Source organism: Saccostrea echinata, unplaced genomic scaffold (genome assembly GCF_033153115.1).
Source record: "Saccostrea echinata isolate AGI-Se365-2 ecotype Australia unplaced genomic scaffold, CSIRO_AGI_Sech_v1 ptg000001l, whole genome shotgun sequence".
NCBI lineage: Eukaryota > Metazoa > Mollusca > Bivalvia > Ostreida > Ostreidae > Saccostrea > Saccostrea echinata.
Window position 1 is genome coordinate 33,288,349 of NW_026889750.1, and position 72,089 is coordinate 33,360,437.

At 32.3% G+C, this 72,089-nt stretch overlaps 3 protein-coding genes and 1 long non-coding RNA gene across 4 annotated transcripts; 3 read left to right on the plus strand and 1 right to left on the minus strand.

Annotated features, from left to right (window-relative positions):
- Positions 1 to 344: 344 nt before the first annotated feature.
- LOC133190358 (cysteine-rich secretory protein LCCL domain-containing 1-like) lies at positions 345 to 20,564 on the plus strand. Its single transcript, XM_061325938.1, has 16 exons — positions 345 to 423; positions 3,256 to 3,303; positions 3,598 to 3,684; positions 4,215 to 4,301; positions 4,567 to 4,677; positions 5,237 to 5,360; positions 6,291 to 6,406; positions 6,490 to 6,593; positions 6,725 to 6,822; positions 7,078 to 7,212; positions 7,682 to 7,807; positions 7,978 to 8,054; positions 9,125 to 9,248; positions 9,555 to 9,721; positions 18,770 to 18,840; positions 20,417 to 20,564. The coding sequence occupies exons 1-15, from the start codon at positions 349 to 351 to the stop codon at positions 18,836 to 18,838; spliced, it is 1,548 nt and encodes a 515-aa protein (XP_061181922.1). The 5' UTR covers positions 345 to 348; the 3' UTR covers positions 18,839 to 18,840; positions 20,417 to 20,564.
- LOC133190474 (uncharacterized) lies at positions 12,453 to 16,618 on the minus strand. The gene is made up of 3 exons (XR_009721593.1): positions 16,302 to 16,618; positions 14,927 to 15,127; positions 12,453 to 13,070 (listed from the first exon to the last, which is right to left on the minus strand). It is a non-coding gene; the product is annotated as an uncharacterized LOC133190474 (long non-coding RNA).
- Positions 20,565 to 26,802: 6,238 nt separating the features above from the next.
- LOC133196916 (delta-like protein C) lies at positions 26,803 to 51,001 on the plus strand. The gene is made up of 18 exons (XM_061332765.1): positions 26,803 to 26,955; positions 30,566 to 30,652; positions 31,184 to 31,270; positions 31,881 to 31,991; positions 32,563 to 32,686; positions 34,265 to 34,380; positions 34,472 to 34,575; positions 34,717 to 34,805; positions 35,011 to 35,145; positions 35,872 to 35,997; positions 36,160 to 36,236; positions 37,289 to 37,412; positions 38,763 to 38,929; positions 49,178 to 49,294; positions 49,585 to 49,717; positions 50,023 to 50,120; positions 50,541 to 50,606; positions 50,909 to 51,001. Exons 1-18 carry the CDS (start codon positions 26,803 to 26,805, stop codon positions 50,999 to 51,001), a joined length of 2,007 nt encoding a protein of 668 aa, XP_061188749.1.
- Positions 51,002 to 54,468: 3,467 nt separating this feature from the next.
- Positions 54,469 to 56,376, plus strand: LOC133190435 (uncharacterized). The gene is made up of 3 exons (XM_061326076.1): positions 54,469 to 54,571; positions 54,777 to 54,946; positions 56,289 to 56,376. The coding sequence occupies exons 1-3, from the start codon at positions 54,508 to 54,510 to the stop codon at positions 56,367 to 56,369; spliced, it is 315 nt and encodes a 104-aa protein (XP_061182060.1). The 5' UTR covers positions 54,469 to 54,507; the 3' UTR covers positions 56,370 to 56,376.
- The last annotated feature ends 15,713 nt before the right edge of the window (positions 56,377 to 72,089 follow it).

Here is a 72,089-nt window from a genome sequence, read left to right on the forward strand (position 1 = left end):
ATTGATCAGTTGCATCTAGGCGTACGTGCAGTAGTTTCTGCATTAGAGACTGAAAGTTTCCTGCATTTTCAAGATCCTACATTAGTCAAATTTTCATGAAAGATTACATTACATTATATCATTTTCATTAATCTATGAAGTCTATTTGGAATACCATCCTGTTAGAGACAGACACAGAGAAAATGTTTTTGCAAAAATTATATTAAGCAAAATTTCAAAAGCAAAACAAAATATTTACATGGTAAAACCTTTAAAAAAAAATGGCCATGAAGCGTGAAATACGGCCAATAAAGTATAAATACCACCTGAAAAAACACCCGTCAGATTCAGATAGTTCTGTCAGTCAGCATGAGGAGGTTGATAATATTGTTCTCTGTCGTCTGCGCGGTGCAGATGGTGACAGCAATGTTCATTACTAGGAAGGTATGCCTATCGTTCATAATTCTTTTAAAGCAAATTAACAGAACGCATCCTTTCAATATTTTTCAGGACAATTTTTAATATTATTCCTTTTTTATGTATGCATTTGTGCAATGCTAGTCTTTATTTATTTTTTTTTTAAATTTATAGGGTATATATACTGATTAAATTTCCCTGAAACAAAGCATTTTGCAGACAATTGCAGAATTTTTATATTTAGCAAGTAGATACATTGTAAGGGCCAATTTTTTGTTAAACCTTTTCATTTCAAGCGATCGCATAAATTATCAAATATCTTTTATATTGCATGCATATGCATTTCCATTATAAGAAAAAGGAAAATTCACATTTAAGTTTTCAGGAGTTTACCTAGATTCTGTAAAGCTTAACCTGAAAATTCAAAGCTGATTTCTAATGTTGCTACTGTTAAAACCTGTCCACAAATTTTCTTGAATTTTCCTTTATTTAAAAGAAACTTTTTTCTTAAAGGCTATAATAAGAGTAACAATTTTATATTAAGTAAACGAAGAGTAAAACTTTTTTTTTTATAAAGTAAACATGAGTATTGGGAAAATTCAGAGACTTTTTTGGAAGTTGGGAACCCGAACAGGCGTCCGTTCAGTGAACTTGATTCACATTGTTCAATATAAATGTATCTGAAATTAGGAAAATGAAAAAAATAAGTATCCTCAGGCTTAAAACTATCTGCTTTAAATATCAAGTTCACATAGGTAAAGACAATTATCGTCATAAGAGAAAATTTCACGGGTACATTAAAAAAAAAATACTTTTTTATAATTCTTTCGGGGTTTCTCAGGTGTAACATTTAAATGAAATTAATATACCTTTTCCTTTTCTAAAAAGTAATTAAAGTCTTAGTTTGTGTGCTCTGCTCATTAGCAAAGGATATATACATAAACACGAAAAAAGAAGTAGCGATACTTAATCTCATTTAAATACTACAGAAGCCTACAGTTAAACCTTTTATAAGTAAAAGAACAGAGATAAATGAAAAAAAACTGTTTTCTTTCAGTAAGTTTGATTTTTTTTTTTATAAAGATGAAATGAGTGAAGTTCTCAAACTCTTTTAAAACAAAAAATCACGAAGTAATAATCCATAATTTCTCTGCTTCAATAATCAACGTGAGTTACAATAAATATTACATCTGCATATTTTTAGGTTTATCAAAAATGTTTCTAGTTTAATAAAGTAGGGTTAAGAATAAGTAATTAATTGAGATTTTTGTTGATATTTACCCCCCCCCCCCCCCCACACACACACACTTACTCTTTCATTATTCAGCAATAATATAATAGAGAATTGGCACAAAAAGAACATTTATGATAGCCTACTTACATTGAATTAAAAGTAATTTTCTATTTTCTGTAAGAAGGAATTTCTCCTAGAACTTTTCGCAAATGTCGGACAGTGTACAAGGGGTTATCTCGGGTTCATTGAATAATTCATTATCTGTTTAAATATACAACCCTTTACCAAGCCCATCAGTTTCTCTGACATCGCAGCCTATCATTCTCTGATATCGCAGTTGACAGTTTGATAATCATCTGAAAATTTAATAATTTCATGGTCAAACGAGCAACAAGGTTGAGTGTAAATTTATTTTGTTCTTCTCTATTCTCCCAAAAGAACACGCAAATATATTTGCCGACTAGCTCAGGGAGCATATCAGGGCGGCGGAGGTTTATTACTGTACATTCGACAACTATAATGCACATTATATAACAACACAAATGTATATATGAATTACACATAACTGGTGTGAAACTTGATTGGCCACGATGAAAACCAGAGAAAAAAAACTTAAGATTTTTGAAAAGAAAAACCTTTGGAAACTTTTGTTTTTTAATATACAAGAGAGAGAGAGAGAGAGAGAGAGAGATGTTCCAGTAATTTTATACACATCCTCTAAACTATTAAGACCTTTTCCTATTGATAAGGGCATGAAAGTTGCCACGGCATTTCTTCGAGGACGGTTAGGATATCAAAATATGCATTGAGTATGATCAACTTTATAAAAACTACTTATACCAGTGGGCCTAACTCCATGATCCAAAGGATTTGAAAGCAACAATTTTCGAAGCAGTTTCATCTCTCATTTGCTCAATTACCATGCAAACCTTTTGTTTGCTAGCTGAGCAGGCCTAAACTGATTTAAAAGAATGATTGTTTGTTTATATGTTGTTTAACGTCCCTCTCGAGAATTTTTCACTCATATGGAGACGCCACCACTTGCCGGTGGAGAGCTGCAAATTTTGTCCTATACTCGGCATTTACGGCCATTGAGCAGTGAGGGATCTTTTTCGTGCCAGCACCTACTGTGACACGGGACCTTGGTTTATACGGTCTCATCCGAAGGACCGGTCTCCACGTCCCACAGTGGGATTCGAACCCGCGACGTAAGGATCAACTCCTTACATCGCGACTCGAGAGCAGACGCTCTAACAACTGTGCCACGCGGGCGACTAAAGAATGATATACTCTTAGATGTTCTTATAGGTCAGTTTGGATAAATTTCACAATAATTAGATTTTACAAAAGAAGAGTTCGGAATAAATTAAATCTTTACGAAGGAATAATGCCAGATTTTAATAATTATTTGTTTGAATTCTTCATTTCTTTTATTCATACATATATGTAAACAGTATATTTGAAAGTGTAAGAGAACGAATTTTGGGAATAAATTATTATCAAACTTTTATCATAGAAAGGTCATTGAAATACAAGAAATGCGTTGCACAACGCAAAATGATTTTGTTCATATTACTGTAAATGCTTAAACAATTTGTGGCAACTTCAGTATTTTTTTCTTACAGGGTGCAGAAGAAAAATCATTGGATAAGAGAGAAAAAATATTGAAGCTGGTATATTAGAATATTACACAGATATATTACTCAAACACACATTATGTTTTTCAAAATGATTTCGACCTGCTTCGGTCATGCCATATTAATAAGGATATAAAACGTGTAATTGCTGTTTCATGTTATTTTTATTCTAGAGGAAAATGGGAATCTGAATTAATCGTTTAAATGATTGCAACATTGTTCCCACGGTCTCTTGATTGAGGATATCAATAATAAGGAATTTTTTAGTACTTTTAAATATGAAAGTTGTAAAATATTTGGATTCATTACTATTAATCCTTTCAATTTTAGCTTAGGCTTCTGAAGAAAAATTATCCTTCAGAAGATAGCAAGACTACCAGTGAAGACGGAATATCATTCGAACTAGCGCCACAAGAGGTGAAAATATAGATAAAGAGAGCTATTATTGTAATTTGATTTTGATTTAAGCTATTGCAATAATTCTTCATACAAATAAGTGGTTAAGAAGAAATGGCTTTCTGTCATATTTTAAATTTTGGTCCCAAGTAAATAGAAAAACATGGAACGCACGAGTGTTCCATCTGATATGAAAAAACATACATGTACGTATACATTTACCAACACTGGGATTTCACTCGGTCAATTCAGTAATAAATTATTGTCGAACACCAACGAATGCAAATAAGATAGAGGTGATCCCGCCTGTACAGTGACGTAAAAACGTCATAGCAGTTCAATATCTCATCGACAGCTCCTATATCTCATCCAGCAATCCGACATTGATTTTTTGGACCGCTTAATATTGAAAATATTAAACTTTTTAAAGTTTAGATTCATACAGGAAAGAATATTTAATAGTGTAACAATTTAAGTGCATTGTTCCATAAATTTGCTTCATTCTATTTCAATAATAAGTAATTGAAGACGTTTTACGATCATGTTAACAGGATGAGAAAACAGAATTGAACAGGCGAGGAAACTCAGCAAGTTTTATGGATGGCAGGGCAATCAACCCAGCGGATATGTCTCCGGCGGTATGAAAAAGACGCAGTGCCTTCATGTGTTGAAAACTCAAACTTGAATATAAATAAAATAATAAAATTAAAATATTAATATAATAATAAAATAAAACATTTAATTCTCTATACTCATTCAAAGTGAAAAACAAAGGGGTAAAAACTAAACGTCTTAATTTGTGCTACAAATGCAAACGGGATATTAGTCAAGACAATTTTTTTTTTTATTTTGCAAATGAAATATGCCTTTACCACGATACTTAATGTCTAAATATATGTGCAGCATGTATCGCTGGAGAAGAAAGCACTATCTTCGGAGGCGCAGGCGTTTTTAAATGCTCACAACGAGAAGCGGCGGATCGTCAACCCCACTGCAACAAGCATGAAAGAAATGGTGAGAAAAAAGACCATAATTCCTTTTTCTTGAATCACAGTCTGATAATGGAGACTTCATGTAGCCAGTGTCATATGCTAGACTTAATATTGTTGAAACATTCAGTCATGAAAATGTTAGAATAACTTCGTACTTTAAATTAAGCAACGCATTATTCGTATCAAGTTTATCTGACGTAGACTTAATGTTCGTTCAAATGCAACAATGTAATATGTAGCACCAAATCGCTACAATATTACTCAGCCTTTAACATGTATACTGAGTATGAATGCAGCTGTTTGTGTGAAACTTAGTTTATGTTTGACAACGTGTTGATATCATCGTCGCTGACCATGGCCAAAATGTACGATCCTCTCCTATTCTGGTCGGTAGGAGAAAGCTACATGTAGATGCTTACCCTGATTACTGTGTATTGAGGCGATGGGTTGACATAAATATTTCACTTTTATTAATAATCACTCAGTATCTTAAGATGTTAAAATAATGTATGAGGATAAAACCTGGAAATGAACAACTGTTTTTATTTCTAAAAGCATTAACTGATATAATAATTTGACAGGTTTGGAGCACAGATCTTGAAAACCTTGCCAGGAACTATGCCAAAAACTGCAACTTTGCTCATAATCAACAGAGATCCAATGGCATGCCTTATTATGTCGGCGAGAATCTGTATGTTAACTCAGGTATGTATTAAAATATGAACAAATAAGGGACTGTTAAAACGAGTGTATGCTGTCTCAGAAAGTGCATAAACTGTATACTCTGAGAGGGTTCTTAAACTGTGAGTTCATGTAAATTTATGGTAAGATGTCACAAGCTGAAAGTGGAAATTCTTATTTTACATTTATGTGCTTCACCATAGCCCTGATAATATCTTACAAACCGTTAGGCTTGAGGTATCTTGGAACTATGATATTGAAGAATCAAAAAGTTAATCGCGGTACCTTTATAATGCAAGCCAATATAGGTATGAATATGGATATCGGTGTACATACCTTTAAAATGTAGGGGAAAGTGTCCTATGACATAAAACCTTGCTTCTAAAACATCGAAGGCATGTGAAATATAAAGCCCATTTACTACAGAAAATAAGAGGATGTGATTAATTGTAAGTCTGCCAGATTCGAAGGGTGAGGGAAAAACTTGATTTCTAAAATCTATTTTGTGGAGTTCCGGCAAATAACAAGCCACCAACGCAAACAAGAGATTTTATTGTTATACCATTAAAATTATTTCCCATATAAGCCTATACTAAAAAAGTCTAACATTTCCAATGTTGCACTAAGCGGCCCAAAAATTCGATCTTGGACCGCTGAGTGTGATATTGGACCTGTTGATGAGATATTGGACCGCTATGACGTCATACTATGTAGGTGGATTCAGAATTCTTAATTCACATCTTAAAGATGAATCTACAAGTAAAATTAGAATTGCTTTGCATCGTATATAGTATCTTAAAAGTCATGCATATATTACGGCATAACAATGCTTAATGATTTTGTCCAGTTATATATAGATTAAAATACATTGAGTAGTAGTTTAACCGAATTTTGTTTGATGGAAAATCAATCGACTATTTCTAAAAGACAAGTCATGTTTCTGGAATTTGGCAGGGGATATATCACCTGGTGTGGCAGTAACGAGCTGGGATAATGAGAAGAACGACTACTCATTCACAAATAACTACTGTGACCCAAACAGCAAGTATGGTTGTGGCCACTATACTCAGGTATAACAAACAATTACCAGTATTTCATCGAGATAAATTCTACGATAAACACTATCCTTAACTTTTTAATATTTAAATTACAGGTTGTCTGGGCAAATTCTGAATACCTTGGGTGTGCAAAACATTACTGCAGCTATGTTACAAATTTTGGACCAGGATATTTAGTTGTTTGCAACTATGGTCCTGGGTATGAATGATACCTAACATATCTTACTTGTGTGTTTTATGATTTGCAATAAATTTATTAAAATGTTAATTAAGCGACAAGGAACGAAACAGCCATTCAATGATTAAAATACTTCTCTTTGATCCTTGCAGGGGTAATGTTAATGGAGCGAGACCATTCACTAGTGGACAAACTTGTAGTAATTGTCCAGCCGGATACACATGTGTGAACAAACTATGCAGCAAATCTGGTAGGAAAAGAAATTAAATAAATATCCGTATCTATGAATGAAAGAATTATTAATAAGCATATGGGTAGAGAGCTATTTGCCCACCATCAAGCTGTATATATAAATACCGTATATATATATATATATATATATATATATATATATATATATATATATATATATATATATATATATATATATATATATATATATATATATATATATATATATATATATATATATATAATTTAAGTATTACATGTCAAAATGCTGTAGGTGGATCAGGTGGAACTGGGACCAACCCCTGTTCAACGAATCCATGCAAAAATGGTGGCACTTGCAGTTCTGTCTCTGGGAATGCAGTTTGTCAGTGCACCAGTGGTTGGACTGGAAGTACATGTGAAACACAAGGTAATGGTCAATTATCAATTACACTCACATATTCTTCATATAATTTTACTGATTTAGCAGACAATTTTTTTTAATAAAAGGTGAACCTTTTAATTGGATTTTAGCCACTCACATCTGCAAACTTGAATAACTTGAAAATTGTATAAACTTTTAAAGCATTTTCTTAGTAAAAACTTTCTGTGATATAGTGTATTCAAAGCATCAGCCAAAACAATGCATTTGAACACTTTGGTGAACATCCTTCATCTTCATTTGACTGCGTTAATATGCTTAGCTTAAGTCAAACTTCATCTTTATCTTGCCTAAAGCTTATGTACTACTCGATCTTATATTTTTACATATATTTTAGTTAGTTTGAGTTATTTTTTTTCAAGCTTTGATGGTGATCTCACAGCTAAGGAAGGATGTAAATACTCAATCTATTTAATTAAATGAGAGCTAGATGACTAATGCCCTTATATCATTGTAGCTTCCTCTAACTGTTCACCTAACCCCTGTAAGAATGGTGGTACCTGTTCGGACAATGGTTCTTCTTTCAGTTGTAAATGTTCATCCTCTTGGTCAGGTTCCACATGTGAAACACTGGTAACACAAGGTAAAAAGGATAAAAAGAAAAAGTAACCATTTATTGTAAACGTGGGAATATTTGTGTGAGGGATTTTTTGTAAAAATTGTAATTGCTAACGTTTTGCAAAATGTATTTCCACTTTACCTTTAAACTGAACAATAAATGTAATAATGTTATTTATCAATTACTTTTTGCAGCTAACATCGATATGTGTGGTTTTGAAAACTCTATGTGTCTCAGTAACTACAACGGTAACGATGTCGATTTTAAAAGGGTGTGTTTTCAAATTTTCATTTCATTCCAAGAACAAATTTAGGATCAACTTTTTAATTAAAAATGACGCACTATTCTTAAAGTTATTCTTGAAGAGTCGAAGGCTTTAGTGAGCTTTTCTGATCGAAAAGCGTCCGGCGTCTGTCTGTCGTCAGTTGTTTGAAAACTTTAAACATCCGATTTCTCCAGAACCACTGGGCCAATTTCACCCAAACTTGCCATAATTTTCACATGAAAGGCCACATTCTCTATCAAGGAGAGACAATGGAGAAATATTAAAAATTAGATGTCATCTTTTAAAAATCTTATAAAGAGCCACTAGGCCAGAAAAGATGAGTCTTAAGTGAAAGCTTCATTACATAGTGTAGAATCAAGTTTGTTCAAAAACCCCGGGAGTAAGGTGGGGCCATAACAGGGAATGAAAGTTACACATAGGACTATATATAGGAAATATCTTTTAAAATCTTTTTCTCAAGAACAGCAATATCATGATTAGTCATATTAATATAGAAGCATCCTTAAGTAGTTTAGATTTATGTTCGTTCAAATCATGACCCCATTGGTTAGGGCTAAGCCACAACTTAGGATCAAAGTTATACATAAGCACTTTGACCTAAGTTGTGGACAAACCCTAATTAACCCAGGGGGTAATGAATTGAACGATTTTGAATCTAAACTACCTGATGATTCTAAGAAACCTGAGGATCTTCTTCTCAAGAACAGCAAAAACATGATAAATCATATTAATATACGAGAAGCATCTCCAGGTAGTGGAAATTAAGTTTGTTGAATCATGACCCCCGAAGGTGGTGCTGAGCCACAACAGGGAATCAAAGTTATACATAAGATATTTAAAAACCTTCTCAATAACAGCAAAGCTATGATTAGTCATATCAATACAGAAGCATTCTCAGGTAGTGTATATTCACGTTTGTTCAATCATGCTACCTAATGGGAGTAGGTTGGGACCAGTTATATAAACTTTTCAAATACTGAACTGACTTCTGCTTGTCTCTTGCGAAAGTGCTCAGGTGAGAGGTGTGGTCCATAGGCTTCTTGTGTGTTTTGTAGTATAGCTCGTTTACTATGAATGGCGTGAGTGTTCAAGCACCAGAAGGGGGAGCATTTGCTGCAGCTTATGCTGGGTACATTTCTAATACACAGTATGCTTATCTGATGTCAAATTATTTACCAGGTAGGTAACTAATTATCTCTGTTGTAGTATCTATTAAAAACAATAGAAAAAAATGCAACTACTTAATATACACTAACTGCAATGTTACTATAATGTTAAGGAAACCCTTAACACTGCACAGCAAAGAGTTCTAATTGTAGGGTAGTGTTAGACAGAGTGATCTGACCTTAGCTGTAAAATAGAATAAATGAAAATCTACAGTTAATGACACAGTTTGTAATGGATTGAAGTATTCTTCAGGTGCAGGTGTCCTGTAGCGGAAATGAACTAACTATATAAATATGTCAAGTTTTTCGGTCTTTACAGAGAAAGCCGTGAAAGTGACATTCCAGTACAGAACAGTAGGGACTGCTAGAATGACATTTGTGTACAAACAGGATGGGAAGGATTATACAGCGCCGTTTTCATATTATAACAGCAATGGCTTCTGGCAAACGTATACCGTGAGCATACCTGCTGGGAAGAATACATTCGTAAGGAAATCTTTGAAATGCATTAAGGGAGTATGGTACTGACAAGTCCTAATTTCAGAGTAATTAAAACTCTAAAACATCCACATAAAATGAAAGAAGTACCTTTATATATTTCATAAAATATTATAAGAAAAGGTTCTAGTGAGTAAATCAAAAATTATGACGCACTAAAATAAGGGGGGTAACTCTGTATGATAAAGTGATATTTTTATAACCAATTTTTAAAAAATTGAGAACAACAATAAAAACAATATAAAAATATTTTTTTGAAAAAGATGTCATCCACAATATTGAAATTTTAATTTCAAAACAAAATAGTGCAAGAAAAAAGCCAAAAAGACAAATTAATTTTGATTCATTTATATCATGACAATTTATTGGGAAAATAGGTTCATGTATATGTACAACGTATTTTTTAATAATGAAAGAATAATTAAAAGTTTGATATCTTATGCTATATTTATAGTGATTTGCTTGCTTTACAAATTGCTAATAAAAAATTATAATGTTAGTGTGTAGTTTTGGAGTAATGTGCTCCCGAATTTCCTGACCCGAATTTCCTCTGCTCAAAAAGCTGTTATAAAATGTTAAAATAATGAGATTGCAATTTATTTACTTGCTTATAGTTTCTAACTCTCCTGATTTAGTCGTTTTAAACTCAAATTTTTATTATAGTTATTATTTTTCTCTTGTGACACGGCGGGCAATGCTTTTCACCAGATTTTTGCCGAACAATCCGAAAATCTTCCGATTTCCCGGTTTGGTTTTGTACATTATCGTGTACACGTCACTTCCAGTTTGCAACTCGTACACAAAATGCCGAATCGGAATCAAAGTTGAAAGTAGACCACTTGGAGGAGGTTTTTACAATTATCTATGAATTGTTTTGAACAAAAAAAAAATAGAATTTGAAACTCCGGCTTATAATTTCTAACTTTTAGTGTAACGGATGAAATAAAGTGAATTGACGAAGACAGAATGCTCGAGGCTTATTGTACATTCGTTCTAATTCTATGTCTCCATGTTTAATTTTAATTAATAATAAATCTTTGTCTTGAATGAATATTTTCCATCTTCAGCAATATTGAAAGATTAGATATGATTCAGTAACTATTAACCAACCAGCTATTAAACCCAGGTCCGTAGAATGCGGGGGGGGGGGGGGGGGGTTCTGAGTAAAGTATATCGTTCTAGTAAATTTTCCCTTAGATGCTAGTCTCCAATGTCGAGCACTAGCAAATTCCAGGATTTGGATAGTGAAATTAGGTGTTTTTTTTATATTTGCTTGTCAGATTTTTGAGAAATATTGCCCCCCTTTTTTTGGTCTTTTTTTTTCCTTTATCAGATTTTTTTGGGGAAGTTGCCCCCCCCCCCCCCTTTTTGAAATTGTTGCTACAAGTCTGACTAAACCATCATACATGCTGTTGAAGCTAGGGAAAATAGTGACACCACCACAATATACTACACTGTACTTTGCTATGCATGTGTACAATATGGTGTAGAGCAATATTTGACAAAATCAAATAAAATTTTAAGAGCTAAAACCACAAAGTACAAAAATAGTCCTTGACTAAAATAGATGAACTTATGTTTTATAATTTGAAGGGTTTTAAACTATTTATCTTAAATATCTTTTTCTAGTTTTCTTTTTATGGTTAAAATAACCTTTGTTTCTCTAACAATAAGTTTACAAGTCAAGCAGTAGGCTTGTAGCAACGGTTTCAAAAGTTGGGGAGGGGGCACCTTCCCCCAAAAAAATCTGTCAAGCAAAAAAAAAAAAAAAAAAAAAAACTAAACTCACCAAAAATAGGGGGAGGGGCTACTTCCCAAAATAACCTGATGGGCAAAAAAAAAAAAAAAGAAACCAAACTAATTAAATGTCCATTTCGTGGAAATTGACAGTGCTTGACCTTGTAGCAACGACGGGGTGGGGGGGGGGGGTGGGGGGTGGAGGCAATCACTATAGCAAACTACTATACTCGGAAAAAGTAGGTCCCCCCAGCATTCTACGGGCTTGAGCAGCTTTGTAATACTGCACCTGACATAACTCTCACACACTGACAGGAGCTTATAAATGAAGATAAAAACTTACAGTACATGACGTGAGGCAGCTTATTACCTCCTCAATGTAACCATATGCATGAGGGACGGGAGATTATTAATACAAGAAAGTTGTAGGAGATTATACATTCATGACATTGGGTCAGATTATGACACAGATTCGAGTGATAAGCAATTTTTGTGTCAAGTATCAACTACCAATTAGCCTCCATTTGAGAGTAATAGACCAGGTACAAATAACACACCTTTTCTGCCAGAAGCCTTGAACTTGCTGGAATGACCTTGAGTCAAGGTCAGTTACTCAATACATACATGTAACCTTAGGTTATATGCAATATTTATGATCAGTATGAGCATCTCATGTTCTCCATACAAAATACAGGAATTCAATGTTTTTCTTAAAATGACATTTAACTTGATCAAAGGATCTTGAGTCAAGGTCATTAGCAGTCCTTGTGTGCCATTTTCATCATTTTTCCAATGGAAAACCTTGTTAAAAATAAGGAAGATGAATTTCCCAGGTTCTACTCTTTTTTTAACATGCAGTGTATTTAGCATCTGTTCATACAATGATAAGGTAATGAAATAATTTTTATAATGAAATGTATTTAATATTGCAAAATTCATGAGAATCAAAATACATTAACATATTGAAAACTTATTTGCTCTATCTACAATTAAAAAAAAAAAAAGAAAAATAATTTGTAATTTGACCAAATTTGAATTTATGAAAACTTATTACATTTAGTACCAAACACTGACATTGTATCTAAAAATGATGCTACAGACATGGCAAATTCTGATAACACCAATAATGTATCCACAACTGATGTCATGGACATTTCAAACAGACTGAAGATATATGACTCTTTTCATATAAAACTCTGGGGTCTTTCAACTGAAAAAGTCTGCATTCTGAGATAGAATCCACTTCACTTTTTATAACGAGTCACACACAGTTTTCAATTCACATCTTCCATCAACATGATCAATAACTCCATATCGAATATGTTGGCAATGCCAGTTTTAAACTGCATTCGATAATACTGGGACATCATAGGAAATGATAGTGTATCCAGTGACTACACTTTTCTTGTCGTTACTCAAAACTTTAGTCTAATTCTGATTGTTGCAAGAGAAACTTCTATGTTCACTTGTTATTGTACACCTTCATTCCATTTATTTTTAGACCTGTAATTTTGTCTGCCTGTTTATTGATTGTTCTTTGTGGAAAAAGTTGAAAACTTTTCTCGTCTCATTGCTGATATGATCATGATGTTCCCGCTCTCTGTAAGAAACAATAATCTTGTTTTAGTTATTAGTTCAGGTGATAAAATAATTTTCATTTTAATAACAATCAAATGATCTTGTCCACCTGCTGATCTTGTCAATACAGGCCTACAGAATGGTTGTGGTGTGTGTTGGGGGGGGGGGGGGGGTCTGTCCTCCTAACTTTTTTTCTGAGAATAGTATTTGGCTATAGAGTAAATTTTCATTAAGATGTCAGTTGCACCCCCCCCCCCCTTTTTTTTTTTACTAGAGGTCTGCATCAATAAACTTGTTACATGTATATGGGCAGTTAGTGATTTCACATACCTAAACCTGTTGGCTTTATTTCAAACATGAAATGTTTAATAAGTTTAACTATGAAACATACAAGTTGTATGTCCCTATGATACTATAAATAAACAATAATTAAGTATGTTTGTATTTATGTATAATTCATAATATTTAATGTCAAACCTAATATACCAGTTAGTATTCATCAAACAGTTACAATTCTTGCATATGGTTAGTGATGGGAAATTGGATTTTTTTCATAATTGATTATTGGAATAATGGGATGCACTATAATCAAAAAAAAAATTGATTAATTTCAAATATTATATTTCTTCAATTTCAAATGTAGAATAAATTGTTTAGAAATTCTGGAGTGATTTCCAAAATACATTTTTGAAATAGTTTGTATCATTGGGTTCATTTATTAGATTATTATTTAGGATTTAGTTAAATTCAAAGAAGAATGAATCAAAAATTAAAGGAATAATTTGCTTTTAACTAATATTTTGAGTAATCGATTATCTATAATTGGGGACCATTTCGATTAGATAATTGATTTAATCGATTAATCATTACATCACTACATATGGTACTTTCAACTTTATCTAAAACTTGTCATGGGTATCAACTATGATATACATGTATTTGTCTAAAAGTGACACATAGGTCTAACTGACTGATTACATGTATTTTTATGTTTTTCTTCATACTGTAATATATCACTACATGTATAAAATACAATTTACTTGCTTACTAATTGTGAAATCTAGCCAATTATCAAAGAAAATAATCTAGTAAGTAAAGCCAAGAAAAATGATTGGTTAAACCTGCTTTGTTTCCACTTTTATCATGTTCATGCTGGAAAAATTTAGAGTACTGGTAGGTACTGGTAGGCATATTTTTAATTTTTTTTTTTTTTTTGCGTGGACTTTTTTAAATAAACAACCAAGTAACACTGATGTCCAGTCTATGCGAAAGTTTTTTGGACCACACAGGACATTGGGTCCTGCGTAATCAATGAACACACAGGACCGAATCAATTTTTGTTGGACCAAAAAACCTAATGTAAAAAAGTGAAACACGTGAAAATGCAGAGTAGTAAGCCTAACACCTTTTCTTTTACAAGGTATTGCTCCCGCATAGTACTGTAGATGGTTCATAGGGTTTTAATCACCTTCATTAACGTATTTGGATTTGTGAGAAATTTTTTACTTATAACAAACATTTACATGACTCCCCATCAAAATAACAATGCTCAAAACTGGACATAGACACATCGGACATTCTGGTATGGTGTAAAAAATGACGCATCGGACCAGAGGCACTGCACATCGGTCAGGTCTGATGGTCCGATGTCTTTTGCATAGACTGGAAGTCAAAGAAATAGTGTTTTATTTATGGTGGAAATTTTTTATACATGCTATTATTGGGGAATTTAAAATGAATATTCATATTTTTCTTGAAAAAGCATTTTAAAAAAATTAGGGTCAGCTACAAAATAGGGTCGGTTCACTGGGTTGTGAAAGTGGAAACAATTTTGCCTAACAACACCACAGCCTAACATTTTGACAAATGTAAATGTACCTTAATGATAGCTGATGATCCATAAGTTAGGATATTCACAGCATGAAAGAGCTGCTGAAATGGCATGGACATTTTAGAGCATCTGTCATATCACCCCCAGTTCCATAACCCTCCTTCCAAGTTTCCAGATAGCAGATATTAAGGGTTCCAGATCCTGTTCCATCTCAACTTCATGTTCAATGTCCACAATATTAGGGATACCTATTCAAATAATATACATGTACTACTAAATCTATATAGCTGAGATTTCTTCCCTATCACTGCATATATGTAAATGTAGATGCAGTACATACAAAATGAGTGTTTTATTTTATTTTCATATTGTGTGGTGTACATGATTATGATTGAGTTTCACATACTCTATAATATGTATTGATGCTTTTAGCTTTCATGAACTCAAAAGAAAATTCAATTAAAAAAAATGATTATAGTCAAAATTGCAATTCAGACACTCCACCATCAACATAACTTGGAAATAAATAAGGAAAGAAATAATCTTAATAAAAAGAAAAGTCCTGTTTTAGGCCAAAGAATTTAGTGGTAAGTATTATTTTGTGTTGTAGTGTAGTGAATTTTTTATCTAGTATGTTTTGGAAGAAAATATTGTCTAGACAGTGTCCAACACCTTGCATCTGGTTACCTTCAAATTTCATTGAGTTATAACTGTGTCTCATATGACTTGACATTTATAATAAATTATTGTTTCTTTTAATATATTTTCTATGTTTGCTAAATTTAAAAGCATCAATACATACATGTAGACATGATAGAGTACATGAAACTCGAAACGTTTTTCCAAAATCAAGCGCACCTGAATAACATCAATAATTTTTTGAATTTTTATTGATTCACCAACATTCTGGAATGCAATCATGTCACACAATATAAAAATAAATTACAAAACAGAATTGTATATATATATCATGTAAATTACCCCCTCATGTGTGCACTGGTAACCAGTGCTATTGTTTTTATTATAATATAGTGTAGTGCTCTTCATCCCTTTTTCAAATCTATATTGTAAACAACAACTAAGGAAGAATATAACAACTTTTAATCTCAAAATCTCTGTTTTTTTTTTTGTTTTTTTTTTAAAAACTTTAACATGAATCGTCACTAATTTATAATGTTGTGTGTTCACTCATGCCCCCAATTCAGAAAAAAGTACCCAGTTCACTCATATATATATATATATATATATATATACATATACATATATATATATATATATATATATATATATATATATATATATATATATATATATATATATATATGTATCTTATCTAATACCGGTATTTTGCTGAGCCACAATCACTTTTACTGAATTTCTGAGGTAATGTTAGTTAAATGGTGTCAAATACTAGAGACAAACCTGGGCAGATCGTTTTTGCTAGGCTAGAGTTGTCATGCGTTTGTGATTCGAATGATGGGTTTAATCTTTGCAAAGTAATTTTCAGTCAGACGCAGCTCACCATCGCCTTTTTTTGAGTCAACGAAGCCTTGCTGTACCGCTGAATAGATTTGGTTGATGAAAATCCTCGTTTTCTCCGCATTTCATTCTTTTCGAAACATCCGCTTTGTTTACATTACCGAAAAGTAAGATAAGTCGTAAAATTACCTCGACTTGTTGTTAGTTTGAATCCAATGAAATTTTAGTCACATTTTATATGATTTTATATCAAGTATATCTTTAAAATAAGTTGCATTGTAAATTTTTTTCCCAACTCTACTAAAGAGATGAACGACATACGATTCATTTACGTCATTCGGAGTTGCGCGGTGGATTCAAAATCGTCACTACCATACGTCCTTAAAATTATTATTATCTGTGTTTTATTAGATAGAGTTCTATATATATATATATATATATATATATATATATATATATATATATATATATATATATATATATATATATATATATATATATATATATATATTCTTTTAAAGTTTAAATTGAAAATTTAGGAGAAACTGATTAAAACATTTTATTTAAGAAAACAATAAGAAATTGAGATAAGGAACAGTATTCAAGCCCATAGTCCATTTAAACAATATAAATCGGGAGCAGAGCAAACACAGAACTCCAAAAACATCAGAGGCGGGATCAGGTGCCATGGAAGAGTAAGGATCCCCTGCCGACCGGTCACACCCGCCGTGTGCTCCTTGCCATGATCGGGTAAACGGAAATATCCGTAAAAATTTCAGTGTGTAAATAATTGTCAACAATTAATATGAAAACGTCAGTCAGCATTGGACCTAATGATAGATTGTATTTGATGATAAGGTCATTGTATCGGTCATAGAACTTGCGAAATGATAGCTTCAAACGAGATTGTTGATTTCCTTGTTTCATCAACTTGTTGGTTAATAGCTTGCCTCATTTTAAAATTTCATCGTACGTAGAACATGCTCTTTCGTATTGAATCAACTGGGAGACATAAATCCCATATGCAGGGGATAAGGGTATATTGCTACATAAGTAAGGGAATGTTGGTAGGTTACCATTAACGTCTTTTTCTGGAAAAATATCCAAGTCCAAGTATGAAACAGATTAGTCAGACTCTGTGGTTTCTTTTATTTAAGGTTCACTGGGATATATCGAATCGACATACATGTATGAATGGAAGCAACTATTATTAATCGTTAATACGTCGTCGATGTATTTAAATGTCGAGTTGAAGGCCACAACAAGCGTTTTCTTCTTCTCGTGTAAAAATTTTTGAATAAAAATACAAAAATAGTTCTGCAGTTGGTACCCATGGGAATTCCAACAGATTGTTGGAAGACCTGATCTCCAAAAACTACATAGATGTTGTCAGTCAGAAACTCAAGCATCTTTTTAATATCAACTTTAGAGTACTTGTGTGTACATTCAGAATGTTTTTTTAACAAAATAATTTTGATGACCAATGATAAGGTAAATACATTTAATACTTCCATTTTTATTAGTCCCCTACCGGTGAAACCGGAGGGGACTTTAGGTTTCCTCTGAGTCTGTCCGTCCGTCTGTCGGTCTAGCTATCTGACTGTCTGTCCGTCTGTCTGTCTGTCCCTCTGTCTGTCTGTCAGTCTGTCCCACCTGTTTTTCCGCACATTTTTTTCTAAACGCTTGCAGATATTGATCTGATTTTTGGCATGTGGGCGTATCTTGATAAGTTACAGATCAAGTTTGCATTTCGTTCCGCTTAAGTGCTTTTTGAAGGAATTACGACCTTTTCAATTCGTCAGGGTTTTCCGCATTCTTTTTCTAAACGCTTGCAGATATTGAGCTGATTTTTGGTATGTGACTTTACCTTGATGAGTTATAGACCACGTTTGCATTTCGTTCCGCTTCATTAATTTTTGACGGAATTATGGCATTTTCAATTTTTAACGGGAACCAGATTACACTTGTCGGTAGGGGACTAGTATTGCTAATGCAATACTCTCAGAATGCTTGTTGAAAAAGCAGCTTTCTATGATGTCAAAAAGCCTGGGCTTTAATTTATTTAAATATCTTAATGTAAAACATTATGAAGATATTTGTATATTTATGAATAAAAAACTGTATCAATCGTTGGCGAACGGTTCCAAAGTGTCCGTATGTACAGGATTAGGAGTTTCAAATAGAATTTTAAAGAAAATAGCACACAGTAGTTTATATCAATACCATTTTTGTGCAAAATATAGAGCGTGACTATTCACATATTTTTTGTTTGGCTATGTATCTGGAGGTCCCACCCTTAAAATCGTCATAAAAACGTCACTTCACCGTCTAAATAAGTTTTTGTAAGGGTGATTGATTTTGACTTAAAAGAATTAAGGTATTGATTGTTATAAAAAAAAACTCTTTTTCAGTTTTATTTCAAAGCTTCTCTGAGCGCATTCTCCTTGGTTGGTATCGATGATGTCAAGATACAATATTGAAGGTTAGTAGGACTTTGTTTTACACCCACTAGGCATGTTCCCCATTTTATTTAAATATTTCTAGGCAAAGACAGATTTAAAACTTAGGATTGGATTCTGGATGCTATGTTCATTTCACAAATTTATTTGTTTTTTTTCTTTTTGATGACACCATAAACTGTCAGATTGGATTAATGTAAGAAATGCTTCTTGATGTATCCAATTCAATCAAAATCAAACTAAAATTTTAAAGTCTTGAAAAGGTTTAATGTTACTTAGAAAAATTCAGTACATGAATAAACATATTTACGTAAAGTTTTATTAATATTGCTGTTGTTTGTACGCTGTATAGTATATTGTTGCAAACCATAAGGTGTAATACGATCCACTGTCAATATAATATCTAATAGGTCAAGAACACTGGGCTTTGGCATTGTGAAATTGTCTTTGAGCAGAAACAAGACCCCCTTTATTTGAATTGAACTTTAGTATGTTGTTACCGAAATTGATAATTGATATAGTCATGTCAATAGGTAGTGATATTTTGAAAATGTGTCAAGTCATCACTCTTGTGTCCTTGATTGCAGTGAATACAACCTTTTGTATGTTATTGGCGATCTCTGTTGTATCTAAAAATATCAACTCAAGGTCTTATGTCAAAGATTACAAAGAAATGGAATTATGAAATGATGGCAGGAACAAAACTCATTGATGGTTTACTCAGTTAACTTACATCAATTAAAATTGATGTCAGATTACTAATTATACCATCAATAACACTTTCTTAGCTAGGTGCCATTAGAATGTCATAAGGTCATGGCCAAATTCATATTAGGGGAAGAGGAGACACCTGTATTCCTTAAGAAAATAACATAAAGTTTGTATTGACTTCATCATGAAAATCAATCTTAAGGTTCATAGATACTCGCATAAGAGAGATTAATCTTAATGACATAAATATCTATTATTCCTTTATAAATTTGTCAAGTTGAAGTGTCTTTTTTGTCCAATTTTGCCCCGCAAGCTATGCCATGCTTGTTTGTATTTTACTTAACTAATACATTTCTTTTGGAAAATCATTAAAGAAACATTTTATACGAGTGAGCAGATAGTTTATGAACCTTAATTGTGAAATTGACCCATATTCATATTATGTGTTTTCGAATCTCTTTGTCCGAGATTAAACTACAAATAAAAAAAAATAACTTTGTATCTCTATAAAGCAATATAAATCATGTGACTGAACTGCGGTTCATCGTATGACTGAACTGCGGATGTGTGTAGCTTAGTAATACACTAGGCGAGGCTTATAGTTTTAGATTTCTTATTATTGAATAAAATGATATTAATATCATATTTGTTTTATTGATACTAGGATCAGGTAAAAAATTCTTCAATATAAGAAATAACTGTCTTGTTTTTTTTTATGATGACAATCAAGCATTTGATTTTATGCTTAAATGCCTTCCGTGTTTTAGCAATGAAACACGTGAACAAATTTTTTGATCACAATAAAGACAGTTTTTTTTTAAAAAAAAAAATATATGTGCATCTAGTCAAAAAAAGATCATGAATTGTACAACTTTTATTTTTTTACAGGTGACATTTGGACAGAAATCCTGGCATAGAAAAGGGATGTAAAGAAATGCAATAACACTATAAGGCTTACTAACTTAAGAATTAAGAATCATTTGTAAATATTTATCCAGATCTTTAATTCCAATAAAATATGTTTGTTCATCTGCAACTATTTGTATTTTTTGTAATTTTACAGATTTGCATTTAAGAAAAAAAGGGGGGCTTAAATATTGAGTGAATAGCTGCCATACTTTTTCGTAATATAAAACAATGCATTCTTACCTGGTTATGAAGAATATAGGAAACCTTACTCATACTCGAAAATACCAATCGGAGAGTTATGTTTCAACCTGTGTATTTCTTTGACCTTTTTCCTGAGAGAATCAAAAGTTTTTATTCCACCTCTTCTATAAATAACAAATACATGTATCTGTTTACATATACCTTCCTGTAATTCAATAAGCTTTTAATATTTTAAAAAATTGTACAGCACAAATGTCATCATCTGTTTGATTTATTGTTTATTGATTGTCATACTTATTAAATAAATTCTATTTCAATGGAGTGAGACATACTCGTTTTCGGCCTGGTGATCTAACTATATCTGCCTGTCAAAAATCGTTCTCGGACCATAACCGCCGAACTTTGATTAGAATGAAACTCTAGTATATTTTTTGCACATGACAAAAAGGGTAATAGGATCGAAAGTCAATTTGATGTATATAATATCAAGTACACTTGCTTTCATATTGAAAATTTGTAACAGGGCATAAGCCTGATATCCTTTATTATAATGGTTGGAACTTTAATACAGTGTGTGTTATTGCCCAAGTAAGGACACATGTTCCGAACAAAAGTATAGATGCATGGATTGGTATCTAAATATATTTTTGGACTTATTGTTGTTGTAAATGATGCATATACCAAATCTCTAAAATATTAAGAAATTTTAGACTTTCTACAATGCTCAAATTTGATCGTTTTGCCATCAGCCTTATAAATATTAGTATGTATACAATTTTTTTATCACGTTATAGGACATTATTTAGAAACTAAGAATAAAAACGTTGTATTGCTTGTGCATCTGCATTGCGTCTAAACTTATTCATTTTACTTATATAAACACAGATTTACTTGGTATGTTCATGAATTGTTTAAAGCTTCTCATCTGTCCTTGAATATGTTTTTAAAGATATTGGGTCGATATGATAACAGCAAAGTCAAGATTATCTGGCTTTGAGATGGTGAAAATGTGTCTCAACTTCAAAGACATGCTAGAGGAAGCAGAGACCTCCGTTATAGTTTGAAAAATTATTTTAAAAAAGTTTTATTGACTTCATCACTAAATTAAATTGACAATTTTTTATGTTAAATTAATATATTTTAATAAACATCAAAGCAAACAAATTAATGGACAATTTTTACTACTTTTACAGAGAAAACATTGACATCGGAAACAAACGTGAAAAAAAGGCATTAGCACTATGAGGTTTACAAGAGAATTCAGAATCTATTGTAAATAGTTATCTAGATCTATACTTACAATAAGATATATTGCTTTGAACATCTGTTAATATTGATCATTTAGTTTTTCAATATCACAGATCTGCATTTTTGAAAAGAATAAAAACAATAGCAAAACACTTCTTAGGTACCACTTACAAATTGATCAGTGAATGCTGACTACTTTTTGAGAATTGTATACCTGATCAAGAACAATAAGAAACACTTTATAAAGCTGTGCAATTTAATTTTCGTAAACAAAATTGATAAGAAATAATTACAACAAAATAAAAAAAATCAATTTGTAAAATAATTTCAAGTGAATATGAAAACCGTAAACTGATTTTAAATTATACTGTATATGATATGCAGAAGATTATTCAAATTATCATAAATCGATATAATGACATTTTTCACAAATCTTTTATGATTATGAAAAAAAGTGAAAATAACGAACAGTCATCGGTCTAAAAAAATCTATAAACAATACAAATCTTTACACTAAGCAATAAACACGGACCCCCAGAAATGCCAGAACTGGGATCTATCATTAATCAATCATTAAGTCATATGCTGTCATTAATCTATCATTAAGTCATATGCTGACTGACGTTTTTCATACCAATTGTAAGGTCATTATTTGTTGACGGATTTTTTTCCGTTGTTACCCGATAATGACAAGAAGCATACGGCGGGTGTGACCGGTCGGCAGGGGATGCTCACTCCACCATAGCACCTGATTCCACCTTTGATGTTTTTGGAGGTCCGTGTTTGCTCTGCTCCCAATTTGTATTGTTTTAACGAACGTTGAGCTTGAATACTGTTCGTTATCTCCATATTTCATCTGGTGCCTAGGAGGAGTAAGCATTCCCTGTTGACCGGTGTCGCATAATATTTGGTCCGCCTCGTTTAAAGGTCGGGGGGGGGGGGGGCTGATACGATAACATATAAGGTCCGACCTGCCTCTATTTTAAAAGGTCCGCCTTCGGTTTAATATGCAAATTTTTCTCCTTTATTGATTCGAAATTATTTGTTCAATTAATCTTTTTTAAATTATTCAAGGTATAGTCTTTATAATAGTGTCTCTCCCAGCAAAATGTAGTTCCAGGGACGTACATGTAATAATATGTTTATTCACCAATCAAGGGCCCTCAAAGGGCTTGTACAATTAAAAACAATACAATCATGATTATAACAAGTAATGACTGCATTGGGTGCAGTATTGACCTGATCCTCACTTACAAGTGTTCTCAACGAACAATTGAAGTATGGTTCAATGACTTATTGAATTACAGGAAGGTATAGGTAACCATCACATGCAATATAAAGGAAAACCAAACTGCTATGCATTTCAATGAACAGACTAGGTTAAGAAGCAGTAATTACAGTAAGTAAGTAATCATAAAATTACTGTCAGAATATAAGTATAACAAAGCAGATCAGTTTGTGGCTCTAAAAATTATATATGGCGAAGTGGAGAATATATATATACAGTATATATATATATATATATATATATATATATATATATATATATATATATATATATATATATATATATATATATATATATATTGCTGGCCCGGAAGCATAGGTTAAAAAGGGATGATGCCTATTGAACAGTCTGACAATATGTATTTCGGAAGAACCAGCTTGCTCGGTCTTGTACCCAAAGCAACCAAAACAGCTTACAGAAGGAAAACTTAACTTGTTGGCCTTGGGCACCAAGGGACGGTGCCTTTTGAACAGTCTGATGGCATGGACTGTTAGTTTTGTACCCAAGGTAGCCAAGACAGCTTAAGAGTATAAAAGATCCTAGTATATAACTTGAAATGTATTGCATAATATTTACATTTTCCAATGCCTTTCTCTGAGATAAAACTACAAATAAAGTAATGGCTTTATAACCCCATAAAGCGATTTGCTCAGCACCTGACAGAACGGCATGCGTTTTCGCTGCGTGTTGCTTAGTAATATACCTGGCCGGGATGCTGAGATTTCTTATTATAGTTTTTTTTTATTTAATCAAGGATCAGGTAAAAATGGAAATATAAGGAATAACCGTCTGGTTTTTTGGTTTTATGATGATGAACAATCAATATGCTCGCGTGTTAATTTTACGCATAAACACCTTCGGCATTTATGCAAATTTTCAAGCGAGCAAATTGATTGATCACATCATAAAACCAAAAAAAAGATTTTTTATGTAGTTAAGGAATCCAGTTTAGGTATGTAATTCAAATTCAATTAGTTTGTTGGGAGTATAACAAAATTAAAACTGACAAACTATTTTGAAGATTTCCATCTTGGAAAGGGAAACTATGAGTATAAGTTGGATTACCATGTGATGTGAAATTAAGTTTGATGAGGACTTCATTATAATTGCGAAATTCATTCAGTTGTCTATCAAAAAAGTTTAGGTTCACTGTATAATAACATTCATGACAATCAAACTGGGCCCTGATCCCCGGACCCGTGGAACATAAATTTCACAAGTTTTACAAAGGTTAAGCTGCTCATTTAAACCATGCACGCAATCTGACGCGATATTTCAACGAGTAATGAAGAAGATTTTCAAAGAAGTATTTTTAAGATATGACCAACTTAGAGCCACTCCGTAGTCTACAACAAGGACGAAGAGGCCATGAATTTGTATATATATTTTAAAAAATAATTTCGGTTAAAATTTCATTACTCACTGACCGTTCACGGTAGCTCAGTCGGTAGAGCGCTTGCTAAGTGATCGGGAGGTCGTGAGTTCGACCTAAGTCGATAAAAAGGGTAGCAACTGTTCCTTCGCCATGCGCTCGGCACTTTGAAGTGAAAGTTGCGGGTCCTTCGGATGAGACCTGAAAAACCAAGGCCCCGTGTCACGGCAGGCGTTGGCACGATAAAGATCCCTCACTGCTCAATGGCCCTGAGTGCAGAGTAAAGGTCAAAATTTGAAGCCCTTCACCGGTATATGGTAACGTCTCTATATGAGTGAAAAATTCTCGAATTGGACGTAAAACAACATACAATCAATCAATTATTACTAACTGTAGTTGTGCTAATAGATTGTCTGCTAAAAGTCCATAAAATCTGGAGATTTTCAAAGGTGTGATGTTTTTTTAAACTTAACCCTGCTCAGGATCCTGAATCTAGCGCCCAATAAAGGGCCATGCTTTTCAAAATAACGGTAGAATTAATTGTATTATAATCATAATAGGAGTTTCCTCTCGAACTGCCAATGGAGTAGAAAGAAGTCAAAAATTTTTCTTTGTATATTTTATTTTAAGCCCTTATCTTAAGCCTGATTCGTTGATCCAGAAGACATGAACTGCAGAATTCGGTTAAGATTGAGAGGTGAAATGTATGGAAATATCGAACAGAATTCAAGCTCAAAAGTCCATTAAACAATACAAATTTTGGAGCAGAGCAAACACGGACCTCCAATACATCAGAGGTGGGATCAGGTGCCATGGAGGAGTGAGCATCCCTTGCCGACTAGTCACACCTGACTCATTTTATCAATGTAGTTTGGCTGCTTGATATCCATTAGTAAAGATCTTATAACTAAAGATATACTCTATAAGCAATTATAATATTTGATCAACAAAGTCCCATCCTGAAATTCGAACGCTGAACTCAGGGCCATGGATCTTAAAATTGGTAAATGATTCTTGATAATTATATTCCCTGCTTTAGAATCAGGAGTAGAGAAGAATTTTAAAGATGGCATTAATGTTGATGCTTTTGGTCCAACTTTTCAGGCCCTGATTAGGCAGAGGCAAAGAAATTCGCAATATCTGTTCCCCTTTACCCAAAAATGCTATATATTTCAAACTTGGTTTAAATTTGTTCAGCCGTTCCAGAGAAGAGGCGCTGGCGATTTTCGAGCAACATAGCGAATGGTTTCAGCGTTGCAAATGATATATTTTCTAATATATTGCTGTATCAAAATTGGTACACTAATACCTATCAACCTCTGATTTTATACATAAAATATGATTATATATATATAGGGTCCAAATTTTAATGCACATTTAAACACTTTGTGAGTGAATTAATTAATTAGTTAAGTAATATCAATATGAATCTACATCGAATTTTCTCAATTTTTCTCGATATTATTCATATGACAATCTACTGAGATAGACATTTACCGGACAATTACAATATTGCAGACAAGAAACTTTCAAAAGAGCTTAGCATCACCTATTTCCACAATGTCTTGCCGGAGGCATGGTTGTGACATAAAACATATTTTGTCCTTTCTACTCATTTAGAATATACAGTTTAAATAATATTTCATTAACATTACATTCAGTACAAGTTATTGCTAATTTGCTTACTTTATATAATACTTTATATAATAGCAAATAGAAAAGGTTTTGGAAAATTAAAATGAACAATTTATATATACATACATGTAATCTTGAAATATGCCAGCTTGCAATGCATTAAACATGTGTGTAGCTTTCTTCAAAGAAAAGACAAACAAAAATAAAATCTTCTCAAAAGCTTGTTTTGTATATGACTGTCCATACTATTCGGATGTGCCATGTTTTTATATTACAATTTCGAAATCTAGGGGTGTACAAAGGGGTTAGTTCTAATCAGCATTAATCAGTTGCACCTAGGCGTACGTGCAGTAGTTCTTTGTTAAGGTTGAAAGTTTCTTGCATTTTCAAGATCCTACATAGGTAAAATTTTCATTAAATATTGCATTATATCATTTTTGATTAATCTATGAATTTTATTTGGAATAACATCCTGTTAGATAATTATAAAATAATTTGGCCTTGAAGTAGAATAGAAAAACTTATCAAAGACAGACACAGAGAAAATATTTTTGCAACAATTAAAATGAGCAAGATATCAAAAGAAAAAAAAATATTTGCAGGGTAAAACCTTTGTGAAATATGGCCATGAAGCGTGAAATAGGGTCAAGGAAGTATAAATACCATCTGGGGAAAAAAAAACACCCGTCAGATTCAGATAGTTCTGTCAGTCAGCATGAAGAGGTTGATAATTTTGATCTCTGTCGTCTGCGCGGTGCAGATGGTGACAGCGATGTTCGATGCTAAAAAGGTATGCTTATCTGTTCATAAATCTTTTAAAACAAATTATCAGAATGCACCGTTTCAATTTTTTCAGTACAATAATCCTTTTTAATGTGTTTATTTGAACAGTACTAGTTTTTATTTATTTATTTTTGAAAGTTATATGGTATATATACTGAATGAAATTCCCTGAAACAAAGCATTTTGCAGACAACTGCAGAATTTTTGTATTTTCCCAGTAGATAATGGCCGATGTTTTGTTAAACGTTTTCATTAATATTTCAAGCGATCGCATAAATTATCAAATATCTTTCATATTGCATGCATATGCATTTCCATTAGAAGAGAAAGGAAAATTCATATTTAAGTTTTCAAGAGTTTACCTAAATTCTGTAAAGCTTAACCTGAAAATTTATAATTAAGTTTACAGGCGTTTACCTAGATTCTGTAAAGCTTAACTTGAAAATTCATATTTAAGTTTTCAGGAGTTTACTTAGATTCTGTAAAGCTTAACCTGAAAATTCAAAGCTACAGCATTACCCTGTTTTCTAATTTTGATTCCGCTAAAATCTGCCAAATAATTTTCTTGAATTTTTCTTTATTTAAACTTTTAACTTTTATTTTAACTTTTTCTTAATGGCTACAAGATACACAGTTTCATATTAAGTAATTATGAGTATTTGGGAAAAGAGTAACTCTTTTTATAAAGTAAATATGAGTATTTGGGAAAATTCAAAGACTTTTCTGGAAGGTGGGAACCCGAACAGGAGTCCCTTTTCAATGAAATATATGCTGAGATTAGGGAAATGGAAAAAAAATAAGTATCCTCAGGATTAAAATATCTACTTTTAATATCAAGTTCACATAGGTAAAGACAATTATCGTCATAAGAGTAAATTTCAATACAGTAAAAAAACTACTTTCTTATAATTCTTTCGGAGATTCTCATGTGTAACATTTAAATGAAATAAATATACTTTTTCCTTTCTAAAAAGTGTTTATAATTAAAATTTTAGCTTGTGTGCTCTATTTACATAAACATGTAAAAAGAAGTAGTAATACTTAATCGCATCTAAATACTGCAGAAGCCTAGAGTTGAACCTTTATAATAAAAGTACAGAAATAAATGAAAAATGTTTTCTTTAAGTAAGTTTGATTTTTTTTTTTATAAAGATGAAATGAGTGGGTGCTCAACCTCTTTTAAAACAAACATTCGTCGCGAAATAATCCATCATTTTTTCTACTTCAATAATCAACTCGAGTTACAATAAATATTACATCTGCATATATTTAGGTTGATTAAAATATGATTCTAGTTTTATAAATTAGCTTTATGAATAAATGATTAATTGAGATTCTTGTTGATATATAACGAGGCCGAGTCTAATTCCAGTGCGCATGACTTTGCGCAGCTTTTTAGTTTCATGCAGTCGTATCTGCAACACGACACCTATCCAAGTATTGTAGTTGTAATACAAAATTAACATTATCTGTAACGTTTATGGGTCTTAAAATGTGCTTTTAAGACAATATTTAGGAATAAATGCTGAAATGGCTTTCACGACGTCACTGTTTTCCAGTTCTGTAAGCAATGCATGACGCTGAAGAATGACGCTTGACTCGCTTGAGTATTCAAGACGTCCATGGACATTTTATTAAACACTGTTGACAGAACATCAAAAGAAACATACCAGCAATCTAAATATTGTTATTTTTTACCAAAATAATTCATCTGCGCCAATATTTACAAAATTTATGCCGCAATATTGCAAATTTAGAGGTATTGGGCATTGGGAAAAATAAACTTTGTAAGAATTCCTAGACCAAACCAGATGGTCCACTTTTTTGAAAGTTCACAATTTGGTGACTTTTTACAATAACTTTCATGTATTTGACTGAAAACGAATTTCTCTAGGGTAGAAATACAAAAAAATATGGGGGAAATGTGATAATTTGGCGCTTTTCCAAAAAATTCCCATAGGGTCAAATAGTAAAATTTGACAACTTTTAAGATGGTCCTCTTAAAAACCGGGATGGTAAACATTTGATATTTTTATCTTAAAAAAAACTAATATAATAGTAAAAATTCATTCAAGAAAAATTATCAAAATATATAGGTTAGAAATAATTAGACTCGACCTCGTTAAAAACACCCCCCCCCCCTCGCTTACTCCTTCATTATTCAGCAATAATATAATAGAGCACTGGCACAAAAAGACTAGACCTGTTACATTATTATAATTTTTCTATTTTCTGTAAAAGTGAATATCTCCTAGAATTTTTCGCAAATGTTGGACAGTCTACAAGGGATTATCTCGGGCTCATTGAATTATTGATTGATTGATTGTATGTTGTTTTACGCCCAATTCGAGAATTTTTCACTCATATAGAGACGTCACCATATACCGGTGAAGGGCTTCAAATCTGGACCTTTACTCTGCACTCAGGGCCATTGATCAGTGAGGGATCTTTATATTGCCAACGCCTGCCGTGACACGGGACCTTGGTTTTTCAGGTCTCATCCGAAGGACCCGCAACTTTCACTTCAAAGTGCCGAGCGCATGGCGAAGGAACAGTTGCTACCCATTTTTTATCGACTTAGGTCAGGTCGCGGCCGAGATTTGAACTCACAACCTCCCGATCAGCTACCGTGAACGGTCGCATTGAATTATACTTTATCTGTTTGAATATACAAACTATAACCAAGTCAATCAGTTCTCTGACATTGCAGCCTATCATTCTCCGAAATCTCAGTTGACAGTTTGAAAATCATCTGAAAATTTAATAATTTCATTGTCATGAGAGAGAGAGAGAGAGAGAGAGAGAGAGAGAGAGAGAGAGAGAGATGCTCCAGTAATTTTATACACATTCTCTGAACTATTGAGACCTTTTCCTATTTTTAAGGGCATGGTAGTAGTCAAGGCATTTCTTCGAGGAAGATTAGGATTTTAAAATATACATTGTGTACGATCAACTTATAAAAACAACTTACTTATACCAGCGGGCCTAAATCCATGATCCAAAAATATAAAAGCAACAATTTTCGAAGCAGTTTCATCTTTTAATTGCTCAATTACTTTGCAAACGGTTTGTTTGCTAGATGATCAGGCCTAAAGGCTGATTTAATGGAATGAAATACTCTTAGAAGCTCTTATACATGTAGGTCAGTTTGGATAAATTTCACAATAATTGAATTTACAAAAAAAGAGTTCGAAATAAATTAAATCATTAAGAAAGAATAATGTCACATTTTAATAAATATTTACTTTGCATTCTTCGTTTCTTTTGTTCATACATACCTGTAAACAGTATATAGAAAAGCGTAACAAAACGAATTTTGGGATAAAATTGTTATCAAACTTTTATCATAGAAAGGTTATTTGAATACAAGAAATGCGTTGCACAACGCGCAAGAATTTGTTCTTGTTATTGTAAATGCTTAAACATTTTGTGACAGCTTCAGTATTTTTACAGGGTGCAGAAGAAAAACATTGGATAAGAGAGAAAAAATATTGAAGCTAGTATATAGCATATTATATTACTCACATTTAAGGAAATGTACTTTGAAATATAAAGTTATTAAAATGATCGGATTCATTACTATTAATCCTTTCTATTTTAGCTTAAGCTTCTTAAGAAAAATTATCCTTCAGATGCTAGCAAGACTACCAGTGAAGATGGAATATCATTCGAACTAGCGCTACAAGAGGTGAAAATATAGTTGAAGAGAGCTATTATTGTAATAATCGATTTTGATTTAAACTAATGCAATAATTCTTCATACAAATAAGTGATTAAGAAGATTAAGAAGAAATGTCGTTCTTTCATATATTAAATTTGGTACCAAAAATCGAGAATTATGGGAAGCACGAGTGTTCAATCTGATATGAAACACACTATACCAGCACTGGGATTGAATTCGGTCAATTCCATAATAAATTATTGTCGAACACCAACAAATGCAAAATAAGAGATAGCTGATTCCGTCCGTACATTTTAGTAAAAAAGTCACAGCAGTTCAATATCTCATCGAAAGCTCGCACATCTCATCCAGCAGTTCAACATTGATTTTTATTTTGGACCGCTTAGTAAAATATTGAAAATGTAAAAAACTTTTAAGTATACATATTTATACAGGAAACATTTCAATAGTGTAACAATATATGTGCATTGTTATCTAATATCGTTCCTCATTCCATTCCAATAAGTAATTGAAGAAGTTTTACTATCATGTTAACAGGGTGAGAAAAAAGAATTGAACAGGCGAGGAAACTCAGCAAGTTTTATGGATGGCAGGACAATCAACTCAGCGGATATGTCTCCGGCGGTATGAATAAGACGCAGCGTCTTCATGTGTTGAAATCTCAAACATGAATATAAAATATAATAATAATATAAATGTACTAATAAAATAAAACATTTCTACCTATTGATAATCCACACAGGTGCTCGGGGACGGGATCCCCCCCTTCCGTACCCCAAGGGTTCTTTGACTATTTAAAATAAAATATATTTCTATGACACATTCACAAAGTATTACAACTGAAAAATCCAAACTAAGACCTAAAACTAGCCTTTTAAAATTTCACACTCTCTGATACTAAAAGTTCTCTTTTTAGTTTTAGGTTATACCCGGTATTTTGGATTTTTCAGTTGTAACACTTTGTGAATGTGTCATAGAAAAATATTTTATTTGAAAAATTTAAAAAAAAAACCTTGGGATACGGAACACGGGGGGGGGGGGGAGGGGAGGGGGTTACCCATCCCCAAGCACTTGTGATAATCTACTCGTTCAAAGTTAAAAACAGATTGGTAAAAACAAAACGTCTTAATTTGTTTTACGAATGCAAACTGGATATTGGTCACGACAATTTTTTTTAATTTTGCGAATGAAAGATTCCTTTGTCACGATACTTTATGTCTAAATATCTGTGCAGCATGTATCGCTGGAGAAGAAAGCATTATCTACAGATGCGCAGGCGTTTTTAAATGCTCACAACGAGAAAAGGCGCATCGTCAACCCCACTGCAACAAACATGAAAGAAATGGTGAGAAAAAGACCATAATTCCTTTTCTTGAATGACAGTTTGGTATTGGATACTTCATGTAGCCAGTGTCATATGCTTGACTTAATATTGTTGAAACATCCAGTCATGAAAATGTTAATGTTAGAATAACTTCGTACTTTAAAAATTAAGCAACGTATTACTCATATCAAGTTTATCTGACGTAGACTTAATGTTGGTTAAAATGCAACATTGCATTCTGTAGCACCAAATCGCTACAATATTACTCAGCCTTTACATGTATACTGAGTATAAATGCAGCTGTTTGTGTGAAACTTAGTTTAAGTTTGACGCTGTGTAGACATCATTGTCGCTGACCACGGCCAAAATGTAGGGATTTCTCCTATTCTGGTTGGTAGGAGAAAGCTACATGTACATGCCTACCCCGATTACTGTCTATTGAGACGATGAGTTGTCATAAACATTTCAATTTTATTCATAATCACTTAGTATCTTAAGAAGTTAGAATAACATATGAAGATAAAACCTGGAATTGAACAACTGTTTTTATTTCTAAAAGCATTAACTGACATAATGAATAATAATTTGACAGGTTTGGAGCAAAGATCTTGAACACCTCGCCAGGAACTATGCCAAAAAATGCAAGTTTGAGCATAATAAACATAGATCCGAAGGCATGCCTTATTATGTCGGCGAGAATCTGTATGTTAGCTCAGGTATGTGTTAGAATATAAACATATAAAGAAACGTACTGTTAAAACGAGTAAATGCTGTCACAGAAAGTGCATAAACTGTATACTCTGAGAGGGTTCTTAAACTGTGAATTCATGTAAATTAATGGTAAGATGTAACAAGCTGAAAGTGGAAATTCTTATTTTACATTTATGTGCTTCACCATAGCCATGATAATATCTTACACACCGTTAGGCTTGAGGTATCTTGGAACTATGATAATGAAGTATCAAAAAGTTAATCGCGGTACCAGTATAAAGCAAGCCAATATAGGTATGAATATAATGGATATTAGTGTATATACCTTTAAGATATAGGGGAAAGTGTCCTATCACAGGTGCTTGTGGACAGGACCCCCCCCCCCCCGGAATATACACCCTGGGTCCAAGGATATTTTTATTCGTCTTTTTTTTATATATATATTAATCTTCTAGTACACATACACAATGTATTCCATTAGAAAAATCAAAAAATAACGTAGAATTAACGTTTTATTAAAAAATCTTACCCGCGGTATTACTGATCTCAGCGAGATCCGTAGAGACTAAAAATTTTGGTCTGGTGTCTCTTCGGATCTCAGACCAGTGTCACATAATCTCATTCGGGGTTTCGTGCCCGGACTTCGACCGCTTATTTCGATTAAAACGAGCTGAAATGAATTAGCTGCCCTTAAAAACACTTAAAAAAGTGTTTACTAGGCGGTCCAAAAAATCGATGCTTGACCGCTGAGTGTGATATTCGACCTGTTGATGAGATATTTGACCGCTATGACGTCACACTATGTGGGTGGGATCAGCTATATCTTAACAATATTATCAAAAATGTACAGTATTTAATTGAAATGTTTGAATTATTGAACTATGTCAAGTGTATATGTTCAATAATTAATCATTTTCCTAGGCATGGAGTCATCATTTAGCATCAGATTTGCTGGATTATATTTTCAAGGTTTTTTTGTGTGTACCACTTGTAGACAAATTTACATCAATAAGAATTTATCTATAAGCTATATCTTTCATTGCAAGGCGCTCACTCAAGGAAATGACGTCCCAAACATACAAACCTAGTCTTCGAAATAGAGTAAAATTCACGAATGAAATGATTTCATAGTACTTAAAAAGGGTTACTTTTCGTGATTCTGTTGGCAATTTTGATAATGTTTCTGTTACTGGATCCAGAATTTTTGACATCTTAAAGATGCATCTACAAGTAAAATTAGAATTGGAGATTCAATATTGTCAACATTTCATTTGCATCGTATATAGTATCTTATAAATCATGCATATATTACGGCATAACAATGCTATTTTTCAATGTTATGTAACTAATAACTTTTACATGTATGACTTTGACCTTGTATTAAGGAGAAGACTTATATAGGCAGTGTCTGCTGTCCAATCCTTCTGTGATTATCGTTTAAGTAAGATAACAATGCTAAATGATTCTGTCCAGATACATGTATATAGATTAAAATACCTTGAGTAGTAGTTTAACCGAATTTTGTTTGATGGAAATCAATTGACTATTTCTACAAAACAAGACACGTTTCTGAAATTTGGCAGGGAATGTAGCACCTGGTGTGGCAGTAACGAGCTGGGATAATGAGAAGAACGACTACTCATTTAAACATAACAAGTGTGACCCAAACAGCGAGTATGGTTGTGGCCACTATACTCAGGTATAACAAACAATTACCATATTATTCATCGATGATTAATTTTGTTACATGTATAAGCACTATCCTTAATTTTTTAATATTTGGATTGCAGGTTGTCTGGGCAAATTCTGAATACCTTGGATGTGCAAAACATTACTGCAAACATGTTACAGGTTTTGGACCAGGATATTTAGTTGTTTGCGACTACGGTCCTGGGTATGAATGATACATATCTTAATTGCGAAACATTGTTTTTGTGTTTTATGATTTACAATAAATTGATTTAAATGTTAATTAAGCGACAAGGGGATGAAACAACCTTTGAATGATTAAAATAATTTTCTTTGATCCTTGCAGGGGCAATGTTAATGAAGCGAGACCATACACTAGTGGACCAACTTGTAATAATTGTCCAGCCGGGTACACATGTGTGAACAAACTATGCAGCAATTCTGGTAGGAAAAGAAATTAAATAGATATCTGTTAAAGAGTTAACTGCCTACTATCTCACTGTATATATAAAATATTTTTATAGTTATTTATTTGTTTATAATTAAAGTATTAAGGAATTAATATCAATATAAAAATGCCTCACACACGGTTTAAATGTAACAGAATGGCTGTCATTCTCAAATATGTAGCTGTTTTTAGGTGGATCTGGTGGCACTGGGTCCAACGCCTGTTCAACGAATCCATGCAAAAATGGTGGCACTTGCAAGTCTGTCTCTGGGAATGCAGTTTGTCAGTGCACCAGTGGTTGGACTGGAAGTACATGTGAAACACAAGGTTATGTCTATTAACAATTACACTCAAGAAATTCTTCATATAAGTTTTCTCCTCTATCAAGCAATTTTTATAATACAGGGTTGGATTTTAGCCACTTAATCTGCAGACTAAAATAACTTGAACATTATATTAACTTTTAAAGTATTTTTCTTAGAATTTTTGGAATTGAAAATGGATTATACAATTCTCATTAAGGATATTCTTTACATTCATTGGAGAAACGTAGGATTCTAGCAAAAATGGATCCAAATCTAGTACATTTTCGCCATTTTACATTCTGTGGCTTTGTAAAATGTTCGGAAAAGGGATAAATTGTACTTTCATTCACTTTATGTTATTATTTGCAGCAATACATAAATTATAAAATACAAACCAAAGCAAAGAAATGCAATGAGGAGATGAAGGTTAATGAAATAATGAATATTTTCATGTCACTATAAATTCTACGATACTGTATAGAAAGCTCTAAACAAGGCATTTGAACACTTTGGTAAACATCCTTGATCTTCATTTGACTGCGTTAATATACTTAGCTTAAGTCAAACTTTATCATTATCTTACCTAATGCTAATGTACTACTCAAGGATATATTTGTACATACATTTTAGTTTATTTGAATCTTTTTTTTCAAGCTTTGATGATGACCCCACAGCTAGGGATAGAATGTAAATACTCAATCTATTTAATTAAATGAGAGCTATATGACTAATGTTCATATCATTACAGCTTCCTCTAACTGTTCACCTAACCCATGTAAGAATGGAGGTACCTGTTCGGACAATGGTTCTTCTTTCAGTTGTAAATGTTCATCCTCTTGGTCAGGTTCCACATGTGAAACACTGGTAACACAAGGTAAAAAAGATTTAAAAAAAAAATAGTAACGTGGAAATGTTTGTATGAGGGATTTTTTTTGGTCAAATTTGTCATTGCTAACGTTTTGCAATATGTATTTCCACTTTACCTTTAAACTGAACAATAAATGCAATAATGTTATTTATCAATAACTTTTTGCAGCTAACATCGATATGTGTGGTTTTGAAAACTCTATGTGTCTCAGTAACTACAACGGTAACGATGTCGATTTCAATAGGGTGTGTTTTAAAATTTTCAAGTTTTCATTTCATTTCAAGAACAACCTTAATGTCAACTTTTTGATTAAACATGACGCACTATTCTTAAAGTTTTAGCTCACCTGAGTCGAAGGCTTAAGTGAGCTTTTCTGATCGAAAAGTGTCCGGCGTCTGTCAGTCGTGTGTTGTTTGTAAACTTTTAACATTTTCGACTTCTCCAGAACCACTGGGCCAATTTCATCCAAACCTGCCACAATGTCCACACAAAGGGCCATTTTCTCTTTCAAGGGGAGATAATAAGAACGAGTGAAAATTAAATGGCATCTTTAAAAATCTTATCAAGGGCCAGTAGGCCAGAAAAGAGTGAAAGTGTAATTACATAGTGTAGATTCAAGTTTTTTTTCAAATCGTAACCTGGAGTATGATGGGGCCATAACAAGGGATCAAAGTTTTACATAGCAGTATATATAGGAAATATCTTTAAAAATCTTTTTCCTAAGAACAGCAAAACGTTGATTAGTCATATTAATATAGAAACATCCTGAGGTAGTTTAGATTCAAATTCGTTCAAAACATGACTCCCTTAATTGTTTAGGGCTAGGCCAAAACATAGGATCAAAGTTATACTTAGACACTTTGATCCTAAGCTAAGGCCCAGTCCTAATTAACAAAGGGGGTCATGATTTGAACAAATTTGAATCTAAACTACCTGAAGATTCTAGGCAACCTGAGGATCTTTTTCTCAAGAACAGCAGACCATGATAAGTTATATTAACACGGGAGCATCCCAAGGTAATGGAAATTAAGTTTGTTAAAATCATTACCCTCGAAGGTAGGGTTGAGCCACAACAGGGAATCAACGTTATACATATGATATTAAAATATCTTCTGAAGAACAGCAAAGTTGCATCCTCAGGTTGTGTATGTTCACGTTTGTTCAATCATGCTACCTCACTGGAGTAGGTTGGGAACAGTTATATAAACTTTTCAAATACTGAACTGACTTCTGCTTTTCTCCAACCAAAGTGCTCAGGTGAGAGATGTAGCCCATAGGCCTCTTATGTGTTTTCTAGTACAGCTCATTTACTATGAATGACGTGAGTGTTCAAGCACCAGAAGGGGGAGCATTTGCTGCAGCTTATGCTGGATACATTTCTAATACACAGTATGCATATCTGATGTCAAATTATTTACCAGGTAGGTAACTTATTAGCTCTGTTTGTAGTATCTATTAAGGATACATGTGTAAAAAAAAATACATTGAGGATATGTTTTCTAGCTGGATATGGAATTTATTTCAAGCGGGGGACAGAATTTTTTTTTATATTTTCACGAGTGCGAAGCACGAGTGAAAATATATTTTAAAAAAAATCCTGTCTCACCAGTAAAATAAATTAGATACTGGTGTATTTAGATAACTAGTATCCAACTACAAAACATTGAATTTTCTGTTCATTATATTTTCTTTGATTTTCCTTTGCCTCTGTCTTTTCTTAACACAGTGTCATAGGCTGTGATATCATAGTTGAGCGGTTGAGACGTCATAGCTTAGCAATTGTGAGACGGAAAACATTGTAACATGGTGTTAGCAACATATTTGGGAAGAAATCGGCAGTTTTAGTCTCTATCAAGATGGTTTAGTTACTATCTCTATGTTATGAAAGGCCAGAAATTATTTTTTTACTTTCTTTTTTATTCTTTCACACTATGACAGAATATCACTTTGGTATTCTTTCACACTGTCACAGAATATTACTTTTGTTCAGTAAATAGATCAGAATATTTCACTGTTGAAAATGTATTTAAACACTAGTTAATACAAACATACTGTAATGTTACTTATATATATATATATATATATATATATATATATATATATATATATATATATATATATATATATATATATATATATATATATATATATATATATATATATATATATATATTCTATATTAATATTTCTTCACTTAGGGCAGTTATATTAGTTTATGAATTGTTGTAAATTGTCCTCTATAAATAAAATTAATTTCATTACAACGTGTATTGGTAACGATCCTCTAATAAAACTAATGTCCAAATAACTGTATCTCACTTCTATTCTCAATGACAGTGTAGTGTAGGGCAGCGCTGTGAGAATTCCATCGGCATCGAAAGCAAGTTTTTTGACTTGCCTAGATAGCCGAGCGGTCTAACGCGCTGTTCCTGTACTGCTAGGAGACAGATTCCGTAGGTCGAGAGTTCAACCCCGGGCTGGGGCGGAAGTGGGTATCCTTATACAAGTGAATTTCTTTGTGCTTTCTATATATATATATATATATATATATATATATATATATATATATATATATGGCTGAATGAAAAAAAAACCCCGAAAATGGGATTGGAAGCATTTAATTACCGTAACTTTACAGTTTAAGGAAACTCTATATACTGCACAGCAAAGAGTTCTTGGATGGAAGATTAGAATCTACAGTTAATGCCCTATTGTGGAATTGAACTAGCTATTTAGCTATATAGATATGTTAAGTTTTTCGCTCTTTACAGAGAAAGCCGTTAAAGTGACATTCCAGTACAGAATAGTGGGAACTGCTAGATTGACATTTGTGTACGAACAAAAGGGGAAGGATAACGCAGCACCGTTTTCACATTATAAAAGCAATGGCCACTGGCAAACGCATACCGTGAGCATACCTGCTGGGAAGAATACATTCGTAAGGAAATCTTTGAAATACATTAAAATTATTAGATTAGATTAATTATTAGCTGCTGTGTCTTACATTAACATATATATATGTTATATATGTTAGATATTGTATGTATATATATATATATATATATATATATATATATATATATATATATATATATATATATATATATATATATATATATATATATATATATATATATAACATTGGTATCGATCCTCTAATAAAACTAATGTCCAAATAACTGTATCTCACTTCTATTCTCAATGACCGTGTAGTGTAGAGCAGCGCCGCGAGAATTCCATCGGCATCGAAAGCAAGTTTTTTGACTTGCCTAGATAGCCTAGCGGTCTAGCGCGCTGTTCCTGTACTGCTAGGAGACAGATTCCGTAGGTCGAGAGTTCATCCCCGGGCTGGGGAGGAAGTGGATATCCTTATAAAAGTGAATTTCTTTGTGCTTTCTATATTAATAGTTCTTCATTTAGGGCAGTTGTGTTAGTTTAAGAGTTGTAAGTTGTAAATTGTGCTTTATAAATAAAAATTAATTTCATTACAACGTGTATTGGTAACGATCCTCTAATAAAACTTATGTCCAAATATCTTTAGTACATGTTTCACACCTCGAACAAAGGGTTTTTGCTGCCACCAAATCACTTGGTACACTCCAAGCCCAAGCTTCATGGCTGGAAGACTATGCCATTGTGTGCATAATTATGAAACCTATCATTATCAATGATTGGTTACAATCATGGACACAGGGCAAGGTCAATAAACAAAGAATGTTGGACCTGATGTGCTAAACAGTCAATAAAATCTATAGAATTAATAAAGGAAAAAAGATCTTTTTTCCCTTCCCTTCTTTCTTTCTGAATTAATCAACTTTAGCCAAAAATAAAACATTAAAAAATTATTTAAATTAAAAGAAATTAAAATTGAAACAGAAATTTAAGAAAAGTTAAGTAATTATTTGAATATTTAGGATTAAGCAATTACACCACAATAACTTACAACTAGAATTATATCTCATCAAAAAGTGCAAAAAAAAGGTTACTCACCATCTTGCCTTCGATTCTAATTAACAGATTAAGAGGACACAGCAAGAAGTCAAAATTTGATTTTTTGCAAAGTTCAAATACAGGGATATTCCTATATTGCTCAAGTAGTGTGTAAACTTTCCCTGTAATTGTTGTTAGCCGAGACAATCCAACCATACACAGATTTTTTTCCCCCTTTTTTCTGTTTTCGTTTTCTGTGGAAATCTGTGCTTTTCAAGAGCAATTTATCCATTTTACCTCTAAAAACAAATCTTTACTAATGTCCACAAGTCCCCTGACTTAAATCCCATAAAAATGACATGAATATCTTCATACTGAGATTTTGAATCTATAGAAATGAACCTTATTGTGTTTGAAACTACTCACTGTAGACTGTCATCTGACCTGTTGCAGACAGGTATATAATACCCACAGGGGTATAATTATCACATCTGGGCCTGTACAAAATGGCAACAGTCAGGATCAAATCATCGTTATCTTGATTAAATAACAAGAAACACACATAGAATTGTAATGAAATAGATAGAGACACAAAAGGTTTCATTTCTCGTGTGAAACATGTACTAAGTATGTTGTTAAACTTTTCCCTCGCCATTCGATTTGATCCCTCTCTTCGCTCGGCACCAAAGCTCATGCTGCTCGGGAAAAGTTTACCAACATATACGTATCTCACTTCCATTCTTATTCCTTATATTTACATGCTCTTGATTCTGCAAATTCACGTGCTACAAGCCCCGCTTCTGTCTCTATTTGTCCCGCCCCGCACGTGATATTTTTTTTTCACCACGCCTATCGATGAACCAGTAGATTTATGTAGAAATAAAGTATTTTTTCTATTTGAAATTTTATCTCGGACAAAGACATTGGAAATGTAAATATTACGTGTTATAGCCTTTATACCACTAGAGTGAATGCGTGATATATTAGAGTGAATTGATATCACTAGAGTGAATTTCTGCAATAGCAATTTATTTTGACTTAAAATAATTAAGGTTTTCATTAAGTTAGAAAACAATTTCTTTTTTAGTTTTATTTCAAAGCCTCTCTGAGCGCATTTTCCTTGGTTGGCATCGATGATGTGAAGATACAATATTGAAGGTTAGTAGGACTTTGTTTTACAACCATTAGGCACGTTGCCCATTTTATTTAAATTTTCTAGACAAAGACAGATCCAAAAATTGCGACTGGATTTTCGATGTCATATTGAATCTAAGACCCAATGTATTATGTCAGAGGAAATGGGATTATGAAATGATGGCAGGAAAAAACTCATTGATGGTATACTCAGTAAACTTACATCAATTAAATAATAAAATACGTTAATTGCCACGTGCCATTACAATGTCATAAGGTCAAGGCCAAATTCATATTAATGGAAGAGGAGACACTTTTTTTCTTTAGAAAATAACATATCGTTTGTATTGACTTCATCACGAAAATCAATCTTAATTGTGAAATTGATGCATATTCATGTTTATGTACATATAGTCAAACGAGAGATCATGAATTGTACAAATTTTATTTCTTTAAGGTAACATTTGGACAGAAACCCTTGACCAAGAAGATGGATGTAAAAAAAATGCAATAGGCTTACTCACTTAAGAATTCTGAATCATTTGTAAATATTTTTCCAGATCTTTAATTCCAATAAAATATTCTTGTTCATTTGCAACTATTTGTATTTTTGTTATAATTTCACAGTATTGCATTTAAAAAAGGGGGCACTTAAAAATTGAAGGAATAGCTGCCATACTTCTTGTGATATGAAACAATGCATACTTACCAGCTTATGAAGAATATGGGAAACTTTACTCCTACTCGAAAACACCCATCGGAAAATTATGTTTCGACCTGTTTATTTCCTTGACCTTTTTTTTAAAAGAATCAAAGGATTTGTCCACCTCTACTATAAAATAACAAAAATGTGTATGGTTATAACTTCCTGTAATTCAATTAGCTTAATGTTTTATCAAACAAATGTCATCAACTGTTTGATTAATGGTTACATCATTATCATACATATTGAACAAAGTCTACCTCAATGGAGTGAGACATACTGGTTTTCGGCATGACGATCTATCTGTCTGTCGCAAATCGTTCCCGGACCATAACTGCTGACCTTTGATTGGAATGAAACTCTAGATGTATATTCCTGCGATCAAAGTTTTATGACCAAAAGGGTAATTGGATCCAAAGTAAATTTATTGTCTCAAAGATCACGGACACTAGTTTTGAGATTGTGAATTTGTAACAAGCATAAGCCTGATACCCTTTATTATAAGGATTTGAACTTTAATACAGTGTATGTCATTGTCCAAGTAAGGACATGTTACAAACAAAAATATTGATGCATGGATTGGTATCTAAAAATATTTTTGGACTTATTTTTGTTGTAAATCATGCATATACCAAATCTCTAAAGTATATTTTAGAGATATTGGGTCGAGCTAGTAACTGCAAAGTCAAGGTAATTTGGCTGTGAGATAGTGAAAAATGTGTCTCAACTTTTAGAATATTTGGCTCTCTCCCTTACGTTCATTATTACCTAGGTTCATAATCATAGGTTAATTTATCCTGAAAGTACGTGAATATGAAGGCTGTAAACTGATTTTAAATAATACTGTATGATATGCAGATAATCTTGACATCATCAACAAATATGTTTCAAAATATAACTTCATGCCATTAATTCAAGTACATAATAACAAATGATAACAGTAATAACAATTTTATTTGATATTATTTGATATATATATATATACATAATTTGTCGAAATGCGCATCTGGTGCATCAAAATTGGTACCGTATATGATTTACATTATGACTCCTGGGTCGAGTCCTCTGCTGGTGGACTGTTAGTCCTCGAGGGTCTCCTCAGCCCAGTAACCTATTACTTCGTTACTAGCTTGAAAATACGGATATATATTTAATCGCTGTGGTAATATTTAGAGATTTATTTCAAAATTAAGGATTATCTCCCTCATGCATAGCTCTGATCCTTCGACGTATTTGGCTCCAGTCTTTGACACTTTTTTCAGCTCTTCCAATTCTTTTTATTTAAAATTTGGATTCCCAACCTTTCGGCTTGAGGATCACTGAAGAGACATAATTTGTCGAAATGCGCATCTGGTGCATCAAAATTGGTACCATATATGATTTACATATTAAAAAATATTTTAAAACTATTTATCAATATGGAAATAACAAATTTAGTATAATGGTTCATATTAACATTGCATGTGATATGTAAAAAAAGAAGACTCTTAAAATTATCATACGTCGATATTGTGACATTTTTCAAAAGTTTTTTGTGATTATGAAAAAAGTGAAGATGACGAGCAGTCATCGATCTTGTTGGACAATCACAAGATCGTTGTTGTAAAGTAGTACACATTTGTAATACTGCATTCCTTCAGCTTAATTCAAACTCCAAAAAATTAAATGTTGTCTCTATGATCCTGAATCTGGATGATAGTTTGGATGAGATGTATTGAGATAAATGTAGGGCCAACTCGAGGCCATACTTGTTTGTTTAAAATTCTAACTTTAAAGCTAGTTATAAATTTTTTCTCTATAATAAGAATTCCTATATTATGGCCTAAATGTATGCCAAACAATTACACATATGGTCCAGGTAGGACTGTATTTTTTTGTCCCTTTAACTGGTTTCAAGAATCAATAATTCTTTAGATGGAAGACGATTTTTCTCTCTTCTCAAAGCTTTTACATTTTTTAAAAAATACAAAATTACTGATCATTAAACAGACTCCAAAATATAAATTTTCAACAAACATGTGTCCTTTGATGCCCATCAGTAGAAGATTAAATCTTAAGAAAATGATATAATGTTTAATGTTTTAAAATGAATTTAGGCAAGTGCCAATTCAGAATCACAGAAAAGCAACATTTATCTATCGAAAATCTACTACCTCCTACTTATTGAATTTCTATGACTGAATTGATTGATGATTGTATGTTGTTTTACGTTCCATTCGAAAATTTTTCATTCATATAGAGACGTCACCATTTAACGGTGAAGGGCTTCAAGTTTGATCTCGGCAATCAGGGCTATTGTAGTGAGGGATCTTTATCTTGCCAACGCCTGTCGTGACATGGGGCCTCGGTTTTTAAGGTCTTCTTGAGGCCGAAGGACCTGCAACTTTCACTTCAAAGTGCCGAAGGCATGGGGAAGGAACAGTTGCTACCCATTTTTTATCGACTTAGGTCGAGATTCGAACTTACGAACTCCAGATCACGGAGCAAGCGCTCTTCCGACTGAGCTGAACCGTGAACGGTCCCATGACTGGAAATAATGCTTCTAATTAATATTTTTTTTAAATTGTGGAGGTTGGGTTACAAGAGCTTGCCATCAAAAGTATATGCCGTGTAAAACATCTACAAAATATTAGTCTACCCTATGACAGAGGAGGTTAATGACTCTTATGTGCGCAGATGGGCACATTATGAATATTTTCATACTGATATTCAAAATGTTAGTTTTGATGTCAATTTAATAGATGTCCATTAATAGAAGATTCTAAATCAGAAATAAATATGTAATTTAATAAATATGTAAATGTAATTTCTTGTCTTCTAGAAATATGTTTTAGTAAAAACGCTAAAATTTACAACAGCTTGCCAAAAAAGAATATTTTTGTGTATGTATTTACTATTCTTCGGTATCTTCTATAAATTGATGAAGGTGTAGGTATAATGTATATACATGTATGCAGAACCAATCAAAATGAATCATACGAAATTGTGATCACCTGGTGCATTGACGAGTCTCTTTCTTATTTTAAACTCACAGAACGAGTGTTTGGTATACGTTAATTGCATTAACTGGTAAGTATATTTCATCATTTCATGTCTTCATGTATATGCAGAGTAGTCATTTATCATAGTCAAGCCTGCATTGTTATGAAATCTTATATGATTATGGAAAACAAGACATTTAACGTGTCTAAACTAATGGAATAGTACATCTATTACGATTTGGTATATATTTGTGAAATAGTACTTTGTTTACATTGTTTTTAGTAGGATTGACATACCTTATATACTTGAATAATCACTGTATTAAATCCAATTTTTTTTCTGTTTTATTTGATTGCATAAAAAGTACATGTATAAAGAGTGCACTACGTTATTGAAAAGCATGGTAAACTAGAGGTATTGTGAGCACTGAGTATAATGGCAAAGTCCATTTTTTGCTATGGGAAAGCCCAAATGTCCAATTTTACCAAACATAAAATAGGAAGTGCACAATGGCACTACGTAAAAAGATTCTGTGAAAGTATCATCAAAATTTATGCAGTGGTATAGGCCCGGCGAGTTGCGGATAAGAGATGGGTACCCCTGATATGATACAAACTAAGGGAAACCTGGATATGTGTCCAGTCAAAAGGTAAAATAGAAGGTGCACAATGGCACTGTGTAATAAAGATTCTGTGGAAGTAAATTTTATTTAGTGGTAAAACGAAGTTGCGGATAAGAGATGGGTACCCCAAAGCTTAACATACGGACGGATGGTCACCCTCATCACCAAACAACCCCTCTTTTCAAGGGGGGGGGGGTATAATAAATATTAAATGTTTATCAAAATAGCAATAGTGTGAGTTGATTGAACTAAAATAAAGGAGCCCTTTGGCAAAATTATTCATTCTGGAAAACAATTATGATTACTATTATATTCTACCCTCAAGACTGACATTTTCAGATTCAATTTCATTTATAACTAACATTTCTATACCCCTGCTCCGAAGGAGAGGGGGTATACTGTTTTACCCTTGTGCGTCTGTCCGTCCGTCCGTCTGTCTGTCTGTATAGCTGTCTTATAGCTGTCTATGCCTCTGTCCGTAACATTTTTCCTTGCAGTTTTCCCAGCAACTACTCATCGCAGATGCTTGACATTTTAGCACAGTCTTTGTATAAGTATGCCATAGGGTGGGATTCATTTTTGTACGAATCTGATGTAAACTTCCTGTTTATCTGTGCGTCTGTTCCTACCAAATTTTCGTAGAAGTTTTCTCAGCAATTAATCATCGCAGATGTTTGCAATTTAAGCACACTCCTTGTTAAGGCATGCCATATGGTGGGATTCATTTCTATGTGAATCCAATGTCAACTTTCAACTTTCTGTTTAATCCATGCGTCTGTCCATACATAATTTCTGTTGTAGTTTTCTCAGCAACTACTCATCGCACATGCTCAAATTTTAGCACACTCTTTGTTTAGGCATGGCATATGGTGGGATTCATGAGAGCGTATATTCACATCAGATGTGGGGAAGGAGGTGGGGGGTTTTACTAGTGAGCATTGGCTTACAGATTTCTTATTTCCTTTTATTTATATACATTGTGCTTAGGAAAATACAGCGTTACTTATGGACGTTAGACTCTTAAATGTTTTGCAAAAGCAATGAAAATTAATAAAAACGCATCTAACATTCTGCACATACTTGGGTATGAAAAAAAAACTATATGTCAGTTTCTTACACGTAGAATTAAATTATGGTTTATAATTATAGGTATTTTTCTTTAATTCAAAAACAAGTTTTTTTTATCTTGGAAACCAAATTCATGGTTTGATGAGTGTGTGTAATGAGAGAATATGTAGGCAAAACAAAAGTGTCTTTCCCAAAAAAGAGCGTCACATCTAGTTTGGTATCTAAGGGATTTTTTCACACTATTTTTTATTGTTAAGGCAAGACAACATGTTCCTTAAAAATAGGAAGTTTTTCCCAAGAATTTGTGATTTCTCATATTCTTTAATATCTATTAAAAAATCTATAGGAAAAAAAACTTCCTATTTTTAAGGAACATGTTGTCTTGCCTTAACAATAAAAAATAGTGTGAAAAAATCCCTTAGATACCAAACTAGATGTGACGCTCTTTTTTGGGAAAGACACTTTTACATATAGTGCCGTTAAAAAGCATATTTTTGAAATTTAAGAGTTAGGTCTATGCTATTTAGCATGTGCACTGTTTGTCATTAGACATTATGAAAAATACCATCATTACAATCCATTTGACCTTGACTTTTGACCTACTTTGCAAAAAAGTTTTTCCCAAGAATTTGTGATTTCTCATATTCTTTAATATCTATTTGTTTTTGTATATAATTTTGCTGTCTGTATAAATGTTTTCAGGACCAAAATGTGAACTAGTTTTGTAGACTAATTGTGCTCTCCTGTATAAATAAAGGACATTATTATTATTAAAGTATTGCTACTTAAAGAAGTTTCCTAAAATGAATTGGGGTACATTACTAGGCATTGCTACAAGATTACAGAGGATACGTATTGTTCCCTATTGTAAATATACTAAAAACCATTTGATTTGCTAGCACGATATTTTTCAAATATTTTAAAAACAGTTTAGAAATCAGATGATAATATTTATAAATATTTTTTTATATTATAAACAGATAAAAGATAAATATGTCTCACAGACCTTAATGATTTATATTCTTATGTCTGCTTTTGTAGTGAATCTCTTTCTTTGTGTCGTGCGCCATTTACGACGATGATTTGTAGCTTCCACAGTTACAGATGGTGTCCGCCTGAATAATCAATGTTTTGTTTGAACTGGTCAGTCAGATATAGCTTGATATTGATTGAATCATCTTTGGCTTTAAATTAGGATTGGGACGTTTTGTGTAATACATTCCTTAGAAGATTGCTTTTTCTTCATTACAATTATTTATATTAAGCTATGAACATGTTGAAATTGATTTAATATTTATTACAGGTGTTAATTAATACGGACAAATCTTCCAAAAAGATTTGAATTTTGTGTTTAATGTTGTTTAAATGTTATTTTTATTACTTTTATAAATGGTCAATATTAACTATAACCTATATAACCTCAGATTATATTTTTTATTTTAACATCAACATTTTTACTCTGATTGGGATATTTAAAACATGTCTGATTTATAAAAGCTATCAGAATATAAAGAAGCAAAAATCTATAAAAGATGAAATATTTATTATTAATGCAATCAGCATTTAAGAGAAAAGACATTATTTTTCCTTCAGTGTTTCATTACAATCAAGTCTTTCCGTTAACTCATTGAACTTACCAACCAGAAATTGGCACCAAATCCCCGAAATGTTGGCAGATTTGTGTTTTTAAACAGGATGTCAAAGTGCTCTCAAAATAAATGAATTTATGAAAGAATTGCTGAAAAAATTAAAGTGATACAAAAAAAATTATCAACAAATAATGGTCACAAATGTTCAAATTTGCATGAATGAACTTTTTGATCTTTATCAGGAATAGCACTGCATGGATGAAATATCTATGTCAAAAACGATGATGTTAGTCTCCGTAGGATTACTTATATGCTTTGTTGGGGCTTGGTCCAAGGAAGGACCCCATGTGAGTTATTTCTAATTTCATTATAATAACTTCTAGTACTCGTAGCAATCACTTTTCCTTTTTTTTACCATAATCATTCTTTGAGGAAGCTGTCTTTTAAAAACTTCTTTAATAAAATTAAAGTAAATTGCTATTTTTCTCAAAAACGAGTATTGTTTTGATTGAAAATCTGTTTGTTTTTGTTTTGTTTGTTTGTTTATTGTTTAACGTCCCTCTTGAGAATTTTCCACTCATATGAAGACGCCACCACTTGCCAGTGGAGAGCTACAAATTTTGATCTATACTCGGCACTCAGTGCCATTGAGCAGTGAGAGATCTTTTTCGTGCCAGCTCCTTCTGCGACACGGGACCTCGGTTTATACGGTCTCATCCGAAGGACCGGATCAACTCCTTACTCCACGACTCTATAGCAGACGCTCTAACCACTGCGCCACGCGGGCGGCCATGAAAATCTGAAACTATACAATATTCAACAATTACATTTCTAAATAAATGCTTATTAAATAAAGGCGATAGGGCTATGCATGGTTAATACATATTTTGCATTCCGTAATGCCTGTTCAAAAAATCATTTGCTTAGATTTATAAAACACATAAAATAATATGTTCTACACTGAAGCTAAAATTAAACAATCTTAGGAATCTAAAATCATAAAGGAAACAATACATTAATGGTGCATATGAAAGGAAACATCAGTATTTGTTGTGTTCTCTGAGATGTTTAAACATTGACCATTCTACAATTTATGACTTCTCAGCAATGTATTTTTCATGTAGCATTCTAATCACGTTTTCTTACCGATGTAAATAGGGTCCTGTAAGAAGAATACTGAGAAAGAGACAAGTCAACGAAAATGAAGAATTTTTAAAAGCTCACAACGAACAGAGGAGGATTGTAAGTCCCCCAGCTTCTAACATGAGAGAAATGGTAAGACGTTTATAGAAACAACGTTATCATTAATATAAAAAATTGTGAGACGGTACAACCATAATTGATTTAATTTGGCCGGTGTTAATTAGCCGAAGCATTTTTCAATATGCAAAATTTCATCAATTAAGAAAACCAACTTGAATTCGACAATGAAACTACACTCTCATCCCTATACTAGATTAGTTTTTATTGATTTGTTAAACAGGTTTGCATAGAATATTAAAAGTCAGACCTATGTTATTTAATTCGAAAACATGTGTAATACGAGTTATTCTTCTTTTGAGTAGAAATGGAGTGAAGAACTTGCCACCATTGCTCGTAACTATGCCAAACAATGTGTCTTTAGACATAACTCTCAAAGATCAAGCCAATCGGCAACTTTCAGTTACGTTGGAGAGAATATTTATATTGGCACATCAGGTTGTATGATTTAATTTATATTGGAGTTTATGATAAATAAGTGAGAATGTTTGAAAAATGCAACTTGAGAGAAAAATAATCTGTATATCATCTGTCTCGTTATAGTAACCACTAACCACACAACTACTTTACGATTTTTTTCATTATGTCATTTTAAAATTTATTTAATAGGGTAACTACAGCAATTTAAACGAAGCATAACCATATTCTTAACATTTCAGTTTTATCATTTTTTTCTATTGTTTTTGTCCTTGACCCTATTCTACGAGTACCTGACATGAGATATGAGATATTTTGTACTGCAGATTCAGGAACCCTTGCTGTTACTCTATGGGATAACGAAAAACATGATTACGATCTTTCATCAAACACTTGTACGGGGGTCTGTGGTCATTATACACAGGTAGATTCATTTTTAGTTTTCATTTTCCTCTTTTTCTCTCTTTTCTATCGTTTTATTATATACTCTAGGCTTTTTTCAATCACAGCCTGTTTTTGGTCAAGTAAATTGTCATTACAGCTTTTGACTGATTTTAAAGTTGAGAACTGTGTGTTTGTATTATGTTATTGCTTCAATTTAGAGCTATATCGATGGATTTTATCTTAATCAGTGTCTTATAACGATGTTTACAAAATACGCGTTCTTTTAATATCAATTTATTTACATACTTACAAATAAGGTCTTTGGATATAATATTGTTAAAAGTTTCTTCTTTTAGTTGTTAAAATATCCTCGTGCTAAGTTCAAAAAAAGAACGAATTAAAGAAAGGAGACTTGTCCTATGAATTGTTTTTAATACATTACTATATTGATCTTTGACAGGTTGTTTGGGCAGAATCTGAATATGTAGGCTGTGCAAAAGTACTCTGTGGAAATTATTACCTTATTGTTTGTAACTATGGACCTGGGTAAGATCTCCATACTTTCTGCATATAGCCTTACTCAAACATTTATTACTTCTTAATGTAGATAGATTAATGAATTTCTTCTAGGCCAGATTTTAACAATAAAAGTATGTATTAGTATTAAAAATTCGATTACTTAAACTGCAAAACACCTTGGAAGAAATCTTAAATCAGAACACGTGATTATGTAAAAATCAAATAATACACTTGTTAGGAAATCTGATCTATGATAAATTAATGATGTCTATACTTGAAAGTAAGAGGTTTTTTCTGTTTTGTTACCAGCGGGAATATGAACAGTATGCCTCCCTATACAGCCGGTACAACGTGTTCCCAGTGTCCCCCTGTGTATACATGCAACAACGACCTATGCAGTAACTCAAGTATGTATATTGGAAATAGAAAAAAAAGTCATTTTTTTTCTATTGCAAAAGCCAAGAGGGTATATTAAGCAATGTTGTATGTTGGTTTCCCTTAATCTTTGCAATAAGAAAGTCCGTTTAAAAATGTATGAGGAAGATGACTTTTTGAATATCAAACATTTGATATTTCTCATTAAGTTTACTTGTAATTGTCATAAACTGTATGGTCTCATTCTGATAAAAAAAAATTGTAACGTTTTTGTTTTCTGGTACAAAAATCATATTAGTTTTACTCTTGCAATAACGAGTGTGTATCCGTTAAATCTCAAATGCAAGTCGCTTTAAATGACTAAGAAGTATTAGGAATCATTTGGTTTTCAACTACTTCCAAGTCATTTGGATTTTCCTAATTTAGAAAAATCATATCTCAATTTGTAAATCTATTTGGAATTAATTGGAATCGCAAAAGATTGAACTTAGTTTGTAGATTTCAGAAAAATTTTAAATCAATTTCTAAATCTATTTGGAAACAATTGGAATTGCAAGAGATTAAACCAAACTTAAAGCTTAAAGCTAGATTACGAACTCGAGACCTTATGCCCTGTTCACACGGAGAGTTTAATTCGAATTAAACGTAAGTTACTGCGAATTAAATTTGATCCGCGTTCACACGGAGAATTTAATGCGAATTAGCTTAATTCGAATTAATTTACTGCGCATTAAATTACTTTGCATTAGCTCCGTGTGAACGCTAAGCGAAGCTAATTCGAATCAAATTTTGACGCATGCGTAAGGGCAGAATTAAGTCTAAGACCACTTGTCGGTGGTCAGATATAGTAACTTGTGCTATTTTTGAGTGGAAAACCAAAGAAAATTTTGTTAATCAATAAAATGTGTACAGACACAATGACATTATGTAAAATGTACCTGCTCTGCACAATGTGACGTGATTTGAAAATGACGTCATAATAGGCTTACAGAATAGCCTTACTGTAGAAATATAATTTTAATTCGCATTAGTTTACTTCGCATTAGCTCTCGTGTGAACGCAATTTAATTCGCATTAGTTTAATTCGCATTAGTTTACTTCGAATTAATTTACTGCGAATTAAACTCTCCGTGTGAACAGGGCATTAATTCGCATTAGTTCAATTCGCATTAGTTTACTTCGCATTAATTTACTGCGAATTAAACTCTCCGTGTGAACAGTGCATTAATTCGCTTTCTGTCTCGGACTCGAGCTCTTGGATTTTGAAATCAGGTAGTCGACTAAAAAGCTTACATGATTACATGACTCCACGAGCGTAAGGCAGGTTAAAGATATAATCTTCCATGGTTCAAAACCGTGTGTTGCAAGCTAGGCAGCTAAATTTTGTGCAAGCATATTAAATTGGAATTTGTTACTAGCGTTTTAACATATGATAGCTTCCATGGAATAAAAAAATTTGTTTTATAACCTGATTCTCCAGCTATATTTATCATTCTATATACACGTATAACATGTTTATAATGTAATGCATCGAATATGGACAGGTAACAGTAATGGGTTTTCCTAGTTATTTTATTTTCCTGTTTACTCCAAAAGTGGACTAGTCCGATTTGTTATATTACCAAAAAAACCATCAACAATTGATGCTTTAAATTCTTAAAATTATTAGAATTTATATGATCAGATTATGAAGGTTATCATTTTCAGCTGTCATTTGGCATTTCTGATCTTGTACGCATTCAAAACACATTCACGTAACCTTTTCACAGCTTAAGCTTCCTAATATTATTCATATGCATTATTTGTTTTATTTACTTACATGTACTTTATTTTTAAAGCCATTAAGCAATTTTCAATACAACGTCATTATTAACTTCTTTTAAAGGTTACTTGTATACACATGCATATACATTTCACTAGTTTTCGTAAGCGTATATTTGTACTTTGAGATACAGACAATATTCATGACACTTGAATCAAGTTCACTTTCCATTCTGCAGATGAGTCAGAGACAAGTTACGTTTCCAAACAGTCGCGATGTTTGTCAAATTCCACTCATAGGAAGTCTTCAACTGAAACATTTCACATCCATTGCTTCTATCAAAATTTTTTATCAACTTCATCCAACAATCTTTCAAAGAAAGTTGTCTTATTTTTTCCTTACCACTTGAGATAAACGTTCGATCGTCACTTAATATATACTAAAGACAGATAGATACTAATTGCTTAGTCAGGCAAGTTTTTTGGACAAGCTTTTACTTGCTAGAAGAAGGTAATTTCCGATTTTGATTATATATGTCTGAAAAGCATCTGAAATGACAACCCTTTTGTATCGTCTTCAAATTAATGGGGGGGGGGGGGCAGTATCACTTAGATCACAGTTGGTATTCGTATACAATGTCATGTAATTTTTTTTAATATACTGGTTGGCATTAAGTACAATATTGTAATCTTTGTAATTACTATTCAAAATACATTCAAAATTACAACAATGACAATTACAGAAAAAAAAAATCTTCATCGATATTTGTGCATGAAGAATAAAAATTATTGAAAGTTTCAGACGATATTGTAATATACCATCATGCCATGATGGTATACAGTATCACAATCGTGAGACACTTTCAATAACTGTTTTTGTTAAAGGAAGAATTGATTACTTCCACAAATATTTCAACTTGGAATGGGGTGAGGGATTAACACTGAGATAATGTTTGTCCGACACACATTAATTTTATAAAAATAATGAGTTTGCATTTCTTTGGTTAACCGCAACAAATGACCTTATTGTGTATAAATTATTATTCCGGTAACTCTCCTCCTTTTTTAAGCACGGACACCTTCCCACTGCGGCTTTGAAACGACTCTTTGCATGGATAACTATCAACATAACGCCTTGGATTTCTTCAGAACTAAAGTAAGTACTTTTCTATAAAAAAAGTTTATTTTTATTTCATAAAGGTCCTCAAAACTATCTATTTTTTAATCGACATCAATAATTTGAACTTCTTAAGCTTTGCTTAATTTACAAAATCTTGATTCTAAATTCCCTTACCAGATTTTTTATCTCTTGCTAAGGAAAGTTACCCTCTTCTAAGATTGACAGAGGTTGTTTATTCCTAAATAGTACCTGATCCTATTTCTGATATTCCAGGGGGGTCCGTATCTGCTCTAATCTCAATTTAATAATTTTAAATATCCAGTTAATAATTGTATTTCTGAGCTTGATTATTTATCTTCGTTATTTTCATATCATTCAACTTCCACAGTTATTTGACTTAAATTTTGCCCCAATTCATACTCAGTCGCTTAGACATCTAGCTCAACTATTCTTGTGATTGAGTGCAGCTTTACTAAATATACCTTTTTCAAAACAACAGTCGCTTAGTTAGAAATGTAAGTGTATATGTCTCGTCTCTAGCAGTAACTGTTTACACTGTATAATACCTTGTCAGGCTTTTTATAAAAAATAAATGACTTTTCTTTAGTCATTTCCCGGAATAAGAAGTTCTCCAGAGGGGAATTATTTCGCGATGATGGCAAGTTTTTCTAGAACGCAACAAACTTCATGGATGTTATCAAAGCAGCACCTTCCAGGTTTGTTATTTAAGTCTATTCATAGGGCGCCAAATGATTGAATGATATTCTTTTCTACAAATAAGAGAACACCATTTCTCTTATATAAAAGGTTATGCAAAAAGGCCAAACGTTATCGATTTTTTTTTAAAGAAATAATAAAATATCAAATTAATGTGTATGAAATATTTTTCTAATTATGCACCCAGTGTACTCGTTTTTCTAGATTTTTCAGTGCGAGTTGAATTCAATTATACATCCACTGGAAGTGGCGAACTATTCTTTTCCTATGGCCAGGGAGAACCAGTTAAATGGTTCACCCGATTCTATACTCGGGGTGATAATGGAATATGGAAGTCCTCCAGTGTCGTAATACCAGCAGGTCTAAGAACGTTTGTAAGTTTGGACAGTGTATTTATGATTATTATCAATATATACTTAAGAAGTAAGGTATCAATTGTAAACAAAAATGTATTGGTAATTGTGATCAAATCCCATAAGACCAGAATGATAGATTTAATCACGTATCAACCCGATTTTATATACCGATAGATGTGCATGTTTACACATGATACCTTACATGAGTACTTGTATTTACATTTGTAATTGATTTATGACAAACATTGGCGTATTATAGCTTTAAACCTATGGGATAGTATATTTCTTTCAAACCTTAACAGTATTAAAATTGTTGAACAGATGTTAATATAAATCGTTGAACACGTCAATATTATATTTCCAGAGGAGATCGCGTATATCTATCAATTTTACCGAAATTTTCAGTAAATATAAAAAACACGTAAAACCAATAATAATAGGTACACGTATTACGTATTTTTTTTTTTATATTTACAGAAAATCTCGGTAAAATTGATTGGTATGCAAACTCCTGTGATATTTCTGACGTCACTGTGAAAATACGTCGACTCTTTTATGACTACACAATAAATATGTGGTCATGTATCGATACATTGATATATACACATTGTTCAAGTGTTATATAAGGGGAAAATGTAAATGTAAATATAATGAATTTTGATGGCACTAATTGTGTTCCTTTATTAGCCGACCTGTATATTCCTATGAAGCAGAATTTATTCAATATACTTCTACAAGAGAAGGAGAAAAACACTTGTGCAAAAATAGCAACTAAACTGTATGACAAATGAGATTATTTAAGCTTTTCCATCGTCAACTTACCTTTTTTATGTAGTAATATTCCACTATCACCTGCATATGGTTTTTATGTCGCCAAACTAACTTATTCGATACGCGAGAGCATGCTCTGATTACGATCATTTCTTAAACCTAGGCAGGTTACTGAAAAATAAGTTGATATAACAGGGATTTCAACAAGCTTGTTCAAGTCATGTCGTTTAAGGTCAATATGACTGATGCTCATTACGGTTGTGACCGATCGACATGGGATGCTTACTCCTACTATGCAACTGATCCCACCTCTGGATTCTCCAGTGTTTGTATGCCCTGTTTACATATTTGTATTGTTTGAAGTTTTTTTTTTAATTTGGTTACTGTTTGTTATCTTTACCTTTTTCATTTTCTTATATGTAATGAGAATGTTTCGAGTACAAGTGTTACAGTTCAATTATTCAATTACATGTACATGCAGTACTCATACATGTAATTATTATTTGGGGGGGGGGGGGATGAATTTTCGAAAATATTTCATATGCGTAGTGCATATTATTTTTTGCTGTAACTATTTTTAATTATACAGTATTACTTTACTGGGCGTATCGGTGGAATGAATGGATTTGGAACAGTAGCAGTTGACAACGTTCGAGTAATACAAATCTAAGACGGACTGACCTTGAATTGGTACAGAAGTCAATTTAGTTTTCTACTTAGTATATTTTCATTGGTTTTGTGATGTTTTAGTTAATAATTATTTATATGTAATTATTAAGATACCAAAATCCATGAACGATTTGCAATCTGTCGCAAATAAAATGCTTAACCAGTGTTTCTTATTTTCAATGAATTTACGAAACAAATTTTCTAATCACTCAAAAAGAAATCTATTAATTATCTTTTAAGGGTTTTTTTTTTTTTTTTTAAAGTCGATTGACTCTTTCTCCTTTGCACAAAAACACGCATGTATTTCAAAATTTAGAATAAGGATTATGCTAATTTATGAAATGAAAAAAAAAAGATTAAGGTCAGATGACACGTTCCTCAATAATAAATAATTTTCCCAAGAATTTGTCATTGAAGTGCTACTACTTTAACAAGTTTCTTCACCAAAAATTGAGGTACCTTACAAAGCAATTGTGCAAGATTTCAGAGGTTGGCGTTTCCTACATAATCCTATCTGAATTGTCAATATCACAATTTTTGGTTGTATTTATTTTCTAAGACATTTTTAAAACAGTTAATATTATGAATAATTCTTATTTTGAGGTGAAACAAAAGAGACATTTGAGGAACATGTCCTCAGACCTTGAAAACTAGTTAAATGTGTTTATCTTAGCAAATCATATAAAAACAAAACATTAAATACCATAAAGTTGAATTATCACATTATTTTACTTACTTTCTATGCCTTCATAATTAAATCAGATATCATTTTACAAAATGAGAGAATATACTAGGTAATGCCATTTAGAAATATTTAGAAATATCCCTGATGTATAGCAAAAGAAAAGATTTTTGTCATCCTTTTTCGCATATTTTATTCACTTTATGGAGTTTAAATTAATATTGACAAATATTAAGAAAACATTGTAAAGTTTACGTCATACTGCTTATGCGATGTAATTGCGCAGAACTGAATATGGATTGCCCTTGTGAAGAGTTCTCTTTCCTTAAAGTGTAAAATTATGATACGAGTAAATTTTATAATTAAATAATCACGTGTGTTTCATTAAGAGATATTGTACAAATTTGAACGTTGCTTAAAATTCATTTAAGAGGTTTGAAAATAATAGTAATCCACATTTCTTATTATTTCATCATTTGGAAATTTTTGAAGATTTTTATTATTAACTACAGTCAAATTTTTAACACTATGTTTTACTATATATAATCCATTATGTAGCAAATTTCTCAATGCGAAACTTTGACATGCGACCCACGCATATATTGACAACATGTGCGTTTATGGGGTAATAAATGCAACTGCTAGTTACAGGCTTCAAGAGGGAAGAACAGAGCGAATGCAAATATCAATGATATAATAATTTGCGAGTACAATTCTATTTAATAATGCAACATTTTATCATTAATGGATTAATTTTATAATTAATGTTGCTACATGTACAAGGTTGTTATGTAAGTAATAGCTAACGTATGAGTAGCGCTCCATTGCTTAAAATGAAATATGGAGATAACGAACAGTATTCAAGCTCAAAGTCCATTAAAACAATACAAATCGGGAGCAGGGCAAACACGGACCTCCAAAAACATCAGAGGTGGGATCAGGTGCCATGGAAGAGTGAGCATACCCTGCCGACTGGTCACACCCGCTGTGTGCTCCTTGTCATGATTGGGAAATCCTTCGACAATTCAGTGTGTAAATAATGGCCTAACAATAAGTATGAAAAACGTCATTCAGTATATGACTTAAAGGTCATATGAAACGATGCCCTGAGCATTTTGGGTTGTATAAGGAAATGAGTTCATCTGAGCAACTTTAATAAGCCTGAAATTACATTTTGGATTTTTTATGCAAGTTAGCGGCAGCAGAGTCGATCAAAATTACTTGACTGCGAAAATGAACTTCAACTAGCGCGGCTTATTTCCCTTTGCTTATGACGTCAGTAAGACTCACTCGCTACATTCAGTACTAACATTTATACAACCGATCATGTCTTTTGCAGCGTAATTTTTAAGAAATATCATCATCTTGGCTAAAATATCGCATAAATATACGATTTTCAAACAAGATAGTATTTGTCTTTTAACATCCTATTGCATATTTGCAAGATTTTAGCATGTTTTATCTTTGTAATTTATTGTCGTCCTTCGACACTTCAATCGAGAGAGAGAGAGAGAGGGAGAGAGAGAGAAAAAAAAACAGAGAGAGGGAGTCTGTACTCCCTACTAGAGTATGTGAATATAGACGCTGTCAAATAATTTACAATCGAATAAATTTCTAACACAAGAATATTGATGATTTGTTTTCTGATTAAAATTTATAAGTAAAGCTGAATTCGATTGACCGCGGTGTGTGAAAGTGAAACTAAACCTGCAAATAAATTATTTCATTTATTCATGGGAAATGAAATGATTCTATCGCTTTCTCGCTTTCCCCCTCTCTCAATCGCTTTCCCTTTTCTCTCTTTGGCTTTCCCTGTCTCGATGACTCTCTCTCTCTCTCTCTCTCTCTCTCTCTCTCTCTCTCTTCCCGTATATTTTTCTTACCAAAAAGTCAGTACATGTATACACATAACACTGTAACTATATTTAATATCGTAATAATTTTTAAAAAGTCAGACATCAAACACAATTCTATCTATGCAATTCTACTTTTCTGTGTGAATATATTTACAGACCGTATTGTTTAAATTTGTATCAGATTATTTCAACACAGAGTATATAGTCTGATATATAAAAAAAAAGTTTAACTGTAAAAATATTAATTTTAAAAATTGTTCAAGTTCAATCGCGCAAATAATGGGGGGTATGGATTTTTTTAACTGATCAATTTATGCACGAACTGTATGAGTATTTTCAAACTGCAGTTGCTCAGTCAAACTGTTAGAAGTATCAGTACCGTAACATTACAGTGCATGTATATACATATACATGTATACATGTACGTGTACCTACTCGCGATCGTGATGCCGGTAATTTTGCGCCATTTTTTTTTAAAATCATGTTTCTTGTGACAGCAAAATTACGATGATGTCGTCATAAACCCCTATTTCTATATCGTTTTACATTAGTCCTCGTGTTTCAGATTGCAGAAAGCGTGCATTCAAATACGCCGACTTTTCATTGATCCATGTTCATCATGAACTTCAATATCCCCGTGTTTATTTGGGAATAAGGGGTACCCTTGAGCTGGATATTTTTCCCTCTCAATATATGACACAACTTTATTTTACAGATTTTGCATGCCCATTAAAATTTTTATTGTAAGAAGCTTCAGGTCAATGTTAATTAATTACGCTGTTTTTTGTTGTTAATTATACACTTTCACTAGGAATGAAAAAAACATCATGAATCATATAGAAATAAGAAGATTTTTGTTTCTAAAGTACTAATTTAAAATAAGTAATCATAGTTGGAGGAGAAAAATCTTGATTTCAACGGAATATTCATCAGGATCATCCTACGATGAAAAGCTCTCGTATTCAGTTGTTGGCCTAATTAACGATTAGTTTAAATAGAGTAAATTGTACTTTAGAATCAGATAGCTCATCTAAAAACATAATCACATTTATATCCCCAAAAAATGACTAAAATTAACTCAATAAAATACAGTAAAATTACACTATATCTAATGCGTTATTTACATCAATGGGTCTTTGTGATGTCATAAAAACACAAAATCAAGAACGATAAGCGGGTAACAAATTTATTAAGTAGACAAATTTAGGCCTCCATTTTTCAGTAAAGCAAAGGCAAAAAATTTTATACTAAACGTAATTTGACATTCTTTCATACAAGTCTTTATGTTTAAAAAGTAAAATCCTACTGTTTTGAACCGTTTCATATGACCTTTAATGATAGATTGTATTTGCTGACAAGGTCATTGATTCGACCATAGAACTAACGAAATGATGACTTTAAACGAGAATATTGATATTCTTCTTTCGTCAAATTGGTTGTCAATGGCTTACCTCGTTTTAAAAATTGTTCATGCATAGATCATGCTCTTGCGTATCGAATCAACTGAGAGATATACACCCCATATACGGGTGATTAGGGTATATTGCTGCATAACTAAGGGAAGTTGACAATTAAAAAGTTAAAGTCATCACGTTTATCATAAAGCTTTGTGATAGAGCCGAGGGCTCGAAGGGGCCGAGACCCATTGCTTTTAAGGAATGAAGCGCTACGAGTACATGTATATTGACCCGCTTTAAATACACCGTTTTAAATGCTTGTAATTATTCTTTGTCAATACATAATAAAGACATATATCTTAATAAGGTAACCGTAGATATACATTTAAAGTATAAGAAATATGTAATTTATAGTTATAAAGAGAGCGTGGCAAAGAAAGTGTTGTGAAGTTATTTGAAAAAAAATTCTTCAACAGCTTCGACAGCATAATGGGATGAGTTACAAAAGTGATGGAACCGATTGCTACACTTACTCGTAATATAAAAATATAACTGTATAACATTTTCTAACTTCTTGCTCCGGTATAGGCAGGGAGGGGGGGGGGGAGGGAGAATTTGTACATAACAAACACCGTCTTCATTGTAGATTGCAACTCTCCATTCCTGAAAAGTAATTTAGTGCTCAAACAAAAGAATTACGGCACAATGGATTTTTAAAAATCATTAATAATGTTTACCGACCTTATTTTAATTTATAAATTACGGCGCAGCTAGATTTATTTTTTTTGTCTAATGTTCACTATTGATGTACCTTACATTCAGTGATACCGCTTGCAACGCAGATGAATTAAAAGATTGGGATTTGATCTTGTTTTAAGATATAGAAAAGTTAATTAAAGTAAAAGGATGTCACTGCCTCAAGACTTTAAAAGAGAAGCTTGAGATATACATATTAAAGAAATGTTGTGCATTTTAAACAATTTCTGTAAAAGCTTTGAGAACTTGCAGTTTAGTTAGACAATGATTTACTAAAAGTGAAAAAAAAAATTTCAATCAACCTTCACATTAAAATTAACCTAAACCAATAAATATACTTAGTTTATCAGTTTATTTCAGAATCTCTTGCATTGCTTATACAAAAGTGCAGATATAAGTACGCAGGGATCTCCATGGGCCATTTAACGTGGCGGCCCCGCCACAGTTAAATTTTCTAGCGCCACAGTTCGCCACTGTTAAAATATTAGCGCCACAGTGAGATCGTCGTCGTCAGTATAAATTTATTAATCAAATAAACCTCTGAATTATGTACCGTGAGGGCGTGTTTCAGTTTCTAATGCTAAACTGTTAATTTGCTCTAATTAGGATCCACCTTTTGATTTTACAATTAATTATCTTCCAGATCTCGCTAGACACATGAATGGAAAAGCGACAAGCCATTTTTTCACACTTCACGATAATCACAACTGACTTTTAAAATACCAGTTAATTCATTGCTTTAATAGTCTTACAGATAACTACATATAAGTTTCTAAAATTGCATTGGCACTGAGTCAAAACATCGTACGTGTATCGATCGTATTCATGTATTTTTGTAATGTTGAAAAATTAACAAATAATGAATACATCCACCAAAATATAATTTGATGACGCTAAACTCTTTTTTTTAATTCACAAGTTTTAAGATACTTCAGACTAATAATTGCAAATATATAGACTAGATGTAAATATGACTGGTGACCTACCAGAATTTTTCGTCTGTCCTTTAATGAACGCGGCAGGTAGACAATATTATTTTTTAAATTAGGGTTAAATGCTAGAAAGTTGTAATTACTGGTACTATAAACTGTATTTTCAGATTATGTAAGCTAATATTTGTTTTTTTTTATAAGTACGTATGTGTTTGGAAGGGGGTGGGTCTTTTGTAACAGTATACATGTATTTCGGAAACATCCTAATTTTTGTTTTACACCATGTTTTATTGATTGTTTTTATTATTGAATTTATCAATCATTTTTCCAATTAGTTAATGCTATTTATTAATTTGTGTATTAAACTATTGATTCATAGGGCAGTGTGTTTTTCAATTTATTTCGTAGTTCCTTCGCGAATTCGGTCGCGAAATGATCGCGAATATTAGCACTTCGCGTAAGTCTTGCACCACAGTTAAATCTGAAATGATGGAGAACCCTGAGTACGTGTATGTTTTGATATGTTGAAAGTGTTTCAGTTATATTTTAATGATATGAGACTTTTAATATGTATGATACGTTGGAAAATAGTGAAATAGGGTAAAATAATAAATACCTTCTCTTCGGCCCGAACATAGGTTATATTAAGCATGTTAAAATTGTGTTAATTTGCCTTTAATATGGTTAGAGCTAACAATTTCAGCATTTAGTTTTAAAACCATAAAAGCACCATCGAAAGGCATACAGTTAGTTGTATGCTAAAAGAGTGGTTTACAAATCGGAAGTCAGCGATATGAACGTCATATCATTTTGCAGTCCAAACACAACTTTTAAAGCAGAATCATGTTCTTCTTTTGAAATTTATTTTGAACTTCTGTAAAAAGGTTTAGAACTACACGTTTCTTTTAAAGCTTTAAAAAAATGAAGTGGTTCAAAATAAGATGTACTTAAATTATGCCTTTATTTATTTATTATCGACACTTTCTAAATCCTAGAAGGATTGGTTGATTTAGATCTAATATAGGCTAGGTTACAAATCGTTTCTAATACTTGATAAGGTTTCAGAAGTGAATCAACATATGCAAAGCAAGGTTATCCAAATGATTTAACAAGAATTTAAGAATGTGAATGGAATTAAGGAATGAGTTACGTTATAGAAAGTTTCTGCTTTTTTTTCATAACAATTTTAATTCTATCATCCAATAAAACATGAAAATGAAAGAAAAAACCTAAGCAAATATATTTTAATTTTAAAATTGTACTTCAATTTTGAAGCTTTATGCATTGATTTAAAAATTGGTACTGGAGCTGTGCGAATTGTTTTCATAAAGGGAATCTTTGTAAGTGTTCATGCAGATGTGCTAATGACTGGGATTTTTTTTTATGCCGCACAAAATGCGTTTTAGTTCGGGCTTTTTTCAACAAAAAGATTTCTTTATATAATGGTATGCAATGATTTTTGGCAAACGAGAAAGTAATGCATCGGATCGGAGTATCTTTTAACGATTATGTTAAAATTTTGTATTTTGTTTATAATTCCATAAGTATACCCGTTCATCTGATTCAGGAATTTAACTAAAACTATTGCCACTGATGAACAATAAGCAATCTTTAAAATAATAGAACAATTCATAAATCATAGTTTTGGGCAATGGATAATGTAAACAGGATCTCCAATGTACTTTTAAATTCAAATAAACATGAATTATCAGACAAAAAATATATCTTCAGACATCAATCTTTGCTTAATTGAATTTTGTGACGAACTTCAGGATTATCTGCTTACGGATGTACTTACAAATCATTGGTACGTGTCCATTTCTTCTATAAAAGTACGGAGAATGATAATCTTGTTAAAAGAGTACAACAATGACCATGTCAAAGCCAATCTTGCTGGTTTCCATTGGATTCCTGGTATTCTTTGTCAGAACTTGGGGCCAAGAGGGACCCATCGTAAGTATTTGTTTTACAATCTATAGAATTATTCTATATAAATTTCACTCTAGAAAATACAATATAACTTGTGTGCCCTGGCAAATGTTTCACTAATTTTCGGTGTCGAATTATATTTTCTTTTTCCGATACTTGATAAGACATTTGAGCACAACAGTATTAGCAAAAGCATTGTTAATATGGCAAAAAAGGCATTTGCTTTTCATGGTTAATACACTATAGCTAGTCAATATTAACATTAATATATTATTAATATTAACGAGGAAAACCCTGATATTTTTCTGCTTGTTGATAACTTAATGAACTTTTTGTTTTAAATAAACTAATTTTAAATACTACTTTACGACTGTGTCAAGTGCTATTTGCGAATAACTTTTCAAATTCAACAAATACAGGCCCGTAGCAATGGTTTCAAAAGTGAGGTGGGGACTTGCAATTATTGACAAGCCAAAAAAGAGAACAAAACAAAAACAAATTTAAAAAAACTAAACCGACCAAAAGTCGCGGGGGGCGGGGCAGGGGACTCCCCAAAGTTATCTGACAAAGAAAAAAAAATAATTAAAAAAAAAATAAAGCAACCAAAAAAAAAAAAAAAACAAAAAACAAAAAACAAAAACAAACATACAAAAAAACCAAACAAACAACAAAAAACAAAACAAACAAATCTAATTTACTGTCCAAGTCGAAATTTGCCAGTACTCAACAACAAAACGTTGGGGGGGGGGGGGCAACCAGCATCTAAAGGAAAATTTAATATAGCAAAATACTTTACTCAGAAAAAAGTGGGCGGACCGCCCCCTGCCCACCCCCCTCCTCCCCGCGTTTTAGGGGCCTGAGATAACATTGTAGATAACATTGGATTCCTCTCATATTTTATGATATTAAAAAATAATTTGATTTTCACAGATTAAAAATATCATTATGTGCTGTTATTAGTTAGATCAAATTTGACCATCTTATAAGGTTGCGTTCTAGTTCATTATCCTTAGTATTTGCTTTTCTTTTTGCGTAAAAAGATGATAAATTATAAGTCTAACATATAATACCACAAAATGGATATGAATAATTGATCTTCAAAAGATTATTAGGTGATCCAATTTTCTCAAATTTTCTTACAACTCAAGAAATATTAGTCATTTTGTTATGTTTTATATATTTAAGGATGACGGTTATTCAGAGATTTAGGTGAGGGAAAAGGAATGTTATAAAGTGCAGGATGCAAAAAAAAAAAAAAAATAATAATAATAATAATAATAATTTTAAATGCACAAAATGTCAATTTAAAAATTTGATATTTTTTTATTTGAAGAAAATATACAAAAAAAGTAAATTTAGGTGACACAGAGGAAATTCGGACTAAGTTTTTTTTTTTTTTTCATTTTTTTTTTTTACACAATTTCTTTTTCTTGGAGTATTGTTCATAAAGTTACGATTTTATGTGATATTAACATCATTTTGCAAATATTACGTGTGTTAAAGCTCAAGTAATATTTAAAATAATTAAATGGCATGCAATAAAGAATTTCAAAAATATAAACAAAAACCACTTCAGACGATATACATGTGTACTGCATCTCAAGAATTTGATCATTGAACTCATAAAATTTTAATACCATCAGAATAAGGGCAAAAAAAGTAAACTGAATCTATAAATAGTTTAGAGTTCCTATCATTCCGATTTTAAGAATATTAGCTAAAAAATTGGTAAAAATTAGAAAACTATCAGAGGAAATTCGAACTGGAATAATTAATAAGTTTATAGTTCAAACTCTGATTGTTTATTTATATTGAGCAAAACTCTTCCATTTATATTATATTTCATTATCCAAAGACTTTGTTACTTGTTATATTTTGTTAATAAAAAAAGATATTGATTATAATGTGAAAATTTAGGTATTTTCCGAAAAATACTCAGTGGTCGCTAGCATAAACAGTAGGTCATTGACCTAGTTATTTGAAGGGGAGTAATAACACTACAATCATTGGTCTGCAATGTGCAGTAGCTAGGTGGTTTTTCATTCTAATCAGTGGAAATTTTTTTGTCATCTGAGTAAACGTCATCCTTAATGAGAAAGAACAATTTTACTGAAATTATCCTCACATCTGTTCATAGGCTGCAAGTTTTAAAAGAGCTAACAATATTTACGTTTATTTGTAAAATCAATAGCCTAGATATAGATTTCCTTTTATTTAAAAAAAAAAATTAAGACTTTGTTTAAAATATAAATTTAATTCAGTATTCTATAGTGCTAAATACTAAAACATATGTTATATTTTTCCCACCCTGATATTACGTACAGAAAAAATCCATTCTAGAATACAAACTCAGTTTACTATAAACCTGTCAAATTGTACAACTGTAAGGAGGATTAGAGAAAATATTTTTTTTCAATTCCTGACATCTTAATATAAAGGACATTTATACAACTATACTTGGAATATTTTATTAAGTCAGGAACTTGAGTTACCTGACTAGAATCCCTCAATAAGGAAAAAAGCATAAATAAAATAAAATGTAACTTAAAAAATATGATTCAGTTTATTAATTGTAGTTATGCTGATGCACAAACAGAAAAATGAAAATATTTAAAAAATATCTAAATTGCTCTTACCTTCCATTCAGGGTCCAGTTGGAAGGATTTTGAAAAAGAGACAAACCAACGAAAATCAAGAATTTCTGAACGCTCACAATGATAGAAGGCGTAACGTCAACCCTTCTGCTTCCAACATGAAAGAAATGGTAAGCCGTTAAGAAAGAGTTCAACTGTTCACAGATAAATTATCACTCCTTTTCTTCTAGAGCAGCAAACGTGCAACAGCATATCTATAATAAGCAGTAGTTTCAAAGCTTATTTTGATTAATTTGTATTTTTTAACGGCTTTTCAATCTAGTGAATATGCATTTTCATTTCTTATCTGATTAAAAAATCTGTACTTTTGTTTTGTATGATGCATTATAATTGTAGTATTATATTCAAGTTAGTTTAAGGTTCAGTAATACTCTGATAAGATAGTTGTATCATTGAGATAAATGACTTTTATTCTTTTACTTAACTGTCACATTAGCAGGTAATTCCTAAACATTTGCTGAAATTGTATACATTTTAATTATAAATAAGTTTTTTTTTTTTGGAATATCAGAAGCATTAAAGAAACAAAAATATATGAGTGAGCAGAGGGATTATTCACCTTAAGATGGTACAGAAGTACAGAATTTTCGTTGTCAAAAATATACTTGGATTTGACACTGAATGTTTTATTTGCCATCAATGTTTAAAACATAGCAGAAGATAAGACAACCTGGTAGTGAATATTTTCAAGTATTTAATTTACAGATATGGAGTGATGAACTTTACACTATCGCTCGTAATTATGTTGAGCAATGTTCGTTCAATCATAATTCTCAACGATCAAGCCAGTCACAAACATTTTCTTATGTTGGAGAAAATATATACATGGGATCCTTTGGTTTGTATTGTTAAAGTTTAGAAAGAAAACAAATTATCAGAGTTGATTAAATTAGTATAAAATCTTATTGTTTCTCTCCAAGAAGTATGTTTGCTTCTTTTTTTCTGTATTTCCCATTTTATCTATAAATGTATTTAGGCCCTCTACTTGGTGTTAATCCCATTGCAAATGTTTGTGTCACAGGTACAGCAACAGATGCTGTTAGGTCGTGGGATGAAGAAAAATCTGATTACGATCTCTCGTCGAACACCTGTACAGGTATATGTGGGCATTACACACAGGTAAGCTAAACACGTAAAAAAAAATCTTGAATTACTCAACATAACAAACGTTTAGTCTGATAGTCTAATCATGAGTCTTTATTAGAAAAATATTATTGCAATGTTACAATGTAATATTATTTACAATCAATTCAAACATTTTCCCATGAATGTAATATAAATATTCCTAAAAAATGACGTATACTGATATATATTGGTTGGTAGATTCGAGGATTAAAATGGTATTCAGTATACAGTAAAACTCGGTCATAAGAAACGCCTTGGAACCTCGTATTTGCTTTCTTTTAACCGATATTCTTTATACACAGTAACCCATATAAGAAAAATAGTGAAACACTTCCATGGGATAAGTAAAAAGTTCCTTATTAATATAGAGATTTTTTTTTAAAAAAAGCGAATTCTTTATAACGGAGATTTACTGCCTGCCTCTTTACAGGTTGTATGGACCAACTCTGAATACTTAGGTTGTGCAAGAAAAAGATGTGGAAATTCTTACTTGGTTGTTTGTAACTATGGTCCTGGGTGAGATGTTTATTCAGGCTATATTATCTTAATGCTTTCAGGATTGAATCGGCTTATAAACTAGTTATAAGCATAAAATTTCCAAATAATATGAATGTTTAAACCTGCTTATTGCGTTACCAAAAATATTTAGCCAGCACAAAAAATATTCATATATACAGCTATAAAAAGTAAATAATAAATAAAAATAAATGATAAATAAATGAGGAGGAGATAAAAATATTTATGTCTTCTAATGCTAGGCAAGCTCATCGCAACTAGTTTTTGCTAAATTTGTACAAATCAAATAAAACACATTCATAGAGATGTATTATGTCATTTATTTAAATGACGGTATAAATGTAAACAATTTAACGCACAAGAAGGGGATCAGACTTACAAGCTCTGATTGTAAATTATGTAAAATATGATAATGTCTGATCCCCCGAAAAACGAGTAGAAAAAAGTACATATAAAACAAGACAAACAAAACATCACAAGAAGAAGTTAGCAAAAAGATGGCACATCAAAACAAAATGGGCCAGGTACCTATAAGAAGACAATTAAAACTTCATAGGAAAAAAGAACAATAAGATGGCACATTTAAACAAAATGGCACATATAATATATTAATCATTAAAAGAGGGGTAGGATTGAAGGGGTGGTGGTGGGTCTTCAAATTAGACGTGCCTCGTGAAAAGGTGGTAAGCGTGCGGGTATCAAAATACAACTGACTCGCTACAGCTCACCACATGACGTTATACCATCCTTGGCTAAGCGAAATTAATTAGTACATTGGCCAAGGCGTGGATCTAAAAATTTTACAATAAAGGAAGTTTATAAGCATTTAGGTCTTATAGAATCCTCTACATAAATACCCGCATTAAATACATAAATACAATTATTATTCTAATAATTGTTGTTTTATGTCTTCTAATGCTAGGCAAGCTCACCGCAGCTAGTTTTTGCTAGATTTGTACAAATCAAATAAAACACATTCATAGAGATGAATTATGTCATTTATTTAAATGACGGTATAAATGTAAACAATTTAACACACAAGAAGGGGATCAGACTTACAAGCTCTGATTGTAAATTACGTAAAATATGATAATGTCTGATCCCCCGAAAAACGAGTAGAAAAAAAGTACATATAAAACAAGACAAACAAAACATCACAAGAAGAAGTTAGCAAAAAGATGGCACATCAAAACAAACTGGGCCACACGATGTGATATGCAAGTCACAACAATGCAAGATGTGACATGCAGATCGCATCCGTGCCATCCAAGGCGAGCTTGCGTACAATGAAATTACATTATTCATAATCAATAACAATTCTGTATGGAAGCAGTTAATCACTGGCCTATCCATTTAATGCATCCGAAAATAATTTATGAACACAATCCAAAACAACAAAAAGAAAAACTGTATACTTAAATCTACCTTCTGTTATTCCATGTACAGTAGTTAAATACACGACTATGAGCCATAAATATCAATAAGAATACTACATTAACAGTAGCTAGACTAAGTATATTTGAAAAAAATGTTAAATGAGCCAGCAAGCAAGCTAAGTAAGGGAGATGCTAACAATATTCGACAGCAGCTGTTCACTGACCTATCTCAACAACTATAGGTATTACTGGGAGTAGAACAAATACAGCAGTTAAACACTGACCTGTATTTGAATTGGGAGTAGAACAAAACAGCAGTTAAACACTGGCCTGTATTTGAACTGAGAATAGAACAGTTAAACACTAGTCTGTATTTCCACTGCCTACTAGCAACTGACTGTTCATAGCGAGCAGAACAAATCAGCTGTTAAAACACCGACCTGCATTAAAAACTACTAGTACCTACTAGCACTTGCCTGTCATTGGGAATAGAACAAACAGCAGTTAAACACTGACCAGCATTGAACTAACTATTAGCACCTGACTGTTCATTGGAAGTAGAACAAAAGAACAGTTGAACACTGATCCGCATTTAAACCACACCCTCGTCAATTACCTAATATTTGTATATATATAAGAAAAAAACACGAATATCATAGTTAAAGTGATGAAAACCTATTAGATCTATGCAACAAATTAGAACTGCAGCACCTAAAGTGATTGATACATATTTCAAATTTACTTTGAGTCGCCGGGCCTAAACAAAATGTGCTTGAGAACCAACCTTGCAAGTTATATAGTCTTAGAAAAATGAGAAATGATATGCGAGTAACACTGGGGCTGTCTATGCATAGAAGGTATTACTAAAATTTCATGAACTTAAGAACGCTTTATATCATTGTCCTAGTGATTGGTAATGGCATAGTCTTGAGAAAGTCATATTTTGGAGAATATGAGAGTGATGCAATGCTTATAGCATGTATGATTTTCCAAATAGATATTTGCTAAAACGAGGACAATATCATGCGGGAAAATTTATTTAAAAATAAGAAATGAAATAATAAATATAATAAATATATAAATAAAATAAAATTAAAATAAATAAATAAATAACCACTAAATAAGAAATACCAGAATTGTCCAAATCATAAAGTTACTTGTAATTTAAAGATGTAAACCCGAAACTAAAACAATTAATATAAACCATTTCAAGTTTTTACAGACCAACTTGTTCCAAATGGTAGGTAACCTCCATAATGCCTGCATAACTGCTCTTTCACTGTAGAACCGAGAAGGTATTAATCATGAATTTAACAGCACGCTATGAAATGCACTGTCCTGTAGAATCTTGCCATAAGGAATCTATTCCGTCAATTACAAATATGTGTTACGATGCTGTTAATATGTTGTTAAATAGAATCACCATGATTTTCAGCAATTAAAGAAAAATGTATGAAAGACTCTTAATTATTATATTATTTGGATTCTGTAAACAACGCCCTTGTGAAACACTGAAATCATGGAAATGGGGATGACAAAATTACATTAGAAATCCCTTAGCAGAAAAATTGGCATTAAAATACACGTTCATATCCTGAGGGTGTTCAGAAGTCTTTATATCATTACCATAGAGCGTATAGATGAGAGCGTAGTTAATTAATAGGGATTTAAGAATCTAAAATTGTTTAAGCTATAGACTGAGATAATTTAAATTGTAAGTTACATAACCCTTAGGTTCATCTTCAAATGTTCTGTAGTCGCCCGAGTGGCGCAGTGGTTAGAGCGTCTGCTCTAGAGTCGCGAAGTAAGGAGCTGATCTTTACGTTGCGGGTTCGAATCCCACTGCGGGACGCAGAGACCGGTCCTTCGTCTGAGACCGCATAAACCAAGGTTCCGCGTCGCAGTAGGTGCCGGCACGGAAAAGATCCCTCACTGCTCAATGGGCCCCAGTGCCAAGTATAGGTCAAAATTTGTAGTCCTCCACCGGCAAGTGGTGGCGTCTCCATATGAATGAAAAATTTTCAAGAGAGACTTTAAACAACAATCAATCAAATGTTCTTTATGGTGATTTATTGTTTAAGGGATAGGGACCTTTGTTTAACGATACGATTCAAAACTGGCATTTCCGGAGATACATGTACTAGGACCGAATTTTATTTTCATAATTTGTAACTTCTTGAGGCAATATCAAAATTAAGAATACTTGTTTTTCTTTCTTACTGAATAAGCTTACACAAATAAATCTTCTCTGTTGGAAGATATTGTCCCTTTTCAAAACATACATCATTAAGATGTAAAAGCAATTTAATTACATTGAAGTCTTGATTGCTGATGTCTAATGAAATTAAATTAACTTGTTCTTACTAAATATACTAGGGGTCGTTTGTGAGAGAGCAAAGTAGGTGCAGATCGACATAGTTTTACTCTTTCGGTCACAGTTGAACCGAGAGATAAGTTGACCTGCGTGTGCTTCCTGGGTGTGCTTGCTGACTCACCTA

What these genes read in the sequence shown, in the direction of transcription:
- LOC133190435 (XM_061326076.1), top strand. Translation starts at nt 54,508, where the DNA reads ATGATGGCAAGTTTTTCTAGAACGCAACAAACTTCATGGATGTTATCA. An exon ending in ATCAAAGCAGCACCTTCCAG is followed by an intron (nt 54,572 to 54,776) that starts GTTTGTTATTTA and finishes TCGTTTTTCTAG; the next exon opens with ATTTTTCAGTGCGAGTTGAA. An exon ending in CAGCAGGTCTAAGAACGTTT is followed by an intron (nt 54,947 to 56,288) that starts GTAAGTTTGGAC and finishes TTAATTATACAG; the next exon opens with TATTACTTTACTGGGCGTAT.
- LOC133190358 (XM_061325938.1), top strand. Translation starts at nt 349, where the DNA reads ATGAGGAGGTTGATAATATTGTTCTCTGTCGTCTGCGCGGTGCAGATG. An exon ending in TCGAACTAGCGCCACAAGAG is followed by an intron (nt 3,685 to 4,214) that starts GTGAAAATATAG and finishes TCATGTTAACAG; the next exon opens with GATGAGAAAACAGAATTGAA. An exon ending in TGAAACACTGGTAACACAAG is followed by an intron (nt 7,808 to 7,977) that starts GTAAAAAGGATA and finishes TACTTTTTGCAG; the next exon opens with CTAACATCGATATGTGTGGT.
- LOC133196916 (XM_061332765.1), top strand. Translation starts at nt 26,803, where the DNA reads ATGGCCATGAAGCGTGAAATAGGGTCAAGGAAGTATAAATACCATCTG. An exon ending in TCGAACTAGCGCTACAAGAG is followed by an intron (nt 30,653 to 31,183) that starts GTGAAAATATAG and finishes TCATGTTAACAG; the next exon opens with GGTGAGAAAAAAGAATTGAA. An exon ending in TATTTATATTGGCACATCAG is followed by an intron (nt 49,718 to 50,022) that starts GTTGTATGATTT and finishes TTTGTACTGCAG; the next exon opens with ATTCAGGAACCCTTGCTGTT.